General features: G+C 39.3%; 4 protein-coding genes across 7 annotated transcripts; 2 read left to right on the forward strand and 2 right to left on the reverse strand.

The window, feature by feature from the left end:
- Positions 1 to 4,559: 4,559 nt before the first annotated feature.
- LOC122035243 (endonuclease 4-like) lies at positions 4,560 to 6,448 on the reverse strand. Its single transcript, XM_042594659.1, has 8 exons — positions 6,240 to 6,448; positions 5,976 to 6,147; positions 5,610 to 5,708; positions 5,388 to 5,527; positions 5,206 to 5,298; positions 5,071 to 5,129; positions 4,921 to 4,994; positions 4,560 to 4,862 (listed from the first exon to the last, which is right to left on the reverse strand). Exons 1-8 carry the CDS (start codon positions 6,348 to 6,350, stop codon positions 4,726 to 4,728), a joined length of 885 nt encoding a protein of 294 aa, XP_042450593.1. The 5' UTR covers positions 6,351 to 6,448; the 3' UTR covers positions 4,560 to 4,725.
- A 22,945-nt stretch (positions 6,449 to 29,393) lies between these two features.
- Positions 29,394 to 32,370, forward strand: LOC122033422. The gene is made up of 8 exons (XM_042592436.1): positions 29,394 to 29,825; positions 30,564 to 30,611; positions 30,705 to 30,852; positions 31,089 to 31,158; positions 31,256 to 31,304; positions 31,680 to 31,777; positions 31,854 to 31,992; positions 32,133 to 32,370. The coding sequence occupies exons 1-8, from the start codon at positions 29,475 to 29,477 to the stop codon at positions 32,283 to 32,285; spliced, it is 1,056 nt and encodes a 351-aa protein (XP_042448370.1). The 5' UTR covers positions 29,394 to 29,474; the 3' UTR covers positions 32,286 to 32,370.
- A 1,143-nt stretch (positions 32,371 to 33,513) lies between these two features.
- LOC122033420 (protein SAR DEFICIENT 1-like) lies at positions 33,514 to 35,787 on the forward strand. 2 transcript variants are annotated; one of them, XM_042592434.1, is made up of 9 exons: positions 33,514 to 33,671; positions 33,757 to 33,859; positions 33,947 to 34,022; positions 34,118 to 34,170; positions 34,239 to 34,735; positions 34,826 to 34,986; positions 35,071 to 35,265; positions 35,331 to 35,424; positions 35,499 to 35,787. In XM_042592434.1, the coding sequence occupies exons 2-9, from the start codon at positions 33,771 to 33,773 to the stop codon at positions 35,603 to 35,605; spliced, it is 1,272 nt and encodes a 423-aa protein (XP_042448368.1). In that variant the 5' UTR covers positions 33,514 to 33,671; positions 33,757 to 33,770; the 3' UTR covers positions 35,606 to 35,787. The 2 variants fall into 2 exon arrangements, with proteins under 2 accessions (XP_042448368.1, XP_042448369.1); XM_042592435.1 differs by lacking the exon at positions 33,514 to 33,671 and having other exon boundaries at positions 33,689 to 33,859.
- A 556-nt stretch (positions 35,788 to 36,343) lies between these two features.
- On the reverse strand, positions 36,344 to 43,735 carry LOC122033423 (nicotinamide adenine dinucleotide transporter 1, chloroplastic-like). Of its 3 annotated transcripts, none has more exons than XM_042592440.1 (6): positions 43,596 to 43,735; positions 43,332 to 43,387; positions 43,078 to 43,172; positions 42,893 to 42,981; positions 42,728 to 42,822; positions 36,344 to 36,639 (listed from the first exon to the last, which is right to left on the reverse strand). In XM_042592440.1, exons 3-6 carry the CDS (start codon positions 43,161 to 43,163, stop codon positions 36,349 to 36,351), a joined length of 561 nt encoding a protein of 186 aa, XP_042448374.1. In that variant the 5' UTR covers positions 43,164 to 43,172; positions 43,332 to 43,387; positions 43,596 to 43,735; the 3' UTR covers positions 36,344 to 36,348. The 3 variants fall into 3 exon arrangements, with proteins under 3 accessions (XP_042448374.1, XP_042448373.1, XP_042448371.1); XM_042592439.1 differs by having other exon boundaries at positions 43,332 to 43,444; positions 43,596 to 43,728; XM_042592437.1 differs by having other exon boundaries at positions 43,332 to 43,450; positions 43,596 to 43,724.
- Between the last annotated feature and the right edge of the window lie 28,354 nt (positions 43,736 to 72,089).

Genomic DNA, 72,089 nt, shown 5'->3' on the forward strand with positions numbered 1-72,089 from the left:
TAGTGCGGGAGAAAATAAAATGCTAATTTCATGAAAATAATAATAATAATAATATATTAATAAAATATTAACAAAAATATTAATAAAAATTATTATTTCAAATTTTAGCAAATGTGATATTTCGCTAATACTGACCAATGGTAAAAAAGATGAAAATGGCTTTTTCAAAAATAATTTTAGAGGGGAAAATGAAAGGCGTAAAATCTAATTTTTGAAAAAACGGACGAAAAAGTAAAACTTGCTCAAACGGTAGTTGTACTGATTCAGAGCGGCCCCGCTCTGATATCAATTGTAGGATCGAAAAGCGCTAAAGGGGGGTGAATAGCGCTTGTGGCCAATTCATTCATTTTGAGTAAATACGCAGCGGAAAATGAGAACAACTAAATAATCGCAAACACTAAGAGTTACTTGGTTCGAAGTCTATGACGACTCCAATCCAAAGTTCGCACGTAAGAGTGCTTTCGATGGGCAATCATTATCCGAAAAAATACAAAATGATTATAGTTGTAGTACAAGTAACTTTTAAGTAAAATAATACTGATAACTTTGTATGAGGAAATCTCTAGAAGAATCGTCGTCGGGGCTTTCGGGCATCATGGAAGCATTTTATGAGCAGCTCGAAGAAGCAAAAGTCATTCGTTGTGTTGTTCTAAAGCTCCTGGTCAAAGCTGCTTTTATAGGCTATTTCGAGCGCCTGGAACCCCTCCGAGCTCCTGGACCACGTGTCTCGACCACTCCGCGTGCACCACATCAGCTTGGCGATAACTTTTGAGTTTCAGGCGCCTGGACCGACTCCGAGCGCCCGGATAGCTCGGGGCGCCCGGACCAACTTTTTTCAGCCCCTTATTTTCTGCAAAATAAAGTTAGTCCAGACATAAAACAATATATATAAACTAAAATTTGACAGCCTCTTACTGTCTAGTTCTGTCTTTGAGTTTCGTTGAAACTCTAGGTCGAACCGACGCTTACTGTTCCCTCTTCGGGGAATGTGTCCTCACCTACTCCTCTCAGGAGAAGTTACCTATTGCTAGATTGATCCTCCAGACCAACTGAACTTTTGCTCAGCATCCGAAGCTTCCGATCTTCATGCTAGATGTCCGCTCTATGACCCGTCCAGAATTCCACCCGGTTCGCGACACCAGGATTTCAACCTAGAGTCCCCGACTCTAGGATTTTGCCCGAAGCTCTCGACCCGCCAAGACTTTCCGCCTAGGGTTACCACCCCCTAGGACTTTCAACCTGCCTAACCATAACTAGGACTTTTACCTAAGAACCCTTAGGACTTTACTGCAATCTCATTCAAACTTATTAGACCACAAATAACCTTAACTTTGAACCCTTTTTCATTATCAAAACTCAGGTTCGATCGTCGGATGCTTCCCACACCAACAGAAAAGAGTCGACGGGTTTGGTGTGTCCAAGGGGCGAGGTGCTGCAGAAGAGTACATTGGTGGATGAGAAGGAAGCACGTAGCATTTCCAAGGGATGAGAAGCCGGAGTGGAAGATTGCTCGAGAAGGCCGGAAAATGAGTTTAGGTGAGCCCAATTTCAGATGGCCAAAATCACCTAAGCAAACGGAGCCAGAATAGAAGGTTGGACAAAACGTCAAATTGGAGTTCACTCTTGTCCGAGCGCCTGGAGTCCTAGCACCCAAAGCTGCTCCTAGCGCCCGGACTACTTTGGTGATGAAAGGGTGCCTCGATGCAGTGGATTGACTTTGGGTCCACGTCAGCAATGGTCCAGGCGCTCGGGAGTAGATATAACTTTATCACTTGGTCGTTGCATAGTCGTTGCGTGGAGATAGAGTTTTGCCAAGCTAGGGGCGGCTGGAGAGGGTCCGTGCGACTGGATCGTGCCACTTCAATAAATAGTCAGTTTTGACCAATGGGCTACAAATAGATCATTGGTCTTCTTCATTTCGAGCAGCACACTTTGTACTTCAAAATCTATTATGTTTTTCATTTCCGAGCTTCATTTTTGTATACGAGGCTTCTCCGTCTCCGACGTTTTATTCGAGAAGGAGATCTTCATAATGAGTCGACTTTCCTTAGAGTAGCAATCTTCTAATTGCAAATTAAGTAAATTGTTTGTTTCGTACTCTTCTTTAATTCTATAATATTTTTATTAAGTGTGTAGTTGTTTAAACCCAATAGTTTGAGAAATGTGTGTGTTTTGATTATAGAGTTATTCACCCCCCCCCCCCCTCTAGCAGGCCTCAAGGGACCTACAATGAGGAGTTGAACCCTGTAGATCCTGCTGACTCTGTGTCCACCCGGGTCTATGTTGAAAGCCCTACTCATGAGGAGTGGAGAGCTGAGTCTCGTAGATCCGACCGATTCTGTGTCCGCCCGGGTTTATGCTGAAAGCCCTGCTCATGAGGAGCGGGGAGCTGAGTCCCGTAGGTCTAGTCGATTGTGTTGCTGGTAGGATTTATGTTGGGAGTCATGCCCATGAGGAGTGGGAGAGCTGAGTCCCATAGCTCTGACCAGCTCTGTGGTCACTCGGATTTATACGGGAATCCCTGTTCATGAGGAGTGAGAAGCTGAGCCCGTAGGTCCTGTTGGAGTAATCTGGGTATCCTACGTTTTGATACTTGAGAAAATATTTAAGTTAGGTTTATTGTTGTATTTGATATGCATTGTGAGTGTGCATGATACAGATATAGCAAGGAAAGTCCAAGTGTGATCTTGGCAAAGGAGAAACGTCCAAGAGGAGTCTTGGCGGTATAAGTCCAAACATGTAGTCTTGCCAACATAAGTCCAAGTGTGACTTGGCAAAGGTTGAAGTCCCAAAGGCGCGGCCTCTTGGCAAAGGACGACCCGACAATAATGACAAGACCAATGAAAGTCCTAGAATGCAAGGCATGAAGGATGGAGAGGCATCCGAGGGACGCGAGATTGATAGAGGAGGCTAGAAGACTAGGTCTAGGTTGGTCGAGTGAGGACGAGTGCATGAGAGATTGTACTCAGGGTAAAATCCTATGTTTAGGATTTTACTGTAGCAGTTACTGTAGCATTTTTGTAGCAATTACTGTAGCAGCGACTAGTGTTTTCATAGTAGACTGTTAGCGAACAGAATGCCTCTGTTCGCCCAACTCATGTGGATCAGTCAACTGGTGTTTTCATCAGTCGACTGATATTGAACTGTTGGCCTGTAACGGTCGAATTCCACTTAGGATCAGTCGACTGGTTGGGGGAAATAAGTTGATGTTTTCCTCTCGAGCTCTATTTAATAGAGCTCGGGGTGCTTGGGCATGGATGACGAAATTAGTGTTGGTTAACCCTAATTAGAGTCTCTAAGTGCTCAAGTGATCTAGTGTGGTCTTGTGCGAGTTATGGTGAGGTTTCTCCAACCACAAGGAGCTACGCTAGCTAGCCGGAAGTTCTCCAGGGAATCATCCATCAATGGATTGGGATCGTTCGTCTTACGAACAGCCATGGAGTAGGAACTTTATCTCCGAACTACATAAACTAGTGTATCTTTGTGGTTTGCTTGTCTTCATTTTTCTTGTTTTAGTTTAGCTTTCTACTTGTTAGTTTGTTTTATATTCCACTGTGCATTAACATTATAGGAAGCGAACGATTTGGGTGAGACGCTATTCATCCCCCCTCTAGCGGACGTCAAGGTCCCAACATGCCAGACTGGCTCTATGTCCATCGGGGTTTATGCTGGAAGCCCTATTCATGAGGAGTGAGGAGTTGAACTCTGTAGATCTGATCAACTTCATGTCTACCTGGATTTATGCTGGAAGCCCTACTTCTGAAAGATGGTTCATTCAGATATGTATACCCTGACTTTAACTACCACCTCATCATGACTTTAACTACCACATCATCTTAACTATCAACCTCATATTACCTTTGGGGTCATTCATAACACGTCGTATCAATACTATAGAGAGAGAGAAAGAGAGAGATTTTAGTCTGCACACTCAATGGGCGACCTTCACAGGTCCGAGCATCCAGAAATCATTTCAAGTATCCCGATTCTCAAAAGTAAATTGGGATATCTGAGAATGTGTTTGAGCATCCGCTCATGAATGTATAGAATATTATTTTTTTTCTATATATATATATATATATATATATATATATATATATATATATATAATAAAATTTTACTTTGTATACTGATTCGATATATATTGTTAGACGACTCTCACACCTCTGAATGTTCGGATGTATCTCAAGATGCCCCCATTTAATTTTGAGAGTCGAGTATTCGAGCACCGGAAGTTGTGAGAGTCGTTGTACGAATGTTATTTTCCCGAGCTGTTGTACCAAATGTTAGTTTCCCAGCAGATTTGCATTTATGTTACTAGTTTTATCATGCACGTGTTTGGAAACTTGTGATAGACGCAGGCTACTTGCTGTAAATCCTAAACATCATTAATTCATAATTTCCCGTGTTTTACATTGGAAGATTCTTCACTGTATCACAGTATGTGCTTGTCCAAACAATAAGCGATTGTTATTATTATCATTTAAAAATAATAATAATTAAACTAAACACTGCGGGACTGCTACAGTGTTGTACATCAACTTAAAAGACGATGCAAATTAATGGAAACGGACACAATAATACTAATGGCATTAATTGTCCAATTGCAATCCGAATCACTAAAAGAACATTATTGCTAAGAAACTTCCAATTAATCACACAACAGATGCCAAATCCTTATTGAAAGTAAATTGTTGTGCGTTCTTATCGGGTCTAATTATTTGGTCAGATTAAGAATTGGCTTCCACTCTTGCTTTCCTCTTCACTGTTCGAGAAGAGTTTGTTGAGTATTGCTGCTAATCTCACACCACCTTGCGCTAGCCTTTGCTCCACCACGGGGAGTCGACTAAAGAAGTACTCATCTGAAATCGCCATAGATTAGATTTAATCAACTGGTTTAAGCAGAATCAGCTTAATTACCTCCTAACGTGGAATCTTGTTCCACATCCTGGTATGCATAATCGCAGGCTAAGCTTGTGCTCTCTGAGGCATATCTGCAGAATCATTAAATTAATGGTTTTAAGCCGTAATTTATGTTTAAGTATGCAAATTAAGTGAGAATAATCTTACTTGTCAGCACAAGTCACTGATTTTTCCCTGCATGTCTTCCATTGACGGACATCATTGCTCTGGCAAAATCCAAAAGTGTTTTTTTAAAAAAAGTTTGGAAAATATGTATATATATATAAACTCGGAAAAACTTACAGTGATGTTCATTTTAATGGCCTCGATCATTGTATCAACATCATTGTCGTAGAAGTCCTTCATTGCAGTCTCTATTATGCTCACATCCCACACCTAATTAAACATTGAACTATATCACAATTAAAACTATGAAATCATCATTTCATCTAAAATTTCCAATTGTAAACTCAACGTCACTTAACATGATGAAGGTTGGTCTTTCTTCTGTACCAATGGACAACAATGGTGTTTCCGCCTTCGTCGTCTGCAAATCCCACGTGCAATGGTTGGTGTACGTCTCCCACGAAATGCGCCAGGAACATGAGGCTCTCTGTTAAATTATCTGCATCATTTTAATTTTAAAAATGTCACAGATTGAACAAAAAAATTAATTAATATGCTTCTAAATAATTAAGCTTAATTACACGCGGAGGAATCTCCATAGCTCATCAGCTGTGTGGTGTAGTTGTTGATGGCTCCCACAACGCACATGTCCTGCTCTCCCTTTGCATTATGGCAGTCCCCTATTTCATGCTCGAGCAGTAAGGACATGAAAAACTAGCTATTTTAAATGCTGATTCGGACTGTTTTTTTTCAAATATTTTCAAAAGAAAAAGAGACTTAGATATTTATGAGACACAAGCCGTGTCATCTGATCTAAAGATCACGGGAAAGATCATGATAATGATAGCAAAGATGAGGTAATAGTAGCGATCGATTTATAGCATGAAACAGCAACAAGAAGATCCGTGATCTAAACCGAATCTAAAAACAGCAAGAAGTAATTTTACTGGAATAGTCGAAGTCGCAGACTCCGGGCGTGTTGGCATAATGGAGAGGGCTCGACCACCGGTACCTGAACCGCATCTCGTCGGGCCACGAGCACACGGCTGCCAGATCTCCCCCGGCCGACGGCGGCAGCAGATCCACCACCGCCGCCGACGCTCCGCTCGTCAAATAATTCTGAGACGTACGTCCGTACGACGTCACAGTTCATTCGTGCCCAAATCTTACTTTACTTTAAACTGCAATCGAACATGGCAATTAAACCTCACCTCTGCAATTTTGCAGACCATGTAGTGGCCCTCCTTTCCCCATGCTTGTGTGGTGCGGGCTGTTGCCGCTGCGAGCAGGAGAAGGGCGTGGAAAAGAAGGAAGGTCTTCATCTTCTCCTGCCGTTTCTCCTTCCTCCTCCTCCTCCTTCCCGTTCCATTCTTTATCGGCTGTCTGCCCTCTCATTTATAGTTAATTATCATTAAAACAAAATGAATCGACCATTGTCGTACTCATCGGAGTTCAAAGAGTGCAAGATTTTATTTCCTTTTTTGAAATTTGACAGGCTAATTCATAAAAAATCCATGGACCACAATGAACATGCTGACCGATTCACACTGTATGCGTGCTATTTTAAAAGTCTCATATAGATGCGGATTACCGATATGAATAATTGCCCCCATTATTAAATAGGTCTAAACCAATTACTGCACGTTCAAATCAATCGTAAAACAGAAAAGACGGATCGAATCGTTTTAAGTCAACCAGATTGATCCAATAGGATGTGGACTCTTAAATTATATTATATTTATCATATCATAAACGTGTTATTTATGTTAATGAATAACTCTATTAGGTAACGTAAAAAATAGTATACATTTTTAAATAAATTATTTTCATAAACAAATAGATTGATTGTAAATCGATCGAGTCGGATTGTATGATCGGGCAACACAGGGAGCTATTGAATATTATCAATTATTGGTGGGCCATATAGACTCATCGAGTTAGGTGAGTTGATTATGCAAGATAAGTCATGCTAATCGAGTTGGGTAGTTGCCTTGGCAAGGCAGGACGAGGAGAAAAGAACATGTATATGTAAATTGGGACGAATATGGAGTAGAGTTTTACTCTCTTTTTTTTTCTTGTTCTAAATCGAACTATATAATACGTTACTATTTTATGCCTATTCCTCGTTGGAACTGAATTTAAGTAATATTTTCATTTTTTTTTCATGAACCACGCCACAGTTGTGAATGTCCATCGATTCTATGTGGCTTGGAAAAAACACTACCCGTCCTAGTGTTTTGGATAAGATAGATCTGCCTCCAAAGTGTAAGGAAATAATTGGCCTATGTGGTTGCACAGCTGCAAGATTTTGGCTTTGCTGGCTACAGTGGCTTTGATTGCAGTAAAAATACGATTATATTTATTTAGGTTTTTTTTATAATCATAAGGTTAATTTATAATGAGTAGCTGGGTTGGAGATATTTTTTTTCCAAGAGTACTTATGCGTCAAAAATTAATGTATTACCCTATTATAATAAGTCTGGACTATAATAACGATGGTAGTTGGAGCCTTGGAATACTAATGGATCTGATTTAGATTGAATTCTATATTTTTTTAATTTCGTCTTTACATCCATTGAATATCAGATATTTATTTTTATACCTATAAAAAGATGAAATATCTTATATACTAATAATTTTCTTATTTCCATCTAATTTATTATCATTCAACCAAAGGATGGCTAGATGAATGGAAAGCCCAATCAACCAAGCAAGGACGCCGAACAACTTGCCTAATGACGATGGATGGAGTCGAGAGGTAATCAACAATCCACGACGTGCTAATCTCATCGACCGTACAGCACAGTTAGTCGAACGAGCGACAGTCGAAAAGCAAAGGAGACGAAACAGCATATTCGAGGGACACGACCGAGCGAGGGTGCCTCGGCCGAGCGGATGCCGATCGGATATAGCGGGACCCACCTACGTATCTTGTCATATCCTTTTGGAGGTTTACACCACTGATAAAGGAGTATGTTCCACAGGCAAATGGTACTTTAGAATCTTTTAGCCTGTCATATCAGAGATATCCATGCTCACTTAAGAGAAACTCTCTCTTGTCATATGACAATCGGAAAAATATATACATACTTTGAGATGCGTGCACAAACACTACAATGTTGCATAAACAATCTGTTGCCGGAGATTTGGAGGACTTAGCTGAATTTAAAATTACACAGAATTTAAATTCAACTTACAATAGAGATAACCTGAGTGGATAATCTCAGGCTACCAGCAAGGGCTAGTTTTTGCTAAGTGATGAAGGCAGTCTGCACAGTGTTAACAGAGCAGACTGATCGACAGAGCAGCACGAGCGAGCGCAGCGGATCAGAAAGGCCGACCGAGCAACACGATTAGGAGGCAGAAAGAGGTCGACCGGGCAAAGTAGTCGTTTGATCAGAGAGACCCATTGAGCAGTACGATCAGGCGAGCAGCAAGGCCGACCGGGCAGACATGCCTGGTAAGAGGCAGGTAGGCCGATCGGGCGAGCAGACAGGTCAAGCGTACAGACTAGCCTACCGGGTGAGCTAACAGACAGGCCGAGAAATCAAAGAGACAGACCGGGCAAGCTGACCGAGGCCTGCGATTGACGCAGTTTCCTTGAAACATATTTGCCTCACCTCCAGCAGTGCTTCGAGATTTACTCAGGTCATCTATTTCCCAGGATACAACGGTTGACCGTGATTCCACCAAACACTAGTGGTCACAGCGAATTGAGTGGCACCCGAATGCTATCACGGGCACTTTGCCGAGCATGAGTTGCACGACAGAGGATGAGGGAATGACGATGGAGAGCTCTTTCTTGTGTTGCTGTGTGTTTTCTGCATGTAATCGCATCCTCCTTATATAGGAGCTCAGATCAACGGCAGCGTTAATGGTCAATTAATGACCATTACTCGTCGAGCAGTGAAACGGTCGCCGTTTCACTCATTATCACTTGACCGTCAGACCGATCCGGCATTCAGCGAGCGCAGGTCATGCCCGCACACAAGTCAACATGGTTTAGTACAACCGGGCCCTGGATTTGCACCTCCCCCTCCTGGCGCACCCACGCGTGAGAGAGAGTCTCTCCCCATGCATTTGTTCATATCCTCAATATATGTGAATCAATATATAAACCAACCAACATAACTCCCAATGTGGGACTAAAGTCTCATTCACAATGGAGCCTCTTTCCTCTTCCACCTCTTCTCCATTCACATCACTTATATCCAACAATCCCCCACATGAATAGAGATAGAGTATGTGATAGCGTTCAACAGTTGAGTCAAGTATAGGATAAGTAGGTTTTACCCTTTGAACCTTCCCTTATGAAGTTTTGGTTGCTTACTGGTTGATAGTAGACACGATGTCCTTGAACTATACTATCGTCTGTGTAAGTAGTGACAAATCTCACCCAAGACTCTCCCTGATATAACTCAGTTCTCATAAGTGTGTTCGTTCTTAGCCATGAACACGCCTGGTTTTATGAGAAACTCTAAGAATTGTGTCTCCAATTCTCTTCGAAGTGACCCCACTTCTTTCTCACATAGGTGATCCCTCAAGAGTTGTCATATACTCTTCTTGATCATTAAAAAGCTCATTGGCTTATCTTAGTCTAGTCACTATTTCATTGAGCTATCCCCACAGTGTGTCTAGTCAGTACAGATTAGTTGTCCCTTTAAACCTAGTTCTTAGGATCTCCAGTCTGCATAGGTTGGGTGTCCTCTGCACTGATCGCTGACAACGACATAAAGCTCATTCCTTGTGATGAGCTTGCAACTACCTCTCGATTTAACCCTTTGATTAGCGGATCCGCTAGGTTATTCTTTGATTTCACATAGTCAACAGTGATAACTCCCGTTGAGAGTAGTTGTCTAATGGTATTATGTCTATGATGTATATGTCTAGACAAACCATTATACAGATAGCTCTATGCCCGACCAATTACTGATTGACTATCGCAATGTATGTAAATTGTTGGCACAGGTTTTGGCCATTTAGGAATACCTTCTAAGAATTATCGTAGTCATTCAACCTCTTCACCACATTTATTAAGAGCTACAAACTCAGATTCCATCGTGGATCTAGTTATTAAGGTTTGCTTAAAAGATTTCCAAGAAATGACTGTACCTGCTAGAGTGAAACATATCCACTAGTAGACTTAAAGTCTTTTATATCAGATATCCAACTTGCATCGTTGTATCCTTCGATCACAGCAGGATATCTTGTATAGTGCAGTCCATATTCACGAGTATACCTCAAATACCTCAGTACTCTTGTTATCCCTTTTCAGTGCTCAACACCAGGATTACTCATGAATCTACTGAGTTTACTTATTTTGTAAGCCAAGTCTGGCCGTGTACAACTCATCAAGTACATCAGACTTTCAATCACTTGAGAGTACTCTATCTGAGAGATACTTTCACCTCGATTTTTTGATAGATGTTGACTCGTATCTATCGACGTTCGTGCCAATGCAGTATTGTTGAGTGCTACTTGGAATACCGTTTTGTTTCCCCTGTACAAAAAATTGTACAAGCACAGAACTTTTCCTAGCAACTCATATGCTCTTCAGAAGTTAAACTTGGATTGGAAATGAAACTTAGCATTTTTACTCCAAGTTCAACCCTTGTGTTCTTCTGAAGTTAAACCATATTACAGAAGTTGATTAAATATTTATTTCAAGGATTGACTTCCAGGTCGTTGGCGAGGCACTAGGCCTTCTTGGTTATGGGATCATCCACCACTTCCTAAACAAAGTCTTTCAAAGAAATTGAATATTTAGACTTCTCATAGTAACCTTAGATTTAATTACAGAGACCTCAATCAAAGCACAAGATCAAAACATAAAATCAAAGCACAAAAATGAAAACATAAAATCGCTAGCCTCTTGTATTGGTATTTTAGGATCCATACGAAGAAAACAAAACTAGTTGTGCTGCGGAATAAATAACTAGGTGTACCTTTCTTCATAGACAAAGACCTCTTGATCTTCTGCCGTATTCCTCTCCTCTTCTTAGACGTTATGTGAGCGACGATCTACCAAGACAAAAACACCCAAATCCCTTTTGTTCCCAAGCTGCCTACCACCAAAAGGATGCAAAGAAAGGAACGCCTCCTCCTTCTTCTTCTCCTCCAAACCGCCGACCACCAAGGTGCTTCGTCTCTTCGTTGTCTTTTCCTCCAAGCTCCGGCCACCAAGAGAAGATGGGGCGCCCGCCCTAGAGGGAAGAAAAGGGAAGAAGAAAAGAAGTGAGGCACCAGCCCTAGAGGAAAAAAAAGAAAGAATGGGGTGTCGGCCTTAAAGGAAAGGAGAGGGTTTTTAGTTGTGGAGAGAAACTTATCAATTCTTAATTGAATTGTTATTTTTTGTGGCACAACCTCCTCTCCTTTTATAACTCTTTGCCCCAGATAAAAAAAGAGAAAAAGTAATAGATTTTTGTTTAGAAAAAATCTCTAAAAAAGAATTAACATAATTCTTTTTAGAAAAATTTCTTAAGAAAGAATCAACATAATTTTTTTTAGAAAAATCTCTAGGAAAGAATTAACATAATTCTTTTTAGAAAAATCTCTAGGAAAGAATTAATATAATTCTTTTTAGAAAAATTCTAAGAAAGAATCAACGTAATTCTTTTTAGAAAAATCTCTAATTCTGTTGAGAAAAAATCTTTCTTTTTTTTTCTTTTCTTTCCTTTTGGTTTGGCCGACCCCTTGCTTGGGCACCAAGCAAGGCTTGGCCGACCCCTTTCTTGGGTAGGAAGCAAGGCTTGGTCGGCCCTTGCATGGGCACCATGTAAGGATGTGGCCGACCCCTTTCTTGGGTAGGAAGCAAAACCAAAACGGGTGAATGCGAGGCTTTATAGAGGCTACAACAGGGACCGAGAGGAGGAATTGATTTTGACCTCCTGATAGACTTGAGCTTCCTGTGTTCGACCCGAACACCCAACTGAAGTTCATCAATAATAACTCATATCACTAAAGAGTTATTATTGAACTACCACACCAATCCCATATTACAATATGGGCTCCATCTTATCATGAGTGTGTTAGTCTCCCTGTGTTTAAGATATCGTATGTCCGTTAATTAAATGAGTTACTGATAACTCACTTAATTAACATATAGCTCCAAGAGTAGTATCACTCAACCTTATTATCATGTCAGACTAAGTCCACCTACAGGGTTTACATGATAATCCTTATGAGCTCCTCAATGGGGCATCATCAACCTAAATTACTAGGGCATAGTTTCCTTTTATAATCAACAACACACCATATAAATAATATTATTTTCCAACTTATCGGGTCTATTGATTTAACTGAATAAATTTCACCCTTTGATAAATTAAAGAAATAAATACTAAGTATATGTGTTTGTTATTATATCAGGATTAAGAGTACGCACATCCATAATAACAGAGGTTTTATTCTTTTATGCAGTTTGTATAAAAAAAACAACCTCAAATGGTCCTACTCAATACACATATAGTGTACTAGTGTAATTTTATAGTCAAGATAAACTAATACCAAATTACACTACAATCATTCCAATGGTTTGTCTCAATCCATCTTGGTTGTGAGCTATTATTTATAATTTATAAGGAACTAATAACATTATCTTCTGTATGACACCACACACCATGTTATCTACAATATAAATTAAATGGGCAACTGCATTAACATATAAATATAAAATGCAACATTTGACCAAAGTGATTCTCATTTCAAAATATAAATGTTCATACAAAAAGCTAAGCTTTTAGTATATATCATAACAAGTATCACCCTTGATGAATTTCTCAAGAATTTTGTCCACGTAATAAGACTGACTAAGAATAAATTTTTCTGTTGTTCTAAAAATTTTGATTCCTAGAATCACATCATCTAAGCCCATGTCTTTCATATCAAATCTTGAGCTTAACATATCTTTTGTGGATTTTATTATCTTATCATTACGTCCAATGATAAGTATGTTGTTTACATAGAGGCACAAGATGACATAGTCACTCTCTGTGACTTTCAGGTAGACACATTTATTACATTCATTGATCTTGAATTCATATTCCTTCATGGCATTATCAAATTTTTCATGTCATTGCTTTGATGCTTGTTTCAAGCCATATAATGACTTCACCAATCTATATACCTTATTTTTCTGTCCTAGCACAGAAAACCTCTCAGGTTGCTCCATGTAGATTTCTTCTTCTAAATCCCCGTTTAGAAAGGTAATCTTTACATCTATTTGATGTATTTCAAGATTCCATAGAGTGACACTAGCCAACAATACTCTAATGAAAGTTATTCTCGATATCGGAGAATACGTATCAAAGTAATTAAGACCTTCTTGTTGTCGGTATCCTTTGATTACCAATCTAGCCTTATACTTATCAATTTATCTTATTTCATTTTCTTCATGAAAATCCACTTGCAACCTAGTAGTTTACTTCCCGAAGGAAGATCCACAAGTTTCCAAGTGTGATTTTGCAAGATACTAGATTCTTCCAAATCTCCGGTGTTAGAATGTATACTAAAAGCCTAGCTTTTGTATAAACATTTATTTAGAAATAAGAATCACATTGGTCAAATGTCTACATTTATATGCTAAGTGTAGTTGTTCAATTAATTTATATTGTAGATAACATGGTGTGTGGTGATACACATAGAAGTTCACGTTATCAGTTTCTTATAAATTATAAACAGTTGCTCACGACCAAGATGGAATAGGACAAACCATTGGAGTGGTTATAGTGTAATTAGGTATTAATTTATCTTGACTAATAAATTACACTAATACACTATGAGTGTATTGAGCAGGACCATTTGAGATAGTTTCTTTTATACTGACTATATAAAAGAATAATACCTCTGTTATTATGGAAGTGTGTACTCTTAATCTTAATATAATAACAAGCACATATACTTAATATTTATTTCTTTAATTTATCAAAGGGTGTGATTTAGCTCGTTAAATCAATAGGTCCGATAAGTTGGGAAATGATATTATTTATATGGTGTGTTGTTGATTATAGAATGAAACTGTGTCCTATTAATCTAGGTTGATGATGTCCCCTTGAGGAGCTCATAAGGATTGTCATGTAAACTCTGCAGGTGGACCTAGTCCGACATGACAATGAAGTTGAGTGGTACTACTCTTGGAGCTAGATATTAATTAAGTGAGTTGTCAGTAACTCATTTAATCAGTGGACATTCTATATCATAAACACAGGGAGACTAACACACTCATAATAAGAAGGAGCTCATATAGTAATATGGGATTGGTGCAGTAGTGTAATAATAACTCTTTAGTGGAATAAGATATTATTGATGAACTTGAGTTGGGTGTTCGGGGCGAACACGAGAAGCTCAAGCTCATCAGGAGACCAAAACCAATTCCTCCTCTCGGTCCCTATTGTAGACTCTTATTTATAAAGTCTTATATCCACCTAAAGCCCACCTTCTTACCCATCCTTAGGTGGCCGGCCAAGCTAAGCTTGGAGCCCAAGCAAGGGTCGGCCAAACCAGCCTTGGATGGGATTAAGATGTGGCCGGCCTAGCTTGGAGCCCAAGCTTAGGTGGTCGGCCACATAAAAAATAAAAGAGAGTTTAAATTATAAATCTTTCCTTTTATAGCTTTCTACAAAGGATTAAGAGAAAGGTTTGATATCTTTCCTTATTTGTAGTTAAAAGGAAGATTTTAATTTTTGATAAATTTTAAATCTTTCCTTATGTGGAAGTCATGGTTTTAAAAGAGAGTTTTTAAATTATAAATCTTTCCTTTTATAGTTTTCTACAAAGGATTAAGAGAAATGTTTGATATCTTTCCTTATTTGTAGTTTAAAGGAAGATTTTAATTTTTGATAAAACTTTCCTTTTTATAACCCTCCACATGTTTTAAAAGAGAGATTTTAATTTATAAAACTTTCCTTTTATAACCAACCATGAAGGGATTTAAAGAAAGAAATTTTTTACCGGAAACAATTAAGGAAGTTTTAATTTTTTGTTTAAAACTTTCCTTATTTGAGGACAAGGTAGGGGTCGGCCATTAAAGGTTTATAAGGAAGTTTTAATTAAAATTTTCTTCTTAGACATTGGCAAGGAATATAAGGAAGTTTTAATTATATTTAAAACTTTCCTTATTTGCCAAGACCAAGGAATATAAAAGAGAGGGTAGAGGTGCATCACCTGACAATACATCTATTATTCCTCTCCTCTCTTCCTTGGTGGTGGCCGGCCTTCTTCTTGTTAGGACCTTGACGTCCGCTAAAGGGGGGGTGAATAGCGTCTCACCCAAATCGTCGCTTCCTACAATGGTTAGTGTGCACAGCAGAAATACAAGATAAACACTAACAATAGAAAGCAAACCTAACACGTTGATTTAACGTGGTTCGGAGATAAAGCTCCTACTCCACGGCTGTCTGTAAGGTGGACGGTCTCGATCCGTCGGTGGATGATTCCCCGGAGAACTTCCGGCTAGCTCGTGTAGCTCCTTGTGGGTGGAGAAACCTCGCCACAACCTCGTACAGGCATGCTAGATCACTTGGGCACTTGGAGACTCTAATTAGGGTTAACCACCACTAATTTCGTCAATTTCAACAAAGCTTTCAATGCTTGGTTATATAGGCCACGGGTTAGAAAACCCCGCCTACCAGTCGACTGCCAAAACATGCAGTCGACTGCCCTTCGTAAAAATTCGACCGTTGCAGCCCAACGGCTCGATACCAACCCTCTGTTCGCTACCAGTCGACTGCACCAGTCGACTGATGAAATCACAAGTCGACTGCTACAGTACTGCTACAGTAACACTACAGTAAACCCTAATTTTAGGATTTTACCCCGAGTACATTCACTCAGCGCTCGTTCTCGCCCGACCAACCTAGACCTAGCCTTCTAGCCTCCTCCATCAGCCTTGCATCCCTCGGATGCCTCCCCATCCTTCACGTCTTGCCTTCTGGAGCTTCCATCGGCCTTGTCATTGTTGTCGGGTCTTCCTTTGCCAAGAGGGCGCGCCTCCGGGACTTCATCCATTGCCAAGTCACACTTGGACTTACGTTGCCAGACTACATGCTTGGACTTACACCGCCAAGACTCATCCTTGGACTTTCCTCCTTTGCCAAGATCACACTTGGACTTACGTTGCCAAGACTACATGCTTGGACTTACACCGCCAAGACTCACCCTTGGACTTTCCTTGTTGTACCTGTATCCTGCACACTCACAATGCATATCAAATACAACAATAAACCTAACTTAAACCTTTGCCCAAACATCAAAACCTAGGGTACCCAGATTGCTCCAACAATCTCTCCCTTTTTGATGTTTGGCAACCTGTTTAAGTTAGGGAAACAATATAGCAATACATATGTAAATAAATATATGTAATCTACACATGCATAAATCATGGAACCTAATCCTAGGCTCCCCCTTCACCTAAGCTCCCCCTTGAGCTAGGATTTCTTGCAAAGGTAAACTTCTCCCCTTTTGCTAATAAATGAGCAATCGCTCCCCCTTCACCTAAGCTCCCCCTTGAGCTAGGATTTCTTGCAAAGGTATGTAAGTTTCCCACTTAAACCTAAACTTCTCCCCCTTTGTCATACATCAAAAAGAGCTCCAACAATATCCCAATTATTGGACTCTTTGACCTCTAATGACCATAAACATCATGTATTAATCCCCCATAAGATTACATACATGTTCACCACTCTTTTGGTCATTTTCTAATGCTTGAAAAACATTTTCAGACCGTATCAGTCGACTGATATAAGTACCAGTCGACTGACATCATCAAAACGAGCTTACAAAGACATTCTGTGCTCATGAACAGTGCTACCAGTCGACTGGTAAAACCATCAGTCGACTAGCCTCGTCAAAATAAGCTTACAGAGGTCCTCTGTGCTGAAAATTACTGTTACCAGTCGACTGGTAACTATACCAGTCGACTGGTACATTATGTTAGCAAAAATCAACCTTTTTAATCACTACAAGAAAAAAGTCTTACAACAACGGTTTTTCACCGTTGTCGTAGCCCCTTTCGGACTGTTGTTAAAGGCTGTGTTGTTAAAGAGGGTGCTCAAAGACAACAGTTTTTAACTGTTGTCTTTGAAGACAAAGACAACAGTTTTACAACGGTAAAAAACTGTTGTCTTTTTATTCAACGACAACAGTTGTTCACCGTTGTCTTTGAGTGTATTCCTTTAATAATATGCTCTTCAACAACAGTTTTGAACTGTCTACGACAACGGTTAAAAACCGTTGTCTTTTTAGCCTATGACAACGGTTAAAAACCGTTGTCTTTTTAGCCATCAATGTTATTTAACATCAGTTTGACAATGATTTTTCACCGTTATCTTTTAACGCCATTGACAACAGTTTCACATATTTAAACTGATGTCTTTGGATACAATATACAACATTTTGACAATAAATAAAAAACTGAATCTTTTCCATCATTTTATAACCATTATTTTATTTAAATAATATATCTACAAAATATCATTGATCAAAAACCTACAATCCAAACATCATCATCCAGTGCAAATTTCATTAAAGTACCAAATATCATCATCCAAACATCATTAAAGTACCAAACATCAACATCCAAACATCACAAAAGTTTACAAAACTAAATAGTACCCATAACAATATATCACACATATATATGAAGTCCAAAATATCTTGTTTTGTTGGATCAAATCTTCTCTACCTGTGCATCTTCTAAACACCCTGTGCATCTTCTAAACACCATATCGAGAACTGCAACATTTTCTGCTTTCTCCTCCCTCCTAGCTTTTCTTTTCTTCTCCTTTCTAGGTATGGTCATTATATTTTCCCTAAGGTAAATAGCATATGATTGCAAGTTAAGTCATTTCCCAAAAGTAAATGGCATAAAAATGATGATGACAAAGACGCTGTACACAATTGAATATGATAATAATACTTCTTTCTAGGCACAAACTAAAATTACTGCATACCTCAATTTCAGTTCAAGTTATCTACAAAATATCATTGATCAAGAACCTACAATCCAAACATCATTAAAGTACCAAACATCAACATCCAAACATCGAAGTTTACAAAACTAAATAGTACTCATAACAATATATCACACATATATATGCCAAAGTATCTTGTTTTGTTGGATCAAATCTTCTCTACTTCTGCATCTTCTAAACACCCTTTTACTTCATGTGAAAATAAAAATCATATGATTTTAATCCAATTCAACAACAACAAGTCTAGCTAGTCTCCAATAATATAGAGCTTTAGAATTTGCAAAGTATATAACAAAAACTAGCTAACAAGGTTTGTTATTTTTTTCATTGTGATATACTCTAAATTAAAAGAAACATTAAAAATCTACTTGGCATAACATTTTAAGTAGTTGTCCCCACAATTCTATTTGTTGGCAGTCAGTACCTTATGGCGACCACTTGTTGCAATGAACTTTGTAAATAAAGCAATGTTTACTCCTAATTTTCAATCCCAGTGAAAGTGTACCTAATTTTCATAGTGTTCAATTTTCATTCTGCAACAACAGCAAGTGTTTTAGTAATCATTATCAAATTAAATGTTAATGGAATAGCGGTAGTAAAAGCTAATAAGGCATCATATCGGCAAAAACGTTATGCAACAATCTCTTTCCTAGTATATTTGAATGATACATTGAAAAAAAGTCTATGTTCGGATAGGTTGAAGGCTTCCCTTTTTTTCCTAAAATATTTAGTTTTATGTTAATAAGAATATTAGCAAAGATAGAGCAAGGATTACAGTAGGTTAAAATTTTTAAACTACATAGAAAATACATAAGGCAAACAATTCCGTGTTTAGCTGTTAATATAAATGTTAGTATCACAATATGGTAAGCACATTGATAGATTGAAAGAACTATGTATGCAAGTCATTGTTGGTAGTTGTTGCCTCAAAAATGCTATATTTAGTTTTCCATTTTATCAAAATGATTTTCTTTAGTAAAACAACGCAAACATGCCCCTTCTCGAGCAAACTAACTGTAAAAAAGATGAATACTTCAAGATGGAAGATATTCAGCACCAAAAAGGAAAACATGCATTAAAAAGACTCAGTTTCCATTTCAAAGACCAGGCTGAAGATAAAACATAGTGGTCAATTATTTTTTAATTGAAGATCAAGCAAGTAAAATAGTAAGATCATTAAATTAATTATAAATTATTACCTCATACTTAACTCGTTCTGATAATGGTACTTCACTAACTCAAACAATATACATGCAAATACAAGAAAAGATAAAGAGAAAGAGAAGATAGATAAAATCCTAAAAATCTCAGTTTGTAGTAAATGCATTCTATGCGTGCCCAAATACTCTTGCAGCAAAAAGGATCATATTACATCATTGCATTAAACTGACACAAATATTTGAGCATCTTTGTGCAAATCCATAATATTTCAAAGATGCAAAAATGAAAGGAAATTTAGAACAAAATTTTTATATCAAAATTAAATTAGCAAATCTATATGTCATCATCTTCTTGAATAGAGTGAAAAAATATAAACTGTGTGATAATACAATAAAAGTGATGACAAAACTAAATGGTATCAAACCAATTCATATATATGACATGTTGTATAATAGTCAATGTTTCTCATAGAATATGTTAACTCAAAATAAAGTTATAGTCATCTGACAATAATTTCTTTAGTAAAACAACAAATGTAATTTTGCAAATGATACCACTAGAAAGTTGGTAACTTACAAGATTCTGCTTCAATGCATTTTCCCTTCCTCCACGCATCAAGTTCAAACTTCTCCTTGATCAAGGGGTGTGAGAAATTCATATATTGTGCATAACGGTGAAAAGACCCAAAGCATATCTCAATTGCTTCATTCACTTTCCCATCCATATCAATTTTCCACAATGCTGTGAGATCCCGCTGCAACACAATATCATCATCCAAGAATAGAATTTTGTGTAATTTTATGTACATCTCAGGCAAGTAAAAACTTAAATGGTTCAGGCGAAAAAAGGAGACACTGAGGAGAAGGGAGAGGTTGCGAACTAACTCAGAGAAGACCCGCATCTGCTTTGAGCACTCTAGATTGAGACGACGCGCGTATGAGATGTAGGCAGAGGCAATGACGGTGTGGTCTCCACCTACTTCAGTATCAGCTCCGCTCGCGTGTTTAAGAGGTTTGATCGGAGGGTCAACATCGATCTACATGAAAAATAGAGGCTAGGTTAGTACAGATGACGAATTATACTCAATATCGGCCACCACCGGTACTGTGGTGGTGGAAGGGAGGAGGATAAAGAATGCCATAGGAAAGATGCCAATGATGAGGAGGAAGAAGTGCCACATCGTAGAATTACGCTTGGATCTTCAATTAGAGATCACCATTTTGGCTAGGGTTTGAGGATCAACTTGCGGAGAGAAATAAAACCAGTGAGAGAGAAGAAGAGATCCTCCCTAGTCGCTACGGAGAGGGAAGAAGAGATCCTCCCTGTTCGCGGCTCCCTGCTCGCGGCAGAGAGGGAAGAAGCTGCGAAGAGAAAAGGTAGGGATTTGAAGAGAAAAGGAACGACGGCATGGAAAGAGGAGTATAGGTCAGTGAAAATAAATAGGTTGGTTTAAATTGTAATAACATTTATAAATTTTGTCAAGATAGGTGATCTAATAAAATAATTTTTTTATAAATAATCTGTTTTTACTAAGTGTCATTAAAAAATATTTATATTGACATTTAAAATTAACTGTCACTAAGAAAATGTCATAATAGGCCTTATTTCTAGTAGTGGTTGGATGACTTAGATCTGAATGAAGGAGGAAGATTTCTTTTGATCTGGATCAACGGCTCATATTAATTCTGCTTGATCTCCATCATTTGACCTCCAAATAAAGTCAAATTTGGAGGAGGAGCGTCTTTCGCGGAGGAGTCGCGAAGGAAGAGTCGAAGATAGGTTTTTGTTCGTTTGAAGAGTCACATAAAAGTGGGTTTTAGGTTTTTTTCATGAAGTTAAAAAACTGTTGTGTTTTTAGGATTCAACAACATTCAATAGACAACAGTTTAATAAAATTGTTGTATATTATCACATAAGCAACACTAAAAGACAATAGTTTTTTAAAACCGTTGTCTTTGACACACATTAGACAACAGTGTTTTGAAAAACTATTGTTATTTAAAAAATATTATGGTGAACAACAACAGTTTTCAATAAAACTATTGTTAAATGGAAAAAAGACAACAATTTCTTGAAAAATTGTTGTCTATTAGGTGTGGTTAAATCCAGAAATTCTTGTAGTGAATCTAACTTCAGAAATGCACCAGAAATTCCACATACATCCAAAAATTCCCAAATTTTATGGAGAGGTCTATTTTAACCTTGTTTACTTGGGAAAAATATATATATAAATATATTTATCACAGATCCCAAGATTGACACAAAATTCAAAACTAGCTAAATTATTCAATTAAACCTTGACCTAAAGTCCTAGTTTTGACTTCCTCTTGATGTATCTGCCCATACTAAACCATAATGCATCACTAGCATTAGTTTATATGACATCTATACATCAAAAACTAATTTTCATGCAATATGAACCCAATTCATATTTCTATGCATGAAACTCAACTCAATTGTGCCAACCCACTATGTTAGAGACTTAAGTCCGTCTCCTAACCACTTGGCACATTTGATAACTCATCTACCATGGGTCCCAAAGGCTCTTCCTAACCTTAGGAATCTTAACCTTAGTCACCTCCCTTGGTGACTCATCCACTATGGCTAGGCCACTTCGGTGCACCTCGGGTGATACTTGGCCTACAAAACTCACCTTCTTAACCTTAGACACATTGTCTTTGGTTAATTTCTTCTTGTCCTTAACCTTGGACATCCCATCCTTGCCATAATTATATGCCACCCTAGCATATTCTTTCTTATTGGCCTTGGATGACTCTCCCTTGTCTTTGGTCACACCTCTCTTACCAATGTCATGTGCTACCTTAGCACTTGACCTCCTTTTGGTCTTGGAGGGGCCTAATTTGACATTTTTGGGTCTTTGACCACCCAAATATATGTCAAGTCCTTTAGGTCCAATAATGAACCTCTCTAAGATTTTCTCCATTTCCTCAAGCTTTGTCTTCAAGGCTTGATTTTCCAATTCTAGGGTTCTAACCCTAAAGTCAACATGTCCACCTTGGGCATCCCTAGACCTACCCACCTTCCTAGGCATATGTCTCCCTTTCTTGGGATTAATGCCTAGGTTTTCAACCACCTTCTTCTCCTTAGGAAAGATAGGTTGTTTCCTTTTAGGTCTATCATTTGAAAATGATTTCCTAGGGTTATCACCTACATTAACTCTATTCCTATCATTATATCTAAAACCATAAATATGCATGGGAAATTAATTCATATTATTTTTAACATGCATGGAGGAATTTGAATTTGAACTTAAATTCAAATTAGGGTTTACCTTACCCTTTACCTTTGGAGCTCCCCCTTGACATAAGCCTCCATTCTTCCTCCACTTCTTCTCCCACTTCTTCAAGTGCGCCAATTTCTTGAGCTCTCCTCTCCTTGGGCACTTTGTGTGGTAGTAGTGTCCCCACTCACCACACGTGAAACACCTAATGTGCTTCTTCTCCTTCTTCTTCTTCCTACAACTCACATTAGTTTCTAAATTAACTTTAGTGAGTTTAGGATTTACCTCCTTTACCTTCTTGAGCGAAGGACACCTACTCTTGTAGTGCCCCATCTTACCACACTCAAAACATTTGATGTGGTCCTTTGTGCTCTTATTGGTAGTTGAGGTGGAGGGTTGAGCTTCCAAGATCTCCTCTTCCTTGGATTGCTCTTCTTCCTCTTCACTTGAAGATGTGGACGGCTCCACTTCTTCCTCCCTTGAAGATGTGGATGATACCTCCTCATCTTCCTTCTCCTCCTCGGATGTTGAACACGTATCAACATCCGATTGGTCCTTCTCCTCTTGGATCAATGAGTCATTCTCCTTGGGCTCCTCCTCTCCTTGGATTGGTGTAGGACTCTCATGAAGCGCAATTACCTTTTTCCAAAGGTCACTTGCGTTCTCGTATTCACCTGCATTCAATATCGCATTAAGAGGTAATAAATTAATTAAAATTTTAGTTACCTCCTTGTCCGTCTCCGATTACTCCCTTTGCTCCTTGGTCCAATATCGACGTCGGAGATGTTTTCCCTTCTTATCCGTTGGAGTTTTAAACGGTTCCTCCAATGCAATCCATTGGTCCCAATTCATTTGGAACCATATCTCCATGCACTTCCTCCAATAGTCGAAGTCCTCGCGCTCGTATGGAGGTGGGATTCGAATGTCCCATCCGAGAGGTCCCTCCGACTCCATCTTCTTCCTCTAGCCGCTCTCTTGGCGATTAGTCCAACAAGAGCTCACCTTGCTCAGATACAACTTGTTAGGACCTTGACGTCCGCTAGAGGGGGGTGAATAGCGTCTCACCCAAATCGTCGCTTCCTACAATGGTTAGTGTGCACAGCGGAAATACAAGATAAACACTAACAATAGAAAGCAAACCTAACACGTTGATTTAACGTGGTTCGGAGATAAAGCTCCTACTCCACGGCTGTCCGTAAGGTGGACGATCCTGATCTGTCGGTGGATGATTCCCCGGAGAACTTCCGGCTAGCTCGCGTAGCTCCTTGTGGGTGGAGAAACCTCGCCACAACCTCGTACAAGCACGCTAGATCACTTGGGCACTTGGAAACTCTAATTAGGGTTAACCACCACTAATTTCGTCAACTTCAACTAAGCTTCCAATGCTTGGTTATATAGGTCACGGGTTAGAAAACCCCGCCTACCAGTCGACTGCCAAAACATGCAGTCGACTGCCCTTCGTGAAAATTCGACCGTTGCAGCCCAACGGCTCGATACCAACCCTCTGTTCGCTACCAGTCGACTGATGAAACCACAAGTCGACTGCTACAGTAACGCTACAGTACTGCTGCAGTACTGTTACAGTAAACCCTAATTTTAGAATTTTACCCTGAGTACATTCACTCAGCGCTCGTTCTCGCCCGACCAACCTAGACCTAGCCTTCTAGCCTCCTCCATCAGCCTTGCGTCCCTCGGATGCCTCCCCATCCTTCAAGTCTTGCCTTCTGGAGCTTCCATCGGCCTTGTCATTGTTGTCGAGTCTTCCTTTGCCAAGAGGTCGCGCCTCCGGGACTTCATCCATTGCCAAGTCACACTTGGACTTACGTTGCCAAGACTACATGCTTGGACTTACACCGCCAAGACTCATCCTTGGACTTTCCTCCTTTGCCAAGATCACACTTGGACTTACGTTGCCAAGACTACATGCTTGGACTTACACCGTCAAGACTCACCCTTGGAATTTCCTTGTTGTACCTGTATCCTGCACACTCACAATGCATATCAAATACAACAATAAACCTAACTTAAACTTTTGCCCAAACATCAAAACCTAGGGTACCCAGATTACTCCAACACTTCTTTCTTCTATTCTTCTTCCTTGGTGGTCGGCGGCATCTCATCTCAAGGAGTTCAAGGTGGCCGGATCTTGTTAGAGGAAGAAGGAGAGATAGGAGGCATTGTTTCTTAGCATCCCTTGGAGCTTGGTTGGTGGCCAAAGTTCTTCATCTCTAGGAGATTGTTGGTGGCCGAAACTTGGTAGGAAGAAGAAGGTTTTGGTGGAGTCTCGTCTTGGTAGATCGTCGCCTACATGACGTCCAAGATAAGAAGAGGAATACAATAGAAGATCGTGAGGTCTATAAGCTACAAAGAAAGGTATAACTAGTTGTCTTATTCCGCATCATACTAGTTTTCTTTGTATGGATTTTGAAATATCAAACACAAGAGGCTAACGATTCTAGGTTTCGAATTTATGATTCGTGATCCTGTTCGGGCGCTGAGTCGACGGACGCTGGGGACGTGGCACGCTCCGCTGTCTTCGACTGGTGGTGTAGCCCTCCGACGAACCTGCAAGGAAGCCGAGCCGGGAGGGGTTTCTCGGCGACGGCCCTCTGACGCTCAAGTCAGGCAACGAGAGAGGCAGAGTAACGAGGCTACAGTAGAGATGTGTGCATACCTTTGTCGACGTCTGGGGTCTTTATATAGGACCCCGGGGAAGCGCGGACACGTTTCCCGATGCGTGCACGCTTCCCCAAACATACCTTAACAAGCCTGTGTCAGAAAAGTGCCTCTGGCGCCATTCCGTAATCGTCCGAGCATATCCCGGATGTGACGGTGGAAGCTTCCACCGTATGATTCTATGTACGGCTCGGCCGCTAACTCTGCTGCTTGTCGGCGGCAGGTATCTCGAGGATGATGTTATCCCCTGTCTCCTTTGTCCTCTTGCTTTCCTTGTCTGTTCCGGGGCCGAGCGGATCGGCCGCTCGGCAGGCATATTACTTCTGCATCGGGCATATGCTCGGATGAGACTGCTCCTGCCTGTACTGCCTTGTGCACCGGACGAGCGGACAGCCCGTTCGACCCTTGAAACCTTTTTACCTTGAGCATCGGAAACCCGACTCCTAGTCGAGTTGTCATTCATTCGGTTCAGAGGATTCACGGACGGTCGGCCTACGGGGCCCTGTCGGTAGGCCTGCTCCGTTTGGTCGGCCGGTCTTCGGGTTGACTATCTTGACATTTGACCCTCACATGTCGTTGACCCCCCCCCCGACGAGGGTCCCCCGTCCTTATCACCGGATCAATTCGATTTTATGTTTTTTTTGTTTTTTTTTTTGATCTTGTGATTCGATTGTTCTTAATGGTTAAACCTAGGGTTACTATAAGGAGATTAAATATTGAATTTCGTTGAAAAGCTTTGTCTAGGAAGTGGTGGATGCTCCCATAACCAAGAAGGCTTGGTGCCTCACCATGTTTAACCTGGAAGTCGATCTCTGAAATAAATATTTAATCAAATTTGTAACATGGGTGAATTTGGATTAATAATGTTAAGCATCGTTTGCGATCTAAGTCTAAACCTCTAAGAACAGATAAGTTGAATTTGGAATCAATAATGTTAAGTTCTGTTTGCGATTCCAAATTTAATTTCTAAAGAACACAATAGGTTGTTAGGGAAGGTTCGGGAATTGTACAAAAATTTTATACAGGGGAACCAGTACGATATTCTGAGTAGCAACCAACATCCGGAACATATAGCATATTGTTTAGAATAAGGTCCTTGCCCGAGGTTATCTTCAGCACCACCTTTCCTTGGCCCATGATGTCCAAGGTTGCTGAGTTCCCCATGAACAGCTTGTCTCCAGTGACTTCTTCAAAGTTGTGGAGTAGCTCCTTATTGCTGCAGACATGTCTGGTGGCTCTAGTATCGATCCACCATTACCGCAGGTTTGAACCGATCAGGTTCAACTCAGAGACCATAGCGCAGAGGTCGTCCATTTCTGGTCTCTCATTCAGGTTGGCCTCCTGCTTCTTCTTCGGCTTCTTGCACTCCGAAGATTTGTGACCCACTCGGTCACAGTTGAAGCACTTCTCAGAGAACTTCTTTTTGTTGATGCCTCCTCTAGGTCCCACCTTGGAAGACTTAGGGTTCTTCCGTTTCAAGCTTTGACCGTGCTCGACCACGTTGGCTTTCACAGTAATCTGAGAGAACAGTTTTCTCTCTGAACTTTTGTTGTCTTCTTCGATGCGAAGTCGAACAATGAGTTTCTCCACATTCATCTCCTTCCGCTTGTGCTTCAGGTAGTTCTTGAAGTCCTTCCAGCCGGGAGGTAGCTTCTCAATTATAACAGCCACCTAGAAGGTTTCACTCGGAACCATCCCTTCAGAGTGGATCTCATGCAAGATCACCTGAAGCTCCTGGACATAGCTGATCACTGTCTTGGAGTCAACCATCTTGTAGTTCAAAAATCGGCCCACGATGAACTTCTTGGCCCCTGCATCCTCCGTCTTGTACTTCTTGTCCAAGGACTCCCACAGCTCCTTAGTCGTTCTCTTCATACTATACACAATGTACAGCGAGTCGTCAAGATAGTTGAGGATGTAGTTTCGGCAAAGAAACTCAGAATGAGTCCATGCCTCCACTGCACTGATGGTCTGCACATTAGCATCCTCAGCACGCTTGGGAGGGTCCTCGGTCAAGAACCGAGCCAGGTTGAGCGTGGTCAGGTAGAAGAGCATCTTCTGCTGCCACCTCTTGAAGTTCAGTCCACTGAATTTCTCTGGATTTTTCCCATGGTTGATTGACACAGTTCCAATCGGAGCAGAGGAGGTCTGCACATGTTGAGTATGTTGCACCTCAACATTTCGTTCTGTGGCCATCTCAACATAATCAACTCTGCTTCAAGATTGTTGGACAAACAATCTATTACCGGAGATTTTAGGGACTTAGCTGAATTTAAAATTACACAAAATTTAAATTCAACTTACAATAGAGATGACCTGAGCAGATAATCTCAAGCTGCTAGCAGGGGCTGATTTCTGCCAGGTGATGAAGGCAGTCTACACAGTGTTGACAGAGTGGGCTGATCGGCCGAGCAGCACGAGCAGGTGTAGCGGATCATAAAGGCCGACCGAGCAGTAAGGCTGACTGGGCAGTAAGGCCGATCGGACAAAGTGGTTGTCTGATCAGAGAGACCGACGACCGAGCAGTACGGTCAGGTGGGTAGTAAGGCCGATCGGGCAGACAAGCCTGGTAAGAGGTAGGTCGGGCAGGTAGACAGGCTGAGTGAACAGACTGGTCGACCGGGCGAGTAGACAGGCCGATCGGGCGAGCAGACAGGCCGATCGGGCGAGCAGACAGGTCGAGCGTACAGATTGGCCGACCGGGTGAGCCAACAGACAGGCCGAGCAATCAAAGAGATAGACCGGACAAGCTGACCGAGGCCTGCGATTGACGCAGTTTCTTTAAAACAGATTCGCCCCACCTTCGGCAGTGCTTCGAGGTTTACTCGAGTTATCTGTTTCCCAGGATATAACAGTTGACCGTGATTCCACTAAGCACTAGTGGTCACGGCGAACTTAGTGGCACCCGAATCCTATCACGGGCACTTTGCCGAGTAAGAGTTGCACGACAGAGGATGAGGGAACGAAGGTGGAGAGATTCTGCTTGTATTGTTGTGTGTTTTCTGTCTGTGATCGTAGCCACTCGATCATTTTGATTCTACATTAATCTTGAATTTACTGCATCCGTTATACAACAGCAAAAGATTTACGTGACAAAATATTGAATGCTCCACTTGGGTAAAATTTACCCCGACCGGTCCGACATTCGACGCGCATAGGTCGTGCCTGCACTCGAGTTAACTTGGTTCAGTGTAATTCGGGCCCTATATTTACATCCCCTTGCACACTCAGGCGTGAGAGAGAGCCTCTCCCCATACATTTGTTCACATCCTCAATATATGTGAATCAATATATAAACCAACTAACATGCCATGAAACTCCCAATGTAAGACTAAAGTCTCATTCACAATGGAGTTTCTTTCCTCTTCCACCTCTTCTCCATTCACATCACTTATATCCAACATACAGTGGCGTTATAAAAGGAGGGTTCCCATCTACAAGTGGAGGTATGCACAACTTCATCATTTTACACTTTCTTCGTTACCACATCCTTACTACTTTCTATATCATCAAAAACTAACTTAAATGTTAGAGGGCTAAGACCAAAAACTCTTTTCCAATCCGATACTGACACTTTTATGTTACAAGACTACATGAAATCTTCACTTCATCGACTTTTAAATTACATTTTTAGTTTGCCATCTTTATCAATATTATTTTGAATGGCAGGTCAAATCCTCCAAATCTACACGGAGTCAAGTTTTTCTTTTAGACAACCATGAAACAAAAAATGCTTCCATTTGCTCCAAATGTGACACCAAAGTCCTTTTCCCCACGGAATGTGCCTAGCTCTCCAGATTTCATAATCCAACTGAAAAGGGAAAAACACTGAGATCAGACCAGCCAAAATTTCATTATCCATATCAAACACCTAACTCATCAAGAAATTTAAAAAGGCCCCAGTACCGTGGTGGCCGGCGGAATCTTTTTATTGGACTGGTCACTTCATCGATTTAAAAAATTAAATATCTAAATTATTAAAAAACAATTAAAAAGGTTCTGGAGTACAGTGCAATGGTAAAAAGTAAAATGAGTTTTAATGCGACAAGTATTCAAAACTCATGTAAGGCAGCGCATATGCTCACGGTGTTTAACTCACTCGCTATGTGGTGTCCTCCGTTAAGGATTTGTGAAATTGAAAAGTTGAATATGTAGATTATACAAAAATAATAATAATAATAATAAAATAAAAAACTTCTTAATGTTGATATGTATGATTTATCAGGTGAGAATGGGCTTAGCTCAATTAGAGATTTGTTCTGCAAGGCCCAATTTGAATGGCCTTTTAGGCGTCCGCGTGGTTTTTATCCATTGCCCATGGATGTCTGAAAATGGGCACGTCAGGCACAGCGTAGTGGAGATCGGAGTCGGCGGCCTCTCCTGTCTCTCCTCTCGTTGCCATGGCTGCTACTTTCGTCGCCGGAACTCCGCTCCTTTCCTTCGTACGACCGCCTGGTAAGAGGGTTGTTGTGCCCCGTGCCACGGTCTCTGCCTCACCAGTGACCAAAGCCGCCTCCTATCAGCTGAGAGAAGGGCAGTCTCGCCTTTTCTATCGCCTGCCCTCCGGTCTGGCAATGGAGGTCATCTTCCAGAAGGGCCAGAAAATGGTTGCTGCAGAAGAAGGTCGAAGGACTCCGCCTCTAGTGTTCGTCCATGGGAGCTTCCATGCGGCCTGGTGCTGGGCCGAGCGCTGGCTCCCGTTCTTTTCTGACTCCGGCTACGACTGCTACGCGCTCAGTCTCCTGGGACAGGTAAAACCTCATACGGCTTCTTCATTGAGTAAAGCTGATACATTGCTGGTCGGTTATGTTCTTGAAAGCGCAAACCTGAAGGTAGGTAGAGTGAGCAATGTGATTGTTGGACGGGAACTAGAAATTTGGAGAGGGCATATGATTTCCTGTGGGTTAGGCAGTAGCAGGTTAGCATTTCTTTTTTTCTCATTTGTCGAAAGCAAAACCGATACAACATTTCCTTTTCTCTCCTTTTTCCTAACATAAAGCTTGATAATCTAGGCCCTCTTTTCCTAGAAAGTTTACTTCCGTGAATGTCTTTCTGCATAATTGTATACATTTTCCTCGGAGCTAGAATAAGATTCAATATTCATCAACTATTTAGAACATTTGGTCATTAAACTCGAGTGATTATATTACATATATTATCTTTGAAAAAAATGTCTGAGATTTGTGCAAATGTTTATAGCTTCTCATCTTCTAATTTTTCACTCTGTTAGGGTAAAAGTGATGTGCCGTTATCATTAAATTCGAGTGATTATATAACATATATTATTTGTGAAACAAATGTCTCAGATATGTGCTAATGTTTATAGTTCCTCATCTTCTAATTTTTCACTCTGTTAGGGTAAAAGTGATGTGCCGTTATCATTAAATTCGAGTGATTATATAACATATATTATTTGTGAAACAAATGTCTCAGATATGTGCTAATGTTTATAGCTTCTCATCTTCTATTTTTTTTTTGCACTTTGTTAGGGCGAAAGTGATGTGCCATTAGCGGCAACAGTAGCTGGTACTCTTCAGGTGCATTCTTGTGTCTCAAGAAAATAAATAAATAAAAACTTGTAAGCATTTTCAGTTGCATACTTATTAGGTTCATTGAAATATTTGCAGTAGACTCATTCCGGCGATGTAGCTGATTTCATTAGAAAGGAAGTGAAATCACCGCCTGTTATGATTGGACATTCATTTGGTGGCCTCATTGTTCAATCTTACATTTCAAACATGGAAGATTCCTTTTCCTCCAATCAATCATCTCTTTCTGGTATTCATGCAGCTTATGCCTTACTTATTTTGGTTGCCTCGAGTGATTTGTTTTCTCAATGAAACAGTGTCCCTATGTACTAATTGAATAATTGTCATTGCATGACACACCTATAAGTAAATACTATTAAAAACAATTTTAGGAAACTAAAAAAATGTCTAGATAGATCTAACTAGTATTTTCACTGATATTTTTTCTTCTATCGGAAGATTTTCACTTGTGATTTATCATTACAGAGAACCATTCTTCCTATCCGCTGCTTGCAGGAGCTGCACTGATATGTTCTGTGCCTCCTACAGGGAACAGGTAATTATTTGACTTCTACGTGTAGTATAACTTGTAATTAACAAATTTATAATTGATTACCAAAACTGGTATGGTATCTTTTGGTTCTTACATGCAGCGGTCTTGTTTGGCGGTACCTCTTGACCAAGCCAATTGCTGCTATAAAGGTATTCTATGACTTCATTTATTTCTGCATTAGCCATACATAAACTCATCTGAAGGAGGTATGCTGTTAATTGATTATTATCACTGTCTATAATGGCCTTGGTTTTCATTTAATAGATCAAAGGCTACTGCTTCTCTAGATTTGCTACACAGGAACACATGTTAACCCACCAAGAAAAATTTAACTCCAAATACAACTGCATTGTCATGCTTACAAATGATCTAAATAAATGTTGTATTTTGGGTTATCACCTACTTATGTTCTATGCATACCACATGTATCTATTCGGTGTTATCGTTCATGGACAGTGATTTTATACATATCATCCTTCCGGCAACTGTTGATTATACAAATTCTCTTGGGTTTTTTTGACTAGGTGACTCTCAGTTTGGCTGCCAAAGCTTTTGCTAATTCATTGCCATTGTGCAAAGAAACATTTTTCTCCTCTACAATGGAAGATAACCTTGTCTTAAGGCACGCATAATTTTCAATCAAGGTGTTAATTCAACTTTTTCCCACTACTTCATGTTAACATGCCACTTGTATGCAGGTACCAGGAACTAATGAAAGTTAGTTCAAAGCTGTCGCTATTTGATCTGAGGAAGCTTAATGCAGCATTGCCTGTCCCTTCACCAGGAAAAGGCAAAGTGAAGCTCCTGATACTGGGTGCTAGTGATGATTTTATAGTTGTGAGTTACCTAGTTTGTATTCAACTCCTGCTTGTTTCAATTAGTTATGATCGAGAGTTTGTACGACAGGGTTAGCTAGTATATTTGATCCTTGTAGATGGATTATGAACATATAATTGATGAGTTTTATTTTTTTTTAGGATGCAAAAGGGCTGCAGGAAACTTCAAGATTTTATAATGTACAACCAGTTTGTGTATCAGGAGTTGCTCATGATATGATGCTAGATTCATTGTGGGAGAAAGGTGCACAAATACTTCTATTTTGGTTGCGTGATTTCGATGAGGTTGCTTGATTCTTTTTTATTTTTCTTTGGAAAAACACCTGATGTTATCATGTTTCACGATGAAGATTTAAAAGATCTGTGCCAATGCTACGTATCTATTCCTGTCTTGAATTTTTCTGATGGATGAAGCTCGAACTAGCCTGGTTCCTGTGACTTTATGTAAAGCTTATGCCAATATCTTAATATATTTGGTTGATCTTGGTTTGCTAAACCACTGCTCTAAAGTTGCAAACTAGCACTTTGCGGGTTTTGACCGTCTGGCATTGTTTGAAATTTTAAAAATAAAAAATAAAAACTTCCAATAAATTATTTAAATAATTCTGCGAAATTGACATTATTTAAACATGAGCATGGACAGACAATGATCCACGCCAATGTCCCATTCGTGCTTTGTATTGGATTGGCCCAATACCCCAATGTCTCATTCACTGAAGGATTGGTTTTGTCTCTTCGGATGGGTCTAGTGACTAAGGTGTTATCATCATGAGGTCATTATTTTAAAGGTTAGTAATCGTTCATGATTTATCTTCTCCGTGTTGATCCTGGGATGAATTGATGGGATGTTGAGGATCAATATATTCATCTTTTATCATCATTGAAAGATTAACTTTGAAACATATTTAACAACTGAGATTTATTAGAGCTTCAGAATCATTGTTATCAATCAAGAACTCGAGACAAGTCCCGTTGGAAAGGACCGACAGAGTTCTGATGAGGGAACAAGTCTTCTCAAACTTTAATGAAAGTCAAGTTTTATTTTTGATTTTTCTCACGCGCTTCCTCGCCTTCCCAGCGAAGCAACCGTGTGATGCTGATTGCTGAATCATCTCACTACCGAGAAATTTAACTCATATATATATATATATATATATATATATATATATATATATATGAAGAATTGTATGGAAATTGATTGGTAATGCTAACATGCAGACAATTAAGGTTAGGTAGATTTGAAGATCACTAAACGAAATAGATTTAGAGATTTCAGTGACTAACCGTATTCTTTGCAAGTTGGAACATAATTTCCATTAACTACACTGTAAGTGTAGCAGTTAGCAGTTGAATAGGATTATTTCTAATGCATAAATTGCTTTTACGCGTGTGTTATTCTTTCAATAAATGACGAGGATTCAACTGTCGCAGTGGAAGTTATTTGAGCCATTTTTAATCTCGACAAGTTAAAAGAAGGAAAAACAGAAGCAATAATTTTTAATCTCTGTAAGACCAGCGCAAAGTCTATCCTCAGCTTCCAAGTTTCTTCCGGGCAGTTTCCCAAACTCCTATTTAATTCTTCACGTCCTTGTTGCGGCCGTAGCTTCTGATTTCTTTTTGGTTAATGACCACGAAGCATCTCCAGGCGACACGAGAGATTCGTCATCCCCACAAAACCAGGTCTTCGCCAAATCTCTGCTATCTGCATACGGTAAACTCTTGCTCTGGCTCTTGCTCTGTTCTTCATGAACATTTATATTTACAGTGACAACGGGAGTCATGGCTACTAAGAGGCTTCGCCAGGACGCCGATCAAGATCCCGAACTATCCGACTGCAAGCAGATGCGTCGGCTTCCGTCCTTCCCAACGTTTGTAGCTTTAAACACTCGTTTTCTATGTTCTCCTGTTTGAGAGTGTAAGCAGCGACGATGAACATGTTCCTTGCTTTCTGATAGGGTGATTAGAGAGGCAGTGATGGCTAACTCCCTGAAAAACATTTTAGTTTCCTTGGAGCCAATGCTGCGCAAAATGGTAGTTTGAGAATTAGAACCCCCCAAAAAACATATGCTATGATTTATTGCTAATTAAGCAGATCTACCAGTGACGTTTTCTTAATTGAAAAACAGGTGCAAGAGGAAGTAGAGAGAGGAGTAAGCCAAAGTATTAGCTCGTTCGAGAGGTAAAAGAAATAAGTTTCTTGAGTTTCATCCTTTATCGACCTTAACAATTAATTACCTCTGCTCTCAGATCTAATTCGATACACATCGAACCGGCCTCAGAATCATCAAGCTTGAAGCTTGTGTTTCAGAACCATCTGTCTCTCCCCATATTTACAGGCAGTAAAATAGAGGGCACGGATAGCAAGCCGCTTCAGCTGGTCATCGTCGACGCTTGCACCGGGGAACCTCCGGTTTCGCCGCTGATGTCGACTGTCAAAGTGGAAGTGGTGGTGTTGGACGGAGACTTCCCGGGAAGGGATCAACCGAAGTGGAGCAGTTCCGAGTTCCAGAACAATATCGTGAGGGAGAGAACAGGGAAGAGGCCATTGCTGGCTGGTGACGTTAATCTCACGCTGAGAGATGGCTCGATTGCGATCCCGGATCTCTCCTTCACCGACAACTCGAGTTGGATTCGCAGCAGGCACTTCAGGATTGGCGCCAGGGTTGTGGCTGGAAGCCATGAAGGGCCGAAGATTAAGGAAGCTATGACCGTGCCATTCATGGTTAAGGATCACAGAGGAGAATGTGAGCGTCATGTTCCATGTTCCTTTATTTTTCTTCTTCTTCTTCCTAAAACGAAAACGAAGCTAAAATGTATTAGCTATTATGAAACAGTGTACAGGAAACACTACCCACCAGCTCTTGGTGATGAGGTGTGGAGACTGGAGAAGATCGCAAAAGATGGAGCTTTCCACAGAAAACTCTCGGATGCAAAAATCTACACTGTCCAAGACTTCTTGAAGCTGTTGGCCGTCGACGCTCAATCCCTTCGCACTGTATGCTTAATTGAGTTAGCTCATTGTTTAATTCCTCTGCGCCAAATGCTTTGTGATTTAATTGCTTTTGCTTTAATGGATCAGATACTGGGGATGGGGATGTCAGACCGAGTGTGGGAGGCAACGCTTGCTCATGCTAAGACCTGCAATGTGGGTGAAACTCTTTATCTGTATCGAGGAACGCAGTGCAGACTTCTCTTGAACCCTGTATGTGAACTTGTGGAGGTTGTCTACGACGGCATCACACTCTCATTGCAGAATCTAAGCAACCCTCAAAGAGTAAGTACTAGCCGCTTCGATAATGAATGCAATTTAAGAGTCCTGAGGATTCAAATATTTTGCAGACCTATGTACAACATCTGGTTAGGGAGGCTTATCAAAACTGGGACAAAGTGGAAGAGACTAATGCGCTAGTTGGCCACAACATTCTTCGGCCAAGTGAGTGAATCTCGTTTATTCAATTAAAATATCAATTGAGGTGGTACTTACGCTTTAGGTTCGATTATTGACAGATGAAGATTGCCAGCTTGAAGACTATGAAATCCTTGATCCTTCCCTTTCTTACTTGGTAGAAACAAAGCAAACGAGTACATCTACGATGGGCAATATGTTTTATTAGGCACAATTAATCTCCCCGATTGCTTGATTGTGAAATAAAAAAAAAATACACTTGGCAAGTTGTCGTGGGGGCTTATGCATTCTTTTGTTTTTCATCTGTTTATGTACTTTTTATTTACAATGTTTTGTAAATTAAGTTGCTTCCGCAAATGGAGTATAATGATATACATAAGAACTTGGGCACTTTTATCTTGCTCATTCATTGTTTTCAATCATCTTATGGAAGTTAGATTACGTTCTTGATATGCATAATTCCGTTAATTTATAGTTTGTAGAGGTTGCTATTGAATCCTAAACAGAAAACAAGGCAACCAATGAGGATATTCTTATGCCAACATGTAGGCATCATGGTAAACGTGTATGAAAAGGTTAGCAAAATTATCATACCAACATCAGTCATCCACTCGTTCAAAGAATATTCTTATAAGCAACTGGATTGCAAACATTCCTGGTGCCAGCAGTATAATATACAGATTTAGCTTTTTTTTACGTTGAAATTTTTATTCTTTAGAATAGTGCTACTCTTTAGGGACAAACTTAACAGATTGCTAATTGAGGCTATCTTTATTAACTATTGTTCTTCTATGTATTGTATTGGCAATCTTCACCCCGGAATATCAGAACCAGTTATCCAAGTTCAAATCCAAAGAATTATCCGGTAATTGTTCAGATGCCCTTTGTCAACTGATTTTCTGCTGCTTTTTTTTTTTTTTTTTTTTTTGTCTTCCTATCTTCTCAAATATCTTACTCCCACCGGTCTATGATCTCATGACTGCTAGAAATTTGAAGTAAATCTGGTTGTCTCTCGTCAGATGAAAGGAATTTGAATTGGTTCACAAATCTTTGAATCATCTCATAACTGGTGAATGTGATGACAGCAGCTGGAGTGGTTCTTAGCAAATTTGTCCCATAGCCACGGTAAAACCCAGACATGCCATTCTTTTGGAAGATTTTCCTAACACAATCAACAGCACCAGCATACTGCACTGGAGAGTTCCGAGCATGTCCTTGTTCTTGGAGCTTCGACCGCACAACCTGTGGAAAGAACATGCACACACTTTTAATAGCACAAGAAAACTGTTATAAGATAAAAAGAATACTCTCTTTATTGAATACTAAAACATATTTATATGGTAAATTTTAAGATTAATTGATAATTAGATTGATATATATTAACTAATATGTATTGGGTATTATGGTAACTAGTGTGTATATATATATATATATACTCCCTCTCAAATTAGTAATCATATCCAACTTGTTACAAAGATAATCAACCCAAATAACATTTAAAGTTTTTGTGAAGATGTCTCCAAGTTGCTCTCCCGTTATTTTCTCATGAACAAAATGACAATCAATTTGATTCAATGCAATATGGAGAGCAACTTGGTTATCACACCATAGTTTAGCAGATACTGAAATTTTAAATCTTACTTCGGTCAAAAGTTGATATATCCACATTATCTTGCATACAGGCTGTGTCATAGCCTTATATTCTGACTCTGCACTGGATCATGACACAACATTTTACTTCTTACTCTTCCATGAGACTAAATTTCCTACAATAAAGATACAAAAACTTGAAATAGATCTTCTATCCATTTTGAAACCTACCCAATCTACATATAAAAAACATTCAATATGAGTGCCCATGATTTTCATATACAATACCCCGTCCAGGTGCTCCTTTCAAGTAACACAAAATTTGCTCTAACGCTGCCCAATGATGAATGATTAGAGATGACATAAACTGACTAACAATACTAACCGAATATACAATATCTAGCCGAGTCACGGTAAGGTAATTCAACTTCCCAACCAATCTTCAATATCTCTCAAGATGTTCAAATAGTTCCCCATCTCTCGTAAGGTGCATATTTTGAGTGAGCACTACAAGGCTTCGCCCTCAATTTTCCTGTCTAAGTTAATAAGTCGAGGACATATTTTCTCTGAGATAAAAATATATTTTTTTTACTCTTTATAACTTCAATACCCAAGAAAATACTTTAGCACCCCTAAGTCTTTTGTATAAAACTGAGAATGAATAAAAGATTTAAAAGATGAGATTCTCATAGTATTACTTCCAGTGATAATAATATCATTCACATAGACAACTAATAAAATAATACCAGCTCCTGACTGCTTGTAGAACACACAATGATCAGACTTGCTTTTCATCATACCAAACTTTTAACAACCTGACTAAATTTTTCAAACCAAGCACAAGGACTCTGTTTCAAATCATACAAAGATTTTCGTAGATGACAAACTTGCCCTAACTCCCCCCCCCGAGCAACAAAACCAAGAGGTTGCTCCAAATACACCTCCTCTTGAAGTCATCATGAAGAAAAGCATTCTTAATATCAAGTCAATGTAAAGGTCAATGATTAAGAGCGACCATTAAAATAAACAATCGAACAGATGTCATCTTTGCAACAGGAGAAAAAGTGTCAGAATAATCTACCCCATAAGTCTGAACATAGCCTTTAACAACAAGACAGACTTTTAATCTGGCAACTGACCCATCCAGATTGACTTTAACTACGAATACCTATTTGCATCCAAGAGCCCGTTTCTCTGAAGGTAGATCGACCAAGTCCCAAGTGTCATTATCATCTAAAGCATTCATCTCCTCTATCATTGCATCTTTCCAATCAAGATGAGATGGCTTCACAAACAGTTTTAGGTATAGAGACAGAGTCAAGTGAAGCAATAAAAGAAAACCTTTATACGAAACAAAAGACGTAGGATAAGTAGGCGTGTACCTTTGCATAACGTAATAGGAAGATCCTCGCTTAGGATTGGATCTAGATCTAATGACGAAGTAATAGGTGCAGGACATGAATCAGGAGGTTGACGCTTGGAATAAACTTGAATAATAGGTGGAAATCGGTTCCGAGACGAGTGTAGAGGATGTGATAGAATACACCAACAAATCCTCCTCCCTTTGACGAGTTGGAATAAGTGACGACGGGAAATAAGGTGTATCTTCCATGAAGGTAACATCAATTGAGACAAGATACTTATTAATACTAGGACAATAATATGAAGACAAGAATAACCTAGGAAGATACACTTTAAAGACTTGGGATCTAATTTGGTGATATGCAGATGAACATCCCACAAAATAAGTGCTACCAAAAATCCTAGAGTTAACCGAAAACGACGTAGTGGGGAAAAGGACTTTGTAGGGGATCTCACCATGAAGAACTGTGGATGACATGCTGTTAATGAGAAAACATGTTGTAGAAACTACATCAGCCCAAAAAGGTTTAGGAACATTCATATGAAATAAAAGGGCCCATGTAGTCTCAAGAAGATGTTCATTTTTATGTTCAACCACACCATTTTTGGATGGAGTATCAACACAAGAGATTTCATAAAGCATGCCATTTTGACTTATATAAGATTGGAATAAACCCGACATATATTCCTTCGCATTATCACTTCGCAAGTACGAATGGACGAATTGAACTGAGTTTTAACTCAGCGCAAAAGGCACAAAATAGAGAAAATAACTTGGAGTGATTTTTTATTAAATATAACCAAGTTACACGAGAATAATCATCTACAAAAGTAACAAAATACCTAAAATCAAGTTTAGACAAATTAGGACAAGAACCCCAAATATCAGAATGAACTAATTCAAAAGGAATAATAGCATATTTATTTATTCTAGGACTCGTACTAATAGGGTGATGTTTTACAAACTGACACGACTCACAATCTAATGAAGACACTTTACCATATTGTGGGCACAACTTTTTAAGCAAAGGGAGAGATGGATGTCCCAACCTACAATGAGCCTCGAAAGGAGAAGTGACACTTGAGCAAGCAAAAGAGTTTGGGAGCAGTGTGTCAAAAATATAGAAGCCTCTAGACTCATGTCTTTTACCAATAATCTTCTCTGTCAAAAGATCCTGAAATAAACAATGCTCAACAAAAGTAAGATGCAACAATTAAGATTACGAGTTGGTTGACTAATAGAGTAAATTAACGATAAACTAGATAAATGTAAGACAAAGGATAGAGAAAGTAAGGGGGTAGGATTGATAGTGCCAGACGCATGACCTTAAGATGAAGACCGATCAGCTAAAGTAACAGTAGGAGTGTTAGCTTTGGACTGGAAAGTAGAAAAAAGACTAGAATTACTTGTCATATGATCTGTGGCACCAGAATCAATGACCCATTTGGAGGATAAGGAAAGAAGTCATGCATTTTATTTACCTGAGTCAATAATAGCAGTGACAAAGGAAGATGAAAACTTGAGTGCTTCCTGATATTTTGAGAACTTGGCAAATTGATTTGCAAAGATAAGGACTGATTTATCAGAGACATTATTAGTGAATGCAATATAGGCCAAGTGTTTTTGTTGATATTTATACTGAAGCTTTCTATACTCAAACATCGTATGACCTGACTTACGACAGTAGTTGCACATAATACCGCTTAAATTCGGCGTTCGAGCTTCAAAGTCTTGTAAGCTACCTTCTTTTTTTCTACTACGACTAGTCGATCTTCCAGGCACATAACTAGTATTGCAACTCACTAAAGCACTACAAAGTGGAATATGTGCAGTGCTTTTTGTACGAAGAACACGACTAAATACATAAGAGACCTCAAAACAAGAGAGAACTTGTGGCTTAGCAGACTCAAATTCAGGAGATAAACCAACACGGAAGCTCATGATAGTCATTTGTTCTCGTTGGCGTTGTTGAACCTTCACATCAGACCTCATATGTCTTCTTGAATACCATAAAATAATTGATCAAAGACTGATCTTGTTTTTCCACACGGCAAAATGCATTACAAACCTCATACATACGGAGAGATTCCCTTTTCTAGAGTATAAAAATTCTAAATAATCCATTAATTCTTTAACAAATTCACAATGATTGATCAAACCAATTACCTCACTATAAATACAATTCCAAATTGAATTTGAAAGAATAAGAGAGCATCCTCTCTAAGCCATGTTTGCTTCGAATCATCTTGAGGATGGCCATCGATTAAATGACCATCTTTGTCAATACTTCATAGATAAAGATGAACAGTCTTACTTCAATCCAAGTTGTTCAAACCATTTAGCTTATAGTCCGTGATCTTAGACATTACAGACATCACATTCATTACAATAGAAGGCTAATTTTCAGCTATAAAAAAAAATTATCCAAAAGGAAGTCAATTCTTTATAAGGAAAATACCAACCAAGCATGACAACGAACAGAGGAGGCGAAGGAGAGGGCTTTCTTCTCTATTCTTGCAAGTAAGGGAGCAACAGGCTGTGAGGGATTTCTAACGGACGACAATGATAGGTTCAGGGTGCTTCGGCAATTTCGAAGACCTTGGTGGTTCGAGTTTTGGCAGTTCTGATGGTTTGGCAGTAGCAACTCTCAATCTGCTTGATCTGATAGCTTTGGCGGAGGTTCAACGAAAGATGAAGGCAACAGTGGATGGTATTGTAGCTTCTTGGAGAGGAGAAGTAGGACAAAGAAGCAGAAGAAGGAAGCAGGATAGAGATGACAATGGGTCGGGTTTAAACTCGGCCCCGTAATAAACCCACCACGTTCGGGGCGGGTTTAAACCCGTTGACCGGGTTTATAAGAGGGTTCGGGGCGGGTTATGGGTGTGTGTGTATATATATATTAAACCTTAGCGGGTTTGCGGGTCCAACCCGTCCCGAACCCGCCGAGTTTTGAGCAGGTTTTGGGCAGGGCGGATTGAAAAAGTAGGTGGGCGGGTCCAGGTTCATTTTTTTTCTGGCGGAGCGGGTTCTGAGATTGGCCAAACCTACCTCGAACCCATCCCATTGTCATCCCTAAAGCAAGACAAAGAGTCGTACGATGACGTCCTTCTTTGAGCAGGACAAAGAAGCAGCAGAATCCAAGTGAACGCCGGTGACAAAAAGCCCTAGGTCGTCGCTGAAAGTAGATCGCAACATATGAGAGGGACCAAAATTCCCACCAAATTGATAGGAGATGAAGCCCAAGATCAGTCCCTTCAAGAGACGGCTCCAAGGATGAATTGGAGACAGTGCGTAATCCCTTCGCACGAACAAAGGCAGCAACTAGCGACGAAGGAGAAAAAGAGCTGAGGAGGCGACGAAGGCTACAGGAGGCAGGGAAGGAGGTATCGATGAAGGCTACAGAAGGCGATCGGCGAAAAGAGCTATGCGACGGGTTCGTGATGGAGAAAAATAAAGCATCAAAGAAAAAGGAGAAAAGACAAACAAAGAGAGGAGAAAATACCAACGGAAACCTAATTTACGGCTCTGATACCATGTTATTAAGATAAAAAGAATACATTCTCTTTATTAAATGGTGAGACATATTTATATACAAACTAGGGGTATATTTTAAGAAATTATAATTAGGCTAATTGGTAATTATCCTAATTGATTGATACATATATATATATAAAAGATAAAAAGAATACATTCTCTTTATTAAATGGTGAGACATATTTATATACAAACTAGGGGTATATTTTAAGAAACTATAATTAGGCTAATTGGTAATTATCCTAATTGATCGATATATATATAAGATAAAAAGAATACATTCTCTTTATTAAATGGTGAGACATATTTATATACAAACTAGGGGTGTATTTTAAGAAACTATAATTAGGCTAATTGGTAATTATCCTAATTGATTGATATATATATACAACAACAACAACAACAACCAAGCATTTTCCCACTAGGTGGGGTCGGCTGTATGAATCATTTTACGTCATTGAGCTCTATCTCCTATTATATATATATATATATATATATATATATATACACTGAATTCACTCATCATTTTCCATATTCACTTCAAGCTTCAACCAGATGAATCAAAGTTTCAGCATATTTGACTATATCAAAGCATGCTGTATCAGACTCTGTTAAGGCAGATGATTGATAGACTGGTGTGTTGATTTGCTAACTAGATTATAGTGCAACTAAACAGTCAAACCCGAAGGGGAAAATAGAAAATCTTAGGACCTAACTACTGTAAAGATTGAAGCTATTATTGATCAATAGAAGGAAACAAGACATCCTCTAGTAAGCAGGTAGTTTTCCAACTTTAAAGCGGATGTTTGTACATTACACATTCCAGGAATATGCTAAATGTACCTCGTGAGGATAAGTCATTGTGGAGGCAAGAACCTTAGATAGCGAAGAAGCAATGGCCACATTGCCAGCACTGAGCTTATCCACAGATGTATTGCCTGGGAACAATCAATTTTAGAACAATATAACTAAAAAAATAACAAACAGATAGATGAAGGTAGATTATACCTCTATTTCCCAAGTAAGATTTGATATTTTCATATACTGGAAACTGTATGGCTACATGGCTAATACCAGCTAAAGCAGGAAGGAGACCACTGCAAACAGAGAAAAAAAAAAAAAGATGCCAAGATCATGTTAATGGAGATCCAAAAGGAAAACACGAATTAATTACATAAGATGAGGCTTCTCACCTGTATAGCCCACGTATACCTTCTTCTCGGGAAATCCTTCTAAGTGCAGAGATTATTCCTCTATAAGGAATTATCCCAGGCCTCATCCTCTGGGTCTAATGGCAGAAAAGTATCAAATATAAAAGCATTGTTATCAGAAATTAACTCCTCAAGTTTAACCAAGTTTGGTAAATAGTGGACATAGATAATGCTGCCAACAAAGTGAATATTTGGATTTTCTCTAGGAGTGTAAAAGAAACAAGAGAATAACATACTTGAAGTCTAGTTTTAACAACCCACAGTGGATTTGTTACAACTGTGGTTGCAACCCCTGCACCAGAGGCAGCAATAATGTTAGCTCCAACTGAAAGTGGTTTGTCAACATCAGCTGCAGCTGAAATTTCAGACATTTAGTTAAATGGCACTGAATCATTTTTTTTCTTTTTTGCCAATCTAATATCTACTTTTCTAGGAACAATTCCATAATAACCAGGATTTAACTATAAGCAAAAAACTGGAGAAGGAAGTTTTACACAAACCATGTGAATGAAGTAGGCCTTTGAGCTTATTATAAACCGTAAAATATACCTGAAGATGATGTTAAATTGATAGTAAGGATGCCAGGTCTTAAAAAATAAGTTAAATGAAAACCAAAAATAAAACATCAAAGAATAAAAAGAAGACGCACACTTTCCTTATTTTTCAGATATTTCATTTGAATAGAAACTTTTATAACATGGCACCTCTGTACGTCTAAGTATTTCTACCTTTCATTCACCTAAATGGCTATAGCCCCCCGTAAGTTTCCCATGACCTCAAGGTAAATCCAGGAAGTGCAAATGGGCTACGGACGAATAAATCTAGATTTGACGATTCATTAAAGGATGTTCCGAGATCTTCGTAAACTATCAACTTATAAGATACGATTTAGCTTCTGAACTAGATTGCTTGCTTAACCTTCCTTGGTCAAGACTTCGTTAAGGGCCGCGTTGTCTTGACATCCATTGTGTAAAACCTCATAATCCATATAATGTTACGTATTATCTACTTATTCGTACTGGACTTTAGCCACCGATGAATAAGCACATGACTAAAAGTAATCATAATCGATCCTTGAGGCTGCTGCGAAGTCTGAAGGCCCCTATCCTCTCAGAAGGTTTCTACCTTCCCATCATGACACCGACTTTTACATACACATCCTTCAGGGTTCTTTATGTGAATACAGTCTCTACAAAGTCTATGCACATAGAATACTCCACTACTTCGCGATAATACGTCATGCTCACGCGGGAGGATCGTGTATCGGTGCATTGATCAAGTTCCAGTGACTCAAAAATATGAATCTCGCTGCGCCTCACTCACTCTATCTTTTTTCAGTGAGGGCGATACTCTGACTTTCTTGTGTGTCTCTAATCTGTTCGCTTGTGGACTCTATAATGCTTTACGTTAGATTTCCTCATGGGCTTATGGTGTCTCCATCTAATCTTGACAATCAGTATCCTAAAAATTCATTGTGCTTAACAGAGAAAATTGAGCATTGGTGGTTAACCACCTCCTCTAGGATATCCTAAAAAAGCAGAAAACACCTGCTACTTAGATTCCAAGATCTAAGCTATGCTATCTCCCCTTCGACATCCGTTGCCTTTGACTAGGCTTCTATATTGACATGGGACTAGGCTCTGACATAAGTAGCTCCATTGCATCGATTTGTAGAGGTAGTGGTAGATTGACGTTTGTGCGTTCCCCGTCATTAATTAATCTTGAGTCCCTCATTTTGAATAACTGCAATTCGATCTAACTCCATTTCATAAGAGTTCTATTCCATAGTATTCCTTCTCTTACTCTCCATCATTAGGTTGCGGCGCGATTCCCGATCGATTCCAACCTATCCTCCTCATCCAAAGAGGTATTCGCCACCCAAACGTCGCCACCAGCACCACGGTGAGGAGTGTCTTGATGATATTTTACCACGATTCGTTTCTCACTTCACATTTGAACTTATACTTTGATTCGCACTATTATGATCCGTATCAATGCGGCAATATGCAATGTATGTACACCATCTCAAATAGATCGCCTGAAAGACAAAACATTCAACTACCTCTTGCCTATGACGAAATTTCAGATCCTTTGCCTATCCGCTTCCCCTGCCTAAAAGTCAGTTGGTACCTTCCAAGATTATCCAGTTGAAAAGTTTCCAACACTAGTGAACCCAAGTCCATCGGCTGTAGTAGCCTCAAGCTTAATTAGCGACTGCCTTAGACAAAGATATGTGTGTTTATTTCTTCAAGATTTTCGGTTGTTTCTTTATTAAAAATTATTAATTTCCATGTTTGGCTGGAGTAATTGGATTTATATATATAGTTAGCCTAAATGTAAAATATATAATAACTCTTATATTATTTTTCGACAACCATTTTCATTATAAAAGACACAGCGCAGTATCCATCCAAAATAGTTTAGAAACTGAAATTAAATTTTTTCTTAAACAAAAACAATTTCTCAAAATCAAAATCCTATTCCTATCGAATGATAGTGAGTCTGTGCAACCCTATAGCGCAGTGCCTGCACTTGCCACATGACTGCATTATATCTATTATATTATCCGTCCCTGTAGTCGTCGGGTTTCTAGAAGTGGTAGCATGAGTATGTATTGATGAGATGCTACCAATACCAGATCTCGGGTAAACACCTAATACCCTCTATTGTTACGATTCCACGAGGACAATCGCCTTCAATGTCCAAATCACATAAACATCCACTCCTCGAACCTACTTGCCCGCAATAACTGCACAAAGACTATCTATTCTCTAGCGACCTACTCGGATACGACATCTTGCTTCACTCCTTTGTGTGCCGGGCCTCGCTTCGAGCCTTCAATGTAGTCATCTTAACAATGAAGATCATACTATGATATCATGTCAATGTTGATTGTACTAACTTCAATTATGGTCAAAAGTTTTGTGTATGATCAATCGTGTCAAAGCGGTTGAAGTCGAGAGACTTCGGGTACTAGCGGGTGAGAATAATATCGATCTAAGTTTCATGACGATTTCGACCTCGGATTTGTATTTCTTAAATAAGCCATCTTTAAGATATGATCCCTTGGGTGTATGTGTCCTCTCTACATTAATTAATACATGCATCTGCAGCCCGATTCGTGTTCAAGAGTTTCTTTGAGATTGTTCATCAATCATAAGTGGTGGTTGGTTAGATGGGAGTCCCGTTCTGCATGTTGACATGTCTACATTGCCATTTGACATACATCGCGCATCCTCCATTTCTTTATGATACTAACCTCCCCCTTCACTAGAATCACTATAGCGATATTGTATTCTTAATACTTATATAAGCTAGCCAATTAACAATCTCTTTTCCAATCTTATAATCCAAGCTATATAATAATCATTTGTTTTCCAAAGATAATGCGATGAAAGTCATCCTAAGAATCAAAAAATATTTGGTCAAGACTCCAAATTTAGAATAATATTGATTCCTCAGTAATATTATTTAAATTTAACCCACTCAAACCGTGAATTTCATATCGTTAGTGACGCAAATTCATCATTTGTAGGAGGTTCACCCATTAATTTTATTATCTTGTCATCCTAACTTAACTAACAAATATTATAGTTGGTTTTCCTTCCTTTGTATCACAACATATCACCTGGGAGGATTAAAAAACGCCTAGTTACCATTATACTTAGTCCATTAAATGGATCAGTCCCCACCGAAGACAATCTAAATAATTTCCTATAACCATTCATAAAGGAAGTTCTGATCTCTGATCTCGCAGGCCACCGACCATCAAGAAAACCACATGATGGGAGTGAAATTTATTTAATTTTAGTTATTTAAGGTGAAGCAATGCAAGCACATCACAAATAAAGTAATAATATGAAATTATTTTCCAACGACATTATATGCTTCTTCATCCAACCGTCCGCGGTACTAGTACTACCTAGGGCTATGTGTCTTAGCCACGCACGCAATGATCAATCCTAAGCATCTATCCTATCCGCCGTGCCCTCCTGGGTACCGCTCGCCATGAGATCTCTGAGATCCCGAATCGATAAAAACATTTTTATCATTAACCCTATACAAAATAAAAAATAAATTAAAACTAATACTAATAACCTCACTCGCTATATTTAATAATACAATAATATCATATATGCCTACAGATTCGATTTCTGTTGAGCAATCGTAAGGCTAACCTACCGGGAAGATACTATTATCCATCCCGCTACCCTTATACGATGTATGCTAATGTGTGAATTGATTAAGCTACCAAACACAGAAGCAAACCTTCAGCTCCTCCTGATATCAATTGTTGGTCTGTTGGTTGCTTTCGAATATATCATATTCGCAAAAATTGACAAGTCGATCTTTTCCTAACACCTATTGTGTTCTTTAGAAATTAAATTTGGAATTACAAATAAAACTTAACAGAACTTAACATCATTGATTCCAAATTCAACTTATCCGTTGTTCTCAGAGGTTTAGACTTGGATCAAATGATGCTTAACATTATTAATCCAAATCGACCTATGTTATATTCAAATTTGATTAAATATTTATTTGATCAGATTGACTTCGTGTTAAACACGAGCCTCTTCTTGGTGGGATCATCCTAGACAAACTGACACAATCTCATTACAAGCCCTAAGTTTATACTGAGTCATTACACAAGATCGAAAATCAAAGAGATGAGAAACACAAGTTGAACATAAATCAACCCAAACCTAGAATCTAGCCCTTCAGGTTGGTATTTCGTATTTCCAGATTCAAAACTAGTTATGCGAAACTAGTTATGATAGATGACTGAACTCACTTTACCTTTAACTTAGAACCCACGATCTCCTTCATCGGGAATATTTCGTCACGTTAGCTCTCTTCTATCCTTGAGTTTTTGCTTATGCGTCGTTTTGTGGAAGCGATTCAGGGATCAAGTGGGCTGGCAACTTTCTCCTTTTCTCCTTTCCTTCTTCTCCCAAAAATCTCCAGACTTCGACCACAAGGGGGATGAGGCCCACCACACACCTCTTCAATGGTGCAGGCACCATGCATACTTTTATATTTCTCGCTAAATAAATTCCTTTCCCGATAACTAATTAAAATCAATGTGAGACCCTAACCGTCTCCTCCGAATAAAGTTAAACTTAAACACTAAAATTAAATCCTAAATTTAATCTAAGGTTTATAAAGACTTTTATAAATCTATTAACGGCGTGGATGATTACAAAGGAAAGTTTTCCAAAATTAAATCTCTTTTAATTTGATTAGGGCCAACCACTCTCTTAATCTTAGAAACTATAAAGAAAAATTTAATTTTAAAACTCTCTTTAAATCATGATATAAGGAAAGATTTTAAATTAAAATCCCTTATTTATTACGTGACTCTACCCTCTACCTGGCAAGCTTCTTTAAGACGGCCGCTGAGCTGGGTACCAGGTGGTAGGCATAAGACTTTATAGGCTAGGAGAAGACTACAGGGGAGGTGGTTTCTGATCTTCCGCAGGCCTTCACTGACAAGTTCAAGTTCTCAATCGACTCACCACTAAAGAGTTATATTGTTGAACTATCACACCACTCGTATTACTATATGGGCTGCAATCGTGGGGTGTTAATCTTCCTATGTTTAAGATATCGAACACCATTTAAATGAGTAACGACCGATCACTTAATATCTAGCCCAGTAGTACTCAACCTTATGCGTAATATGTCATGACTAAGTCCACTAGTTTATATTATGATCAGGTTCTAAGCTCCTTGGGACATCATCAACCTAGATTCTCCTAGTAGTTCTTTTTATATATTCGACACACACTAAATTAATATTATTTAACCAACTTATCGCTATTGATTTATCGAACTAAATCACACACCTTTGATAAATTAAAGAAATAAATACTAAATATAAGTGCTTGTTATTATATTAGGATTAACACATCCATAATAACAAAGGTCTTGCTACTATAAAAAAGAAACTACCTAATACTGTACCGCCAATTCTTTGAGAGTAGTGTAATTTTATAGTCAAGATAAACTATACCTAATTAATGACTATTCCAATTGTTTGTTCCTATCTATCTTAATTAAGTCGTGTGAGCTACTTTATAATTTATAAGGGCAGGCATATATGATGTCACCTAGTGACCCATGTTATCTAATATAAATTAATTGAACAATTACACTAAGCATATGTAGACATTTGACCAATGCGATTCTTTTATTTCAACAAATAAATGTTTACAAAATCTAGACTTTTAGTATACACTCTCTAAAAATCCATGGTAATGTGTTCTTTCCGATCCGTGAAGTGGTCTGCGGCTTACTGGGACATCGTCCCTCGACCACCTGGTCATAATGTGGCATTGACATCTAATTCGTCATATCGTTCACGGTAATCAGCGCATACGCCCCGAACCGATGCAGGTCCACAGGTGGATCACAACCCAATGGGACACGAGAGCTGTAAGACCACAGTAGAGAGACCGGGAGTGACGAGCATAATCCTCCGGAAGAATAACATTACCCTCCTCTCTAAAGTGTACTTGGTTTGGTCGCCTCGCACAGAAGTTATTCCGCTTGGACGCCGTAATTCGCCAATCTGCCGACCAAAAATGCCAAAATTGGCCTCTAGGATCCTCGCCCGATGATGACTAACAACCATGGTAACAGAATACCACCTCTGCCTCCTACTCTATCCCTCAGAAGGCCTAACGGGAGAAAGCCACGACCGAATCAAGATGAGCGATGACCTATGGCAAGAAGTCCCCCTCTCGACTTCCCGCGCTGTCATCGACAACATTAGCTTTCCCGGTGGTAGCTAATGGTACAATCATAATCCTCAGAACTCCATCCATCTCCTTTGTCGGAGATTGAGTTCCTTCTGCGTGAAAATATATTTGAGACTCTCATGATCAGTAAGAATCTCAAAGGTAATACCGTATAGATGACATCAAATCTTCAAAGCAAAGATGATGGTGGCTAGCTTTGCAAATCATGTCTTTGGTAGTTCTTTCATGCTCCTTTGGCTGTGGCAAGCATAGGAGACTACCGTAAAACGCCCTTGGGTTGCATCACACGCCCGCACACGAAGATGCTTGAAGGAAGGCTCTCTTGATCTCGAACCGAACACACACGGTCCCTCCGGGAGGAAAACCAAAATGAGGCAATAATCCACCCATCTCACTGACAGTCCGCCCTCTGACCACGTGAACTTCGCCTTTTCACAGTTAGGCAGTTAGCATGTTAGCCGGTGACGTCACAGTACAGAAACAAGCTGTACTGTATCCACGAAAACGTAGTGTCCTTAAAACCACTGGCTACTCTCGATGCTGGGCAAGTTGCTCCCGTGGTGACAACCTTATTGGGTCTACAATACCTCGACTAGAGACCACGTGCCCCTGCGCAGAAGCACACACATCTCCGCGAACTTGCGTATCATCAGATCTCCAAGATCCTAATACCGGAATCTTCGCATTCCAGAACAACAGACCAATATGTCATCGATGAAAATGATAACAATAACAAACTCGATCAAGATACCTCGAAGACGTCCATTGAATCCGCAATAATACACTGTTCCATTGAGCATTACTCATATATGGTATGGGTTTGTATAATGTAGTGCTACGGAAGTTGTGAATCCTATTATTCTTGACTCACCTCTCTCTTCAACCATGGCGATCCGGACAAACCAATACGCTTGAGATACGAACACAGCGGTGACCTCAAATCAAACAACAAACTCGTTACTCCAGCATGTACGTTCTGCCAGTATGCAGCGGTCCGCAATTGTTCTAGTATCTGTAATCAATATAACCCTCACCATCCTTTTTCTTAACACATCTTAACCGGACGGAGTATAGGCTTCTAAACATCTGTCAAAAGGTTCGGAACTTGTTCCAGGTGCCATACGATAACGAGCGTGCACACACTGACACTTGCGCTGTTCAGTCTACCATCCAGACTCAATAGTAATGCAACTTGAGGACTCACCTTGTGCTTGCCTTGCAGACGCTGCTACATGGATACCGATCACCTCTGCATCGAGAGTCTGAGGAATCTCGAATCACTCTCAGATATGTATGATCATAATAAAAGCCACCGGATGATGACAACAACCCTCAGAGCACAGCCCTAGCCCGATTCTCAACGTGTCGAGTCGTCAGTCGGTCCGAGTGAAATTCCTAGTGAAATCCAGTGAAATTCCACGAGTTCTCAGCCTCGGGCGGCCGTTTAGCCGCCTAATGACCACCCTCATCCCAGCATAACAGCAACAAAGGAATGTATACGACGAATGTAATCTAAAGAATGCCAAGATAATAAATCGACGAGCCGACTATTCAAGATGAAAAGATCTCACTCAGTATCTTGTTGCCAAAGTCTCAACCCGCTTACTTCTCGACTGTCGGCATCACTAGACTAGGCAACTGGGAGACGCCCAAGAAATTGCAGAAAGGTGGTAATCTACCAATCTCCTCTAAAGATAATAAAAGAAATATAAAAGAGAAGCTAAATAAAGATATCACATAATGAGCTATAAATGGAAATTATTGAAATCATTGTATTGGGTATTGATCGGCGCTCCGCTGCAGACGCTCGTGAGCCCCATCTTACTCAACCGGGAGGTGGTACACATACCTGAGCGCTGGAGATTGCGGCAGGCTTGTACTGACCGTAGGGCGCGATCATAAGTGCTACCGCCCTTGCATCTTGACGATGGCGTGGTCTTGAGGATGATGATCTTCGGTCGTGGGACGGTGAGGGCTGAACGAGTATGTAGGTGACGGGGGTAGGTATTCAGTCGAAGCTGCACGCTGTAGACATAGCCCTTCTGTGCCTCATAACAATTACGAAGCGATACATTCTACTGAAGATTGGGCCTCTTCGTCGAGTAGCAGCTGGATGTTGAAGATCTCCATGACGACGGTGTTCGACCAGGAGCTCGATACGTACCAGTCTCGTCCAGAAGTTCACGACCTTCATTCGTTACGCCCAGCAATGGTAATATTGGTCAATACTATATCGTGTGTCGTGCTCTGTCTCCTCGATGTGATGTGTCTCCAAATCACGCTGAGGTCGACTCCCACCACCCAGTGACAACGGTGACCACGCAATCCTAGATATCCGTCGATTAGCGACCACGCATGTCGAGTGTTGCAGCGCCGTTCTTCACGTAGCTTTGTCCGATGCTTTGGATAACTTTCTGACCGTCTCGTCTGCTTTTGTGAGTCCTCTAGGCCTGTGGTTGAGCCGACATATGTCTCTTTCGGCCAAAGGTTCCAAAGGTTGTACTGCGTAATGTCCAGTTCACTTATCTGCACGCGTCCAGATGAGTCAGATTGATTTGGACATAACTCGTACTGACTCGATATCCGTACTCTGTCATCTAGAGTCAATGGTTAGTTGACAGACTACACCCTGGAACTGGCCAACAAGCACCATCACATCACACAGACTAGCGCCTTAGTGCTAAAGCTGAATCTAGACGAGTGAAGTAGCCTGATGCTCTTAGGCTCTATGGGAGCATGTTGGTTAATACCCCAAGTGCAATGGTCCGGAAATAAGGTGGTTTTCAAGTGAAAGCGATTTTTCCCACCCGGTGCAAGAAGCCGTGGATGAATCCGTCCATGGTTTCTATCCTATGCCAGCGGGCCGCCGAGCTCTCAAGTGTGAATCGATCGACTCTCTTCTTTTCTTAGATCATCGGGCCCTTCGTGGTCGAATCGGTCATTGAATGCGAGATGCGAAAGGACTGGCGAAAGCACTTTGGAGAGGTGAATGCTCACCTGCATCCTTTGGACCTGGTGTCGAAGTACGTGAGGTACTGAGGGGTCGACAGCTCGTGGGGGTCATGTTGGTAATTATGTGGTCTGGCGTGATGCAGGGGAGTATAACGAATGGAATGGAACAGAGGGTGGTGCATGCTCATCTGGACAAGTCCTTGCATGGCTAAAAATTGTACACCGTAGTATACTTACAGGCTATAATCTTTCATGTCAGGTCGGTGGTTGTCATGGTAGGTCCAACGATGTCGTTCGAATTCTACACTGCTGTGTACCGGGGTATCCCCTGGTGACGTGTGTAAATGAATTGTGAGCTGCAATGTTGGTAGTCGCGTGTCCGGCAAAGTCGAGTACGCGCTACCAAGAGTGGGTGGGTAGGGTCCCTGGGTACCCTGCGAGGCATGAGTGCGCCACCAACGCGCCGGCAGCAATATCAGTCAGATCAGTGCCAGACGGGTCCCGTCAGCAAGTCTCTCACGCTCACAGTGGGGGGACCGAGGAGATTCCAGAGTCCTCGCCATCCACCACGTAGCTAGCGTATGCTAGCCTGGATCTTCTCTTACATGTCTCTCCGAGTTATAACACAAATATCACTATAAGTATAAAAATTATAAAATTACATTTATACCTATGTTGTTCTGAGATGTTCTGTCAATCCCACGTTTATAACTTGTAACACTGTATTCATGCGGAAAATCATAAAATCCATACTGATAATAAATACCCAAGTTTACTAGCAACCTGGGCTAACCCTAAAATCCAAATAGGTATCACACCCTGCTCTGATAACAATAAATTGGTATTAGATAAATCTTGAAAATCCCAAAATACTAAAACGCATTCTATATACTTGTAACATACTGACCGACTCTTCATATGATCGAAACATAAAACCAAGCATCTTAGCCAATAAATTGTCACAGGGAGTCCTCCGAAATAAATTTTGACACATATCTCTCCGACGACAATCGAAACATACATCGATGATACCTCTCGAACCACCAAATAATAATATAAAACAATAAAAAAAAGTCAAACATCCATGAATAGCACAACTAACTATGCAACGATAAGAAAAATGAATATCCTACCTAAACCTTTATAAGAAAAACACCTCTTCCTATAAATAGTTGTTAAAAATGAGTAGCAGAAACTACTTCAGATCCTTTGGTAGGTAGGAATCTACAATTAAAACAAAACCATACCATATCCATAGAAACAAAACTATTACAAGTCTAGATAGTATAAAAAAAAACATATCCTCCCAAATCCTCAATGGTCATAAAGCTATTCCCATTGTTCGACTATACTGCTGTAGCTAGGCAGCCCGAGGCCTTGAGTCTTGATGTTTTTCATGTTTGACAATACATTGAGACAATACATGAAGTACAATTGTTCATGGAATTTGAAGGAAGAGGCAAGTGAGTCGAGGAGTTGTTACTCGGATGACTTGAGGAACCTTAGTGGATGCGAAGCTAGTGAAAGCTAGTGTCCTAGCAAGTGGTGTGAGGTCCAAGGAATGTTGCAAGCTGGTCCCAGGAAAGTCTAGTGAGTGGTAGAGTGAAAGTCACAGGTGAGGAAGAAAGGTCACTGAAGCAGGCGCGTAGAGTCTGGCGGAGGGGGCCAGGTTAGTGAGTGCTGTGCGAGCCTAAGTGACCTGAGGCTGATGGAAAGACTTGAGGGCGGGCAGCATGCATGGAAATCTGGGTAGGTGGTTGTGGCCAAGTTACCGGACTGAGACACGTGTTTGAAAGTCTGATTCAGGAAGGTAATAGTATGATCCCAGAGGGGCGGGATGGACATGCGTGGAAGTCTGTTCATAAGGGACCGACACTTGGCATGAGATGGTAAGTCAGCAAAGGGTCAAGGTTGACCGGGCTGGACACAGTTGGTGAGAAAGTCCATATGGGGTCAAGTTGACCCGAATTCGCGATCGATTAAATCCGAAAGTCCATAGGGAGTTGGCATGAACTGGAAGTTCAGAATCGAACCAAGCCATAACTTTTGACTGCTGATATCAAATGAGGTGATCTCAGCTAAAGCGTGTAAGATAATTTCAAGCTCTATCCAGTTTTCTGCTTTCAATCGATTGGGGGGTTCAATAGATTGGTCAATCGATTGGTTGACGTGAATTCATGCAGAAATGGGTTGAATCGATCGTGTACAGAGAGCTGATGAGTCGATCAGGTGATCGATTGGCCATGGATCGATCAGCGGATCGATCTTGATCGGTTGATCGATTGAAATCTCCAATCGATCGGTCGATTGATTGACGTGAGCTTAGCCTTTGAAGCCCGATTCCGACCTCTGATTCCACGCACAAGCTACAAGGCTCTGCGATCGATCAACGATCGATATCGACAAGCTTCTTGATCGATTGGGGAAAGCAATCCAATCGGGATTCACCCGATGTCATTCAGACGGAGTAAAGTACGCCGTTCGCACGGTCATTTCTCTGTGATTCTTCTCTCAAGCGATCACAACAAAACTCGAGGCGATTTTCTTCCTCCGCGCCAAGGTTCTGAGGCTCATCCAAGTCAGAGAGCAACACAAGAAGAAGAAGCTAGGGTTTTCATTGTAATCTTATAAGATTCATTTGTATTTTGCTTCTTTCTTTTTCATTGTTGTATTGTGAGGTTGTTGTGCGACTCTCACGTTACACCCGTTACCGAAAGGGTGTTTTATATGGAGTGTGAGTGTGGATCTTGACCTAGGCACTTCTTGAGGTGGATACAACTCTTAACCAGAGTTAGCGTTAAGCGTTTTGTGTTTCTGTCTATACGCTTCACGAGCACATCTGACCGGATCCCAATTTATCACATTCACCACCACCCACTACCCCTAACTAACTTTGTCCCGGTGGTATCATAGTTTCTTCACCTATCGCTAATCGAATTCAAGGTGGGGCTAGAAGGTCAGTCAAAGAATTTCAAGCCCAACTTCAAGATCGGAAAAGCCCACATGGAATTTAGATGTGTCTCCACAGGTATAGACACATGACAGGGTGTTCCACCATATTCTGAGTTTTCGATTGAATCAAGAATCAAAAATTTTTCTTATGATGGAGATAAGAGCAATGGTTTGTTCTCATGGAGGCTTCAGCATCCAACAAGTTCAAAGGCAAATTCTCAAAGTAAGAGAAGAACAAATCCAAAGAAAAGGAGGTCGTGCGAGGAATGACAAGGTAATAAAATTATACAAGTTAATTTGTGTTTATCAAACACAATTCTAAAAATTGGAGAATTTGAAGATGCAAATGAAACCAAGCTTCATGAAGAACCCTCCCTTGTGAAATCAAGACAAAAATTCCGAGAATTGGTCAACTCAGCAACTCAAGCATCGACCAACTCAAGGTGTGACCAGGCTCACTCGGGGTGAAGAAGAGTAAAAAGCTTTGCAAAGGAGCTTCCAAGGCTTCAAAGAATAAGAGGCAAAGGGGAGCATATTCTTGTTCCATAAGGCAAGGAATGATGAAGTTCCACCCTCTAGGATTCGGAGAGATGGACATCGGATCAAGAAGCTTCTACATAGGGTCAAATGGAAGTCATCTCCCAGCAAGGTATATCAATTTAATTATTAATAATAAAGATCATATTATTGCTTGAGTGAGTGCATTAAGAATTAGAGCAAGAGAGTCACCCGAAGTGACAAGAAGAAGGAGTGACATTAAAGAGTGTCCAGGGTGCAACCGCTGTAGACCAAAGAGGCAACATTGCTTTGTCTCATGCATCAAAGGACGATTTAAGAACCCATGTCTAAGGCGGAGGCGCTCGGGCGAAGTTAGCTGCATCAAGGCCTGAGCCTCAGGTAAAATGAAAGGTATCATTTGTTGAGCCTACCCCGTTAAATAATGGTAAAAAACATGCTAATTCAAATTTATACCATTTTAATGCTATTTACCATAAGAATAGGAAGCATGATAACATTAAAGAAAAACATATGGCTCTCCATGCTAAGACTACCACACCTAGGGTTAGGAAGGTAGGTTTCTAGGTATTTGCCTAAGAAAAAGAAAAATCAAAGTGAAATTAAAAAAATCTAAGGTTGAGGAGTTATGGAGAGAAAATCAAGTCTTGAGGTCAAGACTTGATAAATTAGAGAGGGCTCTTAGAAAAATCACAAATAATACACAAGGGTCAAAGAGTCAAAACCTAGGTCTAAGAGCACAAAAATCATCCAATGACTATAGAAGTTTGAGATACAAACCTAAAATCAAAAAGGATGTGTCTTCTTACCATAGAGTTCCATATAGTTATGGAGCTAACCCTAGGCTTAGTGGTTAAGTCAAAAATACAAGGGAAGTTATCCCTAGAAGTATTTTTGCAACAACAAACGTGACTAAGACTTCTAAGAAGTCTAAGAAAGTCACAAAGAAGGTCACTAGGAAGGTATCTAGGAAAGTTATCCCTAGTGAATACCTAGAGCATCCAAGGAACACCAATAGATTTTGGGTTCCTAGAAGCATTTTCTCTACCCTTAGATGGGTTAGAGAGTGTCAACTTCGATTAGAAGGGTAGTTAACCCAACTTTGTCAAGGTTATTGTTAACCTTTGAAAATTAAAAGGATTTTGATTTAGTCTTGAAATGAGTAAAATGTGCCATGATTTGAGAAAATTGATTTTAAATTAAATTGGCATAAGTGAGAGAATCGTAAAGAAATGTCAAGTTAGGATTTTGGCATTTTATTAGTTTAATGTGTTACTCTTTAAAAGAGTAATTTGTGCTAAAATTTGAGGAATATGCTTAATTTATATTGGCACAATATAGGAAAAGCAAAGGAAATGTCAAAATTGGGTGTTGACATTTTCTTGGGAAATATTGGGCAATCTAGGTTTAAACTTTAAGTTAGCTAAGGATTTATGATACTTAGAAAGGTAACCTAGGTATATTTTATTTATACTAAAATTTGCCATGCTTTGTTTTCCCATCATATATCATGACATTATATTTATTCTTGCACTCATACCTTATTATGAAAAACATAAAAATATAATGTTTAATTTACTAACTGATAAAATATTTACTTGTGATTAATAATCTCAATTAAGGACAAACCTCATGAATTAACTTAATCCTTGGTTGTTGGTTCCAACCCATCAATAGATATCTCCCTACAGATTAGGACAACTTTACATCTCAACAAAAACTATAATGACTTGTATGTGTTTTAGCACATATTAGATACAAGTGTTTAAACTCAAAACCAAAACTCAAGATGTTGATTTAGTGCATTATTTTGAGTTTTAAGTTCATCAAACACATAGTTATGTGTTTCCAATCATCAAATCATGTGCATTGAGCCCAAAGAACATGGTTGTATATTGGTTTTGAAAATCATTTTAAAAATTCTTTATAAAACCTTGATGAAGACTATCTTTTGATTGGATAGTAATCATCATTGAAATGTTAGACACAACTAGAAGAAAACACTAAAGTTTTACAAGTTTTCAAGTTTATGTCAATCTTGAAAAATAGGAAGTATTTTACATAAAACTATTTTTCCCTTGATAGTATATCCTGTCGCACATAACGAATTTCATGATTTTTAATTTGTGAAATTGGGAGTTACTCGGAAACCTAATGAAAATTTGCACACTAGAGCGATCAATCATCACCGATCGATGCCTCAATGATTGCGACGGCTGAGAGCATTTCTCAGATCGGCATTGAGAATCGATCGCATGAACGCGATCAATCATGAACGATGTTCCATACAGGTGATTGATCGATGGGAACATGCAATCCAATTTGGTGGGGATGCCGATGATTTTGGTAGGAGCTTTGCATTCTAAACCATTTTTAGTCTATAAACCATCCAACCCCTCAAAATACATTTGTATATATAAAAAGGGAGTTTTCATGATGAAACAAGGATGGATTGGTTTGTTAAGGAAGACTAAGTAGAGGTTTAGGTTGATGTTTGGTTTCAATATTGAATTTCTGAACCTCAAGATTTCCTATATGTTTAAGGATTCCAAGTCATTATTGGTTATTTGGTGTTTGTACGCATGTCTTGGGAGTTACTCTTGTTACTGATGACCTCGTACAGGAACGTGGTTAACCTTGGATATGCTAAGGGTTAATGTGGGTGTTCCCGATGCTCGAGGTGCCACAAATAATCTCACTGGGTGACACTTTCATTATCATTTCAGTGTTGGGTAACCTCTCGGGCATGTTTTTCAAGGGAAGATTGGTAGATAGTTACGTACCTAACCTAAAGAGTTTGCTCTCTAGGAAAGAATGAATGAAGAAACCATCATGAAGGAAAGATTAGAGAAGAAGGCTGAATAGCCCAAGCTCAGCTAACACAAAAGATTCAAGACATGGGAGTATCCCTAGTTGATTCTAAGGTCCCAGTCTATTACAGGTGACTAATTAGCTGGAGCACTGGCTCTCAGTGCGTGCTGTTTAATGAATCAGTTTATGTGACCAAGAGAAGGCAAGAGGTCGCATATGGCATTATTGTGCATCTGCATTCACAGTCATTCATGGAAATCTTGAGGTGAAAGAGCTGTGCTACGGCTGGCGGAGCTAGGGCTCAGACTCGGTCGGCGTCCTTGGATGAGTGGATCCTTGGGATGGGAAAATCTGAGTCCCAGCAGATGTGAGTTTGAGTGAAGGTCTCGATGGGTGAAAGTCCAGTGCAGCAGAGCTGGTGGCTAGAAGGCTAGTGGTCTCCTGCTAAAGTGGAGCTAAGTGTAGCGGTCCTGGCTGGAGCTGGTGGCTGAGGCCTAGGATGGAAAGACGTGGAAAGACCCTGGCATTGCCCAGACGGAGCCGGGCTGGGTGACGACGGACTGAGTGTTTGAAGTCGTCAGTAGTAGGATTGGGATACTTCAGAAATCCATATCCAAGTATCGCAGTGGCCGTCAGTGCATGCCATAAGAGTCATGAGGACCTGACACTGGCTTGGCATGTATGGTAAGTCAAACAGTGGTGTGCTGAAAAAAAAGTCTAGATGGGTCAAAATTGTCAAAAGTGGTATTTATGAGCTGCTTAGCGGTCTTAAGTCCATAGGGGTTGAGAGTCAAGTTGGTTGTAGTAGAGCTCAGAGCAAATTATAATAAATTTGATTGATTTTCATTTGTGGACTTGTTGTTCTATATAAATAAAGGCATTTGATTTGTTATTATATACTGACAGCCAAATGGGCGCCAGTAAATAAGTCTTGAAGGTTCTGTTCTTATATCTTATATCGTCGATGGATGCTGAATGGATTGAGTATGAACACTACTCTAAATCATCCTATAAACATTTTCAGTGGACAATAATGCAATAACAACTGCACAGATGGACTCAAGCGAACTCGACTATCACACTACGTCATACATGCGAGACGTGGATCAGATGGGCATACTGCCAGATCGAGAAGTATATACGCCAATTGAGAAAGGTTACACCTGACTTGACCTGAGAAAAAAGTGTTATACTCATACTACTTTTGAATGGTAATAGTCATAATTGGTGTTATAGACCTATTGGATGGTTCCCTCAGCGTTTCCTAGACTGGTTTCGTTGCTCTGGTTGGACTCGTCACGTCAGAGTCACTTGTAACCGAACTCGAGTATATACCGTAGAGTACGGTTATTAGATCCTTGGCTTGATAAGACATCGTAGACGGAGGCGTGAAGTTGTAGTGCATCCGTCCATGTCATGTATGTCCAGTGCAGTATCCAAATATGTCCGTGAATCGACATGAGAGACGGAGCTCAGTTTGATTCGAGAGTAGTCTCACTGAGTTCAAGATTTAGATTGATTAGAGATGACACGGTCCACCGGTCTCACACAATTTGTCTAGATGCTAGGATAGAGGATAAGGACAATGTCGTTTGGGAGTCAATTATTAGTACAAGGTGTTGTTTGATTCAACATTCTTGTAAATGTATAGTGTGTTGCTGGCTGAACACTCATTATTGCTTACTTTATACTAAATGGGTTTAAGGGCATTGCCAACGTATAAGAAACTATAGGGTCACACACTAAGGACATTTAGATGGAGATTAGGTTCATATGATGATGAATTGGATTCATTTGATGAATCAAATTGGATTAATAGTAATCCTAATTGGGCTAATAGAGTTGGACTCAAGTTGATTATGGCTCTAGCTGTTATATTAGTATTAAATCAATTTTAATTAAATGAATTAGATTCATTATATTAAATTGCTTGAATTAATAAATGGTGGATTAGATCAACCATGAGAGATTAAGCTCTTGACTGACTTTGAGAAGGTGTTCCGACTTTACTTTATGTTTCACTTGTGGTGAGTTGGCAGTGGAGGGTAGCAATGATGATGCCTCCCATCATCGCCTTCGTGCCATATATCCAAGAGGTTGGACTCTTGACTGCTGGCACAAACATCCTGATACCAATTCGAGCTCTGTTTGATTTCCGTAATTGCTTCCTTCCTCAATTTTGCTTCCAATTTTGCTTCCTCTCATTTTCTCCGAATCCCAAAGCTTAAGGCTACCATCCAATGCAGGTGCTTAGGCCGAGTTACGAGACGCGAAAGTAGAACATCTTCGAGCGAAGGGCACGCGAAAAAGAGTCGAGGTCGAATAGATTTTAGTAAAGTCGTTGTCGTATTTGGCATTGAAATCTAAGTTTTAGTAATCAACCACCGTACTCGAAATCTATCCAGTTAAATTATCGATCCTTCCTATCCAACTTACGATTACGGTGATGGGCACGAAACGGGTGGCCAGATCGGCCGAAGCGCGTACAGCATAGACGGTAGTAGAACTCCGGAGAACTTCAGAATGTCATCGGACTTTGACTCGGATATCGGAATGAGGTGATCTCAGATGTGGAATTTCAACTATGTCAGTCTCTACTTTACTTTTCCAATGGTGGCCATCAAATCAATCGTCATTGATGTCGATGACAGCCAATTCATGGGTGCAGTCATTCGGTGCGAATTGATTGGTGTCGATTAATCGATCTTTCCCCATCAATCCCAGTGATTGAGAGGGTTGAGAATGCGTGAGCAGATCATGACTAATCAACGACCCACGTCGAGCGCTGGAAACGCCTTAGAAGCTTTGAATCGTCAGGAGTTACGATTGAGATTCGCGCTGATTCAATCGATCCAAACAAGATATAGGCGGGATCGATCAACGGTCGATTGACCGACCGAACCGAGGCATGGACCGATCATTCACAGTGTGATGTGAGCCGGTATACGAAAGCGGATCTTTGTATACGCTCTCCGGCTCCCTCCACGTGCTCATCTTCGAACAGTTGCAACAAGTCGAAGCTATTAATTGTAATCTTGAAAAGGATTCATTGTATTTTGCATTTTATTTGCTGCTTCTCTTGTTTCTATTGTGAGGTTGTAAGGCTTCTCCGCCTTTGGTAGTTGGGTGTATAGTTGGAGTTTGAATCATGTCAGGTCCGTGTGTGTGTGAATCTCTTGAGGTGGATAGCCCAAGTAAAGTCTCTCTTGAGGTACCATGAAGTGTTAGATTCCGCGGGTTTCAATGTTGCATATGCCAACGGAGGCGATTTACGGCGATCATGACTGACATGACAGTTATGACTTAACTTCCGACAAGAGCCCGAAATGAACTCGTAGATAATCTCCGGAGTGGTGACTGAATAATGTAATAATCATTATGCATAGATGAAATATAACAAATAGCACTAATTATGAGTATAGTCTCTTGGTATAAGAAGGATAAATACAAACTGAAATAAATAGGAGAACAACTGTACTAACAAAGACTTGGAGTATGGATAATAAATCGAGAGGTATAGGTGTTGGTTGATACTCGGAATATTGTATTGGTTCCCCTGTACAAAAATTTTGTACAAGTCCTGAACCATTCCTAACAACCTATTGTGTTCTTTAGAAAATTAAATTAGGAATCGCAAGCGGAACTTAACATTATTGATTCCAAATTTAACTTATTTGTTCTTAGATATTTAGACTTGGATCACAAACGATGCTTAACATTATTAATCCAAGTTCACCCATGTTATAAAGTTGATTAAATATTTATTTCTAAAATTGGCTTTCAGGTTAAACATTCATTTGCGAGGGCACTGAGGCCTTCTTCTTAGATCACACTTCCTGACAAAGACCTTTTGAGAATATATTCATCCTTCCTTATAGTAACCCTAGGTTTAACTACAAAGAACTCAATTGAAGCACAAAATCGATAGTCTCTTAAATATCTAATCCGAAAATCTAGAATCATATGCCCCTTGTGTTTGGTATTTCAAAATTTCTTACAAAGGAAAAACTAGTATGATGGAATATAATTACTAGTTATACCTTTCTTTTGTAACCTCTTGATCATCATATTCTTCTGGACGGACGACAGGTAACGATGTGATGCGGATGAGAACCAAGAATCCTTCCTTGCGTTGACACCACCTTGAACTTCAAGCTGCAGGATAAGCATGCAAGTCAAAGTCTCCTTTCTTTCCTCTCTTCTCTCTCTCTGAGCACGACTGACAGACTCGAAGGAGCACCAAAGAAGAGAAGGGGGAAGAGATGCCGCCACAACCAACACAGGAGAGGGGGAATACTAGAAGATATGTTGTGAGGTGATGCACCTCTCTTTGACATTCATCAAAAAATAAGGGTAAACAATCATAGTGTAGAGTAATAAAAAGTTTGGTTAAAAAAAAATTCAAAGATATTGATAAAAGTACAATTTTTTTGTCTAAATGAAGTTTAAAGGTAAGTTTTAGTTTTAACAAAATTAAAAACTCTATTTGTTATACACAAATAAAAATTAATCTCCCATGTTGGTTATAAAAAAATTTTATAAATAAAATCTCTCAATTAAAACATGTGGATGATTCCAAAAATTAAAATCTTCTTCCTTAATAAGCTGCAGCTGCAATAAGGAGATATCTAATTTAATTTGTAGAAAGTTATAAAGGAAAGATTTAAATTTTAAACTCTTTAAAATCATGGCATCCACACGTGTGGAAAGATTTTATATCCTTTACCCTTTATTTATTATGTAGCCATATAGCCCAACCTCTTGCTGACTTCGAGTGAGTCGCGCTCCTGGCAGGCACTCAACCTTTGCCGCCTACCCCTAAGGTTTTAGGTTGAGGAAGAAGAATGGTGGGTATAACACTTTATAAATAAGTTCGATAAGTTACGTCGATAACCGAGATGAGGAGAGGATTGTTTTGGTGGTCTCCTCGGGTGAAATTAGCTCATCCGGTTCGCCTAGCCTTAGACACATCAAACAATCATCACTAGAATTACGAAACACTCTACCGCCGATTGAACCGCAATTACATTTTGGGCTCTTCTTATTCATCATGTGTTATTCTCCTAAGTTTTAAGATATCGAGATGATATGCCACATTAAATGAGTTAAGTTCTGCGACCTCATATCTAGCCTCCAGTGAGTCACCAACCTTAATTCGTCATATCTAAGCCGTGCAAGTTCATGGAGGTGTACAACGATAATGACCTTATAGGCTCTCTTCAGACATTATCAACCCTAGATTACTAGGACACGATTTCTTCTACACACATGACTATAATTAACATATTCATCCCAACTATCACTTATCCCATTTTGGTCTCTTGACCACTTTGATAAAGTCAAATAATAATTAACTAACTACGTGTTTGCATCGGGTATATTTATAGACAGCTAAATCTTCCATAACTTTGATAGGCTCAGGTCATTCGATGTTAGGAATAGATGTAGTGGCCAATACACCGTGTTAAGTAGTAATTTTATGCGTTAGATAATACTATAAACTACATTGCCTACTCAACTATCAATTGTCTTGATGATCGATGATGCTAGATATAAAATTTTAATAACATGACAATGATACTCACATGTTTAGTACAATTTAAAATATTACCACCTAAATATAACCCTCAATAGATACTATTCATGTTCTGACTATCTCTTAACTTCATCACATAGTCTATAGTCTCCTTTTAATAGTCATTACATGATTCCATACGTTATCCTTCAACTTTCGAGCTTTAGGCTACAGGCCTACTTAGTAGCATGCGAGTTGACGGCCAGTACTCAATCGATCTCTGTTCATCTCTGTACTACTTGCTCAATGATTAAGGTGGTCACTTGTTCCATGATCAAATCGTCCATAAATTGACGGAGTTGCTTGACCGGCCATATTATTACTACAGTCCATTGTAGAAAACCAGAATCACGGTCCATTAGGAATCACATCTAAGTCGATCGAGCCACAGGCGAATTGCTCTCACAACCCATCGAGGCCACCTTGGGCCAGAGAGACTTCACTGGAAGGAGACGATGACCTTATGGTTGAGATCGACGTCTCTGTACTTTTCTAATGAGTCGCATGTAAGAAGTAGAGTCCGATTGATTGAGTGTCCGGTTAGGTCATGTGTATAGGATCTTGCTTGGTAACATAAAAGCTAGTATAATCTTTAGTCCCTAAGTCCCTGGAATATAATAATGCGGACACATGTTCCCGATCTTTTGAGTCTAGCAGATGTAGATGGTCAGGTCTTGAACGTTTCCATTCCAAAATTGCACAAAATTACAACAACTGTCTGTTAGTCATCTCAAAAAAAATTCGAATCCCATCATCAAACGACAGGTATAACGATTCCAAATTTAACTACTTCATTTGCTTAGTCTATATCTCTAGACTTGGATGGATGATATTTAGCGATTTAGCATTAGATTGATCCAAATTCGCTTAATTCATATTTATTAATAAAGAACTGGTTCTACTGGGTGTCCTTTTTGGGAATCCACCACGCTCGAAAAAATTGGCTAAAACCTCTTAGCGAAAATCATTTAATTTCATTATATAACTATGTTTAACAACGAATCGAATCAAAAATAAAAAGAAACACAAATTTGAAATAAATCTGAATCCTAGAATCTCTACCTCTTATATTTGAATTCATACAAAGAGAACTAGTAATGATGAAAATAGTACTTAGTATACTTTTTTTATCTGACGACCCTCCTTGATCTTACATTTGTATTATCCTCTCCTTCCTTTTGGATCATCGTGTGGTGATCTACCATGACACCAAGCCTACTTCTTCTTCCTTCCAAGATCCGGCCACCAAGGGATGCCACAATAGGAATACTTTCCTTTCTTCTTCTTCTCCTCTAAGCAAGCTCTTCCTCTCCTCAATGGACCGCCGACCACCAAGCAATTGAAGAAGAATAAAGCCGGCCACACAAGGGGAAAAGCAAAGGGGAGAAAAAAGAGAAAGGGGAAGGGGAGCCGACCACCAAACAAGGAGAAGAATAGGTGGCCGACCACCAAGCAAGGGGAAGAAAAGGTGAGAAGAATAGAATTATTATTATCCATGAGGCCCTCACCTCCTCTTCTTTTATAATCCTTGCTCATGGCAAAAAAAGAAAGAGTTTTTACAATAATAAAACTCTCCTTTTAATTTCCTATTGTGGATGCCAAAAAGAGAAAGTTTTAAAAATTAAAATCAAGTTTTAAAATTTTAAAAACTCTTTTTTAAAAATCTCTTTTTTTTACATGGTTAAAAAAAAGAAAGTTTTAAAATAACTCTTACCAAAAAGGAAAGTTTTAAAACTTTTAAAACTCTCTTTTAAACCATGTGACCTATTAAAAAAAAGAAAATTTTAAAATTAAAATTTCTCTTTTAAAAAATTATAGAGGGTTAAAAAAAAAGATTTTAAATTAAAATTTTTTTTTATAATTATCTTGGCCGGCCATAGTTTCTCAAGTTGACAAAATTGGCAGGCTTTTCAAAACTTCTCATCTCATGTTGACACATCAACGTTGAGAATTTTTCTCATGTTGACACATGAGGTTGGCAAGCCTTCTCAATTTCTCAAAGCTATCAACGTGGCAAGCTTCTCACATTCAAGCTTTTCAAAGCTTCTCAAAGCTTCTCACAAGTGGCAAGCTTCTCACGTTGACACATGAGCATTGAGAAGCTTCTCACAAGTGGCAAGCTTCTCATGTTGACACATCAGCGACGTAAAGCATCCTTGGATAGCAACGACAACATACGAACTAGAAGATGGACTTAGATGGATACAAGGTTTTATTAAGGTTACAACAGGGACCGAGAGGAGAAATTAGTTTTGGTCTCCCGATGAGCTTTGAGCTTCCTGTGTTCACACCGAACACCCAACTCAAATTCATCAATAATAACTCATACCACTAAAGAATTATTATTGAACTACCGCACCAATCCCAAATTACATTTTGGGCTCCTTCTTATTATATAGTTTAAGATGTGGTCTCCTCTATAAGATCAATGAGTTAATGACTCTCTCTTTAATTAATATCTTAGTCAAGAGTAGTACCACTCAACCTTATTGTCGTGTTGGACTAAGTCCACCTGCAGGGTTTAACATGACAATCCTTATGAGCTCCTTTTGGGGACATTATCAACTTAGATTACTAGGACACAATTTCCTTCTATAATCAACAACACACACTATAAGTAATATCATTTTCCAACTTATCAGGCCTATTGATTTATCGAGCTAAATCTCAAGTCAAAGAAATAAATACTAAATATATGTGCTTGTTATTATATTAGGATTAAGAGCACACATTTCTATAATAACAAAGGTATTGTTCTTTTATCTTGTCAGTATAAAAAAAACTACTTCAAATGGTCCTGCTCAATACACTCAGAGTGGAGTTGTGTAATTTTATAGTTAAGATAAACTAATATCAAATTACACTACGAATATTCCAATGGTTTGTTCCTATCCATCTTAGTCACGACTCTTAATTTATAAGCGATAACTATGATCTTACACCACACACGACTATGTTATATCTATAAATTAATTGAACAACTACATATAAATGTAGACATTAATCAATGTGATTCTTAAATGTTTATATAAAAGCTAGACTTTTAGTATACACTCTAACAATCTCCTACTAAAGACTATCTTATGCCGTCATGCCACATCTCGACTCTTCAACATGCCCATCAAAAGCTCTTTTAAGGACCTTAGTGAAAGGATCTCTTATTACTTGATGCAATCTAGGCGAACAACTTCTCGTCTGTATGTCTCGGGTGATATTTGTGCTCTATTGTTTACTTGCCTTATGGGCTCGTGGTTCTTCTCAGTTCACATGCATAATTTTGTAAAACCGGGAATCACATCTAAGTCCATCATGAAGTTTCCAGTCATACAACTTCTATAGGCGGTCTCCATCTCAACTTCTATGGTATAGGTCCAAAAAGCGCTCACCTCCAGTAGACTTCTCTTTCAGTAACACAAACCCCTGGGCTTACTTACTACTTGCTAACTCGATTTAAAGTCGAATCAGTATAACCCAATGATTAAATCATCTACCTCAAACTAGCATATAATCTCTAGTCCTTCTAAGGAACTTCAATATATGTTTCTAGATCCAATGTCCTCGTCCGTGGTTATTTTGATATCGCTAACCATGCCCAGGTAAAATCAATCTCGTCGACGACACGATTATTACACATATGATGAAGCACAAGCATAAGGAACTGCCTTCATGTCCTCTATCTATTTTGATGTCTTCGAGACATCTTTTTAGATATACTCTATAAAGGTGAAAAACCTTTCATGGAGTCTTGCATGCTAAAACGAGCTAGGATCGGGATAAGCACAATATTCTTTTCTTGTGATCCCTTTGATCCCGGAATATGTGCTCATTCTCCCAAGTCCTTCATATCTGTTTGGACAACCATACCCTCTTATGTTCGCAACACTTGATAATGTTTCCACTATCAAAAATGTAGAAAATACATCACACACACAGTATCACGAGACTTATCCGAATAAATCCATGGATTACTTTATTAAACGGATGTTCCAAGACCTTGAAGCTTTGCTCCATAAATAGACCGATTGAGCTTACATACTAGATGCTCTTTGCCCTTTGCAATGAACCTCTCTCGTTGCTTTATATGGATGCTTTCTTCAAGACTTCCATTAAGGAAAGTTGTCTTGACATCCATTTGCCAAATCCATATGAGCAACAATAGATAAAAGAATCGGATAGACTTAAGCATGACTACTTGTTGCCTTGCTTTGAAAGTTTCCACCTTCCGTCTGTCCCTCTTTTCTATTTTCACCCAATGATTTTTACACCATTTGGTGGTTCTATAACCTCAATTTATTAGAATACATAGATTCTATTTATGTATTCATTTCTTTGCTAAGATGTTGCATCTTAATCTTGGAGTACTTCATATATGCGGGATTAGGTTCATGTTGAGGGATCGTGTCTAAAGACTCCCAAAACATGAATCTTTCGGTTGCCTAACAACCCTCCCACTGACGAGGCACTTTGTGCAATTGTATATCATTTTGTGCGTGTTGCGTGATATTTCATCTTGTGCGATTGGTACTAGATTAGACATGTCCTTTATTATTTCCTTAGAACAAATTTACTTATGGGCTTGTGGTTCATTACATAGTCCTCTTCTAAAAATCGAGCATTGGTGTTTTAAGGAATATAAATCTCCTTTCATTTCTCTAGGATAACCTATAAACAAGTGAGCTCTCGTCCAACTTATCAGACTGTCTTTGGTTTGGACTGGACCCCACTACTAACCGAATATGTGAGACTGAGGCTTCATTCTAATGTAGAGTTTTGACTTTAGAAGGTACTATGTCCACTTGTCAGTATATCCTTAAAATGAATTTGGTAAATTCTGAATAACTCATCGATCTCACCATTTCCTAAAGAGTCCTATTCTTCATCATTCCACCACACCATTACATCAGGTGTACCGACCATTGGGATTGAATCCGACCGAAGTGCACTCTAAACTCTCTAAGAGGTACTTGCCACTATGATCTCAACGGTGTCTTGATATTTTACTTGGCCACAATTCGCCCTTGTCTCTGAACTTATCAAATAGCGCCTTTGTGACATAACCGTATCTCGAATAGTTGTCTATAAAAGATGAAATATTCGAAACCACCTCTTGGATAGTCATAGGTCAATCAGAATGAACCAATTCCAACACTTCTTTGGCTACCTCTAAAAACCTCTTGTTCATTTTTCCTTCCAAGTAAGACTACAGGTTGGAAAGTTTTGAACCCAAAAGTTGATCGACTATTATCCTTTGAATCCTACTCAATATGACCTAGCCTTAGATGCCAAATATATGATTGGTTCATTTCTTGCTTTCGCTTTTTAGAGTTAGAAGATCTGTGATTAATGTCCATTTTTTGCATTATGAAATTTATGGGGTTTATATGAAGTGCCAACCAACATATCAAAGCGGATAACTTTCCATTATTCTTGATAACAACTTTGTTATCAAAGAGAATATCAAGTTCTTTGATAGTGGCAGAAATCAATTCTTTCTAAATTGGTGCGCAATTTCTCAAAATCATATTTTATTCCTATCGAGGATTAACATCTCCTACTTTGCTAGTAGTGCCCATATAGATAGTGTTTTTTCATATAGTTGTCGAGTTTCCACGGAACTAATATTAGAATATGCGGACAATGGCTCCATCTACAGGTACTAGAGTAACACCACTAAACATGTTTCAATAATTAATGAATAAAATACATCTATATTGTTCTTAGTTCTGAGAGGACAGTCCATCTTAATGTCCAAGTCTTATTTCCAATCACTATAATTGGGACAACTAAATCTATTCTATATTATAACAACTAGGGGATTGACAAACATTTGAAATCTTAAGAATCACAAAAATATTTGGGCAAGACCAACACCTTAAAATCCCCGTGAATTTTGTTTGCTACGATAGTGTGGACGTATACAAAATTAAAGAGGAGATTTTATCCATTAATTTTATTATCTCGTCAACCTAACTTTATGACAAATAAAATTAATAGTTAGTCTATCTTTGATTAAATATTTGGTCAAAACTTCGAATTTAAAATAATATTGATTCCTTAAAACAATATCATTTAAATTCACCAACACCTCAAACACCGTGAATTTTGCATGCCACGATAGTGTGGACGTATACAAAATCAAGCATTTGTAAGAGGAGGATTTTACCCATTAATAACCTTGTCAACCTATCTTTATGACAAATAAAATTACCTCCGTGAATTTTATATGCCAATAGTGTGCATATACAAATCCATACATTTGTAAGAGGTCTAACCCATTAATTTTATTATCTTGTCAACAAATAAAATTACCTCACAAACACCGTATTTTGTATGCCACGAGTGGTGATACAAAATCTCAAAGAGGGGTTTTAATTTTATTATCTTGTCAATTTATCTTTATGACAAATTAATAGTTGGTTTTCCTTCTGGTCACAAATAATAATAATGACCGATGGGGAGGATACTATTTAAATGTGCATCTAAGTATACCCTTGATACTTAGTCTATTAAATAAGCCTTCCGGGGAATGGGAAGATCATGCCTTAATCTAGTGATCATAACAAACTCATCCGATATGGAGGAAGGCACTTAGAGTCAAAATTTGTTTGCATCACTTAAACCAGTAAGTGTGAAGTTTTATTTAAAATCCTCTCCCGTTAAGGTGAAGGTTATTTAACCTAGCAAGCACACATTACACTACATAATAAAAACAATAAATATGGAAATTATTTTCCAACTATTATGGCCTTTTCCATCATTATCCTTGCTCTTTATGCCTTTAGGGTTCATAATCGGGTCCATCGAGCTTCCTTTAACCACGCGTCCTCTAATAGTACCACGCCGCAAGGATAAATCAGTGGACAAAATAGAATTTTACATATATCGATCCTATATTTCACAAAGGAATGTACATGTAATCTAGATCGAAACAAAATGTAAATCCTAACAACTAATACTACTCATTGCATATTAATAATATCTACACACAAAATCCCTTGACATGTCCAAGGGTCCAATCACACACAATAACCATAAGTCATAATAGTTGGAGCCTACCACAGAGTTAGCATATCCTACTATTATCCCTAAATTATGTATGACATGTGCATAATTAAACTGAACCACCAAACACATAGAGGCCTAGCTCCGATACCAATTGTTAGTTGGTCCTAGGAAGATCGTGGGTTCCTTGTACCATAAATTATACAAGTCGAACCTTTCTAACAACCTATTGTATTCTTTAGAAATTAAATTGAATCGCAAATGGAACTTAACATTATTGATTCCAAATTTAACTTATCTGTAGATTTAGATTGCAAACAATGCTTAACATTATTGATCCAACCACCTATGTTATAAATTCAATTAAAATCGAAATCGGTTCCAGTCAAACATGGCATGACAGCCTTCGTATGTTCTAGGAA

This window comes from Zingiber officinale, chromosome 11B (genome assembly GCF_018446385.1).
Source record: "Zingiber officinale cultivar Zhangliang chromosome 11B, Zo_v1.1, whole genome shotgun sequence".
Classification (NCBI taxonomy): domain Eukaryota; kingdom Viridiplantae; phylum Streptophyta; class Magnoliopsida; order Zingiberales; family Zingiberaceae; genus Zingiber; species Zingiber officinale.

Coding starts and splice junctions, on each gene's coding strand:
- LOC122033420 (XM_042592434.1), top strand. CDS start 33,771: ATGGCTACTAAGAGGCTTCGCCAGGACGCCGATCAAGATCCCGAACTA. Junction 33,860..33,946: donor CGGCTTCCGTCCTTCCCAAC/GTTTGTAGCTTT, acceptor GCTTTCTGATAG/GGTGATTAGAGAGGCAGTGA. Junction 35,266..35,330: donor ATCTAAGCAACCCTCAAAGA/GTAAGTACTAGC, acceptor AATATTTTGCAG/ACCTATGTACAACATCTGGT.
- LOC122033423 (XM_042592440.1), bottom strand. CDS start 43,163: ATGAGGCCTGGGATAATTCCTTATAGAGGAATAATCTCTGCACTTAGA. Junction 42,982..43,077: donor GGTATACGTGGGCTATACAG/GTGAGAAGCCTC, acceptor CTCTGTTTGCAG/TGGTCTCCTTCCTGCTTTAG. Junction 36,640..42,727: donor CAATGACTTATCCTCACGAG/GTACATTTAGCA, acceptor TTCTTTCCACAG/GTTGTGCGGTCGAAGCTCCA.
- LOC122033422 (XM_042592436.1), top strand. CDS start 29,475: ATGGCTGCTACTTTCGTCGCCGGAACTCCGCTCCTTTCCTTCGTACGA. Junction 30,853..31,088: donor CAATCAATCATCTCTTTCTG/GTATTCATGCAG, acceptor TTATCATTACAG/AGAACCATTCTTCCTATCCG. Junction 31,778..31,853: donor GAAGATAACCTTGTCTTAAG/GCACGCATAATT, acceptor ACTTGTATGCAG/GTACCAGGAACTAATGAAAG.
- LOC122035243 (XM_042594659.1), bottom strand. CDS start 6,350: ATGAAGACCTTCCTTCTTTTCCACGCCCTTCTCCTGCTCGCAGCGGCA. Junction 5,528..5,609: donor CTATGGAGATTCCTCCGCGT/GTAATTAAGCTT, acceptor AAAATGATGCAG/ATAATTTAACAGAGAGCCTC. Junction 4,863..4,920: donor ACAAGATTCCACGTTAGGAG/GTAATTAAGCTG, acceptor TGGCGATTTCAG/ATGAGTACTTCTTTAGTCGA.